The sequence below is a fragment of the Hippopotamus amphibius genome, chromosome 6 (genome assembly GCF_030028045.1).
Source record: "Hippopotamus amphibius kiboko isolate mHipAmp2 chromosome 6, mHipAmp2.hap2, whole genome shotgun sequence".
Taxonomy (NCBI): Eukaryota; Metazoa; Chordata; class Mammalia; order Artiodactyla; family Hippopotamidae; genus Hippopotamus; species Hippopotamus amphibius.
In genome coordinates this window covers 139,488,540-139,560,628 of record NC_080191.1, presented here as the reverse complement: position 1 = coordinate 139,560,628, position 72,089 = coordinate 139,488,540, and the positions used below count along the sequence as shown (strand labels likewise).

Sequence of the window (72,089 nt, the reverse complement as noted above, 5' to 3'; positions counted from 1 at the left end):
GGAGAGGGAGGGATTGGGAGTTTGGGATTAGCAGATGCAAACCAGTATATATAAAAGAAAGAAACAACGAAGACCTACTGTATAGCACAGGGAACTATATTCAGTCTCCTGTGATAAGCCACAATGGAAAAGAATATAAAAAAATGTATACATGTGTATAACTGAATCACTTAGCTGTAGAGCAGAAACTAATACAATATTGTAAATCAACTACATCAATAAAAAATTTTTAATTAAAAACAAAAAATAAAAATGCCTCTTGATTGATATTTTTGAAGATGACGTTACAGACGTTCATGAAATGATGTTGTGCCAAGGAGGTTGCCTAACGATTTATTTGCCTACTCTTCACCTTAAAGATCGAAACTTCAGGTGTTTTGAATCATTGCACTCCAGGACAATACCAGTTGATGCTAATGGTTCAACCATGAGTAACTTGCTTTGCACATCATATCTAACAAAACCAACTTCGTGTACTGCCTTACGGTTTGTGATTTTATGTAAGTATGCTGCTTTACAGTTTAGGGTTTATCTCCAGAATTAATTCTGAAAGCATTTTGAAATTCCATCATTCAAGGTGCTTTGCTTAATGTGAGGGCACTTCTTTTCACTAGTCTCAAAATGAGAGTACTAAAAAGCAAATAAGTCAAACAACTTGTAATTTCCCATCAAATCCCCTGGTGACCTGATGGAAGTCATCAGCTGGGGTCACTGAAGAATTGATGGGGTGAGACCAGGTTATTTAGCCTACACCATAATGTGAATTTTCAAAGGGGGCCCCTGGGAGATAAAAATCTGTTTAGCATTTTCCACAGATGTTGTATATCCTAGAGACAGAGATGGGAAACCATCCCATTCCAGAAAATTCATCAGTTGGGGAGGAAAAAAATATATAACCCTTAGTCAGAGTCACAATAGGCCCAACCCTTGAGAAAAAAAACAGAGCATGGGTTCATCAATCTACTGAGTCAATATTTGCGCATTCAAAACTTGCAGATATCAAATGTACATATTTGCTTTGAGAAGAATTTTGGAGCTGGAAAATATTCTATTCTTGGTGACAACTTTTACCATCTCCTAGCTTTTGTTCTGCCACACATGAAAATTTCTCAAGAGAAATTTTAATACTTACAACTTTAAGCGTTTTTACTATCGTGCTGAAAAATCCATGGCTAGAAACAAAAGAATTCTATGCCTCTGGGTCCCACCCTCCTCTGCAAAGCTTCACTTCGGATTTGATTCTGAGCTCTGACCCTCTGGCAAGGTACAAAAGAAAGTTTTCCAGAAGCAGTGAGAGAAAGCAGAGCAGAAGAGGGAAAGCAGAAGGTAAAGGGAAAATGTTCTATTTGTATTCAAAGAAATTCTGACTGTGGTATTGTGATAGAAAAGAGCTATGCTTTGGGCATGAGAAATAAAGGCACTGGGTGTAATAAATATGAGTGCTACTTTGGGAAGAGTTCAGAGAATATTTGAAATCAGAGTTGTCCTAGACCCAGGTTTTATCTCTGGAGTTAACAAACCCTTTCACTAGACTCTTTCGTGTGTGACTTCAGGAAGCCTTAGCACCATCTACGGCCTTCTTCTCTTAGGCTACGCGCGCACACACACACACACACACACACACGTGAAAACAGTGGCCAGATTTCCTCAAACACTGGGATATCAACTAAAAGCATACCGAAATTTTCAGGCCAGTTTTTGCATTTAGATGAGGCCTTTGCCCCTGCAATTCCTGCTGAGCCAGTCTTAGCCTTAGAAAGGCATTCTGGTCCCCTGTCCGGGAAATCTGGTCATCATCCTGATTCACGTCTCCCAGCTCTCAACCTGGGGACCCGCATGCTAGTTTTCACTGCGGTTTCCACCCACCTGAGTCCTATCCATGACATTAATTTGAACTCTTCTAAGTGTGTTTCTTTTTCATCACCTGCCATTCTGCAAGCCTGCTGTTTCACAGCAGCAGAGGACATCAGGATTGCCCACAGTGATCTAACGCTTCTAGGAAGTTTAAACAGATAAAATGCACCGTCAGCACCAGCTCTCCCAATCTTGTCCATCACTTTCAGATTTTTTTCCTCCCTTTTTCACGTCCCCTTACCCTGCACCCCAGTATCAGGAACAGCCCTCCACATCCAAGTCCCACCTACTGACTTCTGCCATAGGACCCACAGAGAAGCTGAAATTAGTATCTCTGGTGGGTGTCTTCACCATGGTATTTGCTGTGTTGGGGAATAAATTCAAAGATGTGCAAAACACATCCCCCCATCCTCAAGCTGATAACCATCAAGTGTCAAAGGTAACCTCACAAGTTAACAAAATGTCCTCACACCATGTCCTCAGGCATGAGGAAATGTTGTAAAACAACTAGATTGTCAAGGATGTAGGTTTTATGTCAGTGGCCTTGTAGATAAGCCCCAAAAGTAGGTTAGGTGAGAGTGGGAAGGTTTTCACTACCAAGGAAAGAAGTTCAACTAGACTCAATGGGTCATAGGCCATTGATAAAGGTTTTTAGGAGAAGGGTAGCACAAACGATGTGTGAGTTGGCAATACTACCCTATAGACAGCCTATAAGGATATTTGCAGGGGAGGTGTCTGAAAGCAGAAAGGCCAGCTGGAAAGCTAGTGTAATTCTCCAGCAGGGAAAGCATCAGGGCTTGAGCCAGCTAAAGGGTAGAAAAAAATTAAGAAATAGGACAGCTTTGCAAAGGAAGAAGCCACACAACAGGACACAGAATGGAAAAATGCAGTAAAGGTGAAATTTCGACCCCTAGTTCCAGAGAGAGGAGTGGTACCATGAGCAGAAATCCTCTTTGAGTTAATCTGTCCTTAAGGCACCAAGAACCTCTGGTTCCCCCAAATGAAAATCACAGTGGCCTTAGAAGTGAATCCTACTTTCCCCAGTTGTTCAGTTAGCAAGCATTTATTTCGTACTTCCTATGTACTAGGCATTAAGAAGCCAACAATAATAAATTGAGATCCAGACTCCCTAGGAGTTCATCAACTAATTCCATGACTTACAGGTAATTATTTTGGTTCCCTCATCTCTAAAATATAGAACTACCACTCAATTTTCATTCATGATTTCCCCCCATAACCAATTGTTATGCAACTGTCATTATTTACATGCATGTTCTCTTTGAGCTATCACTAGCCACTGCTAGTGAATAATAGGGTAGGGTGTGAATTATTTATTGTGCTCCCCTTTCTAGCTGTATTGTCAAGGAGAACACACAGCTTAAAGAACACCATTTCAAAGGGAATATCAAACATCACAGAGAACCAAAGACAATGGTCCTTCACAGCTTTCAGCAAAAAGTGCCCTTCCCCACTATTTCCCAGATGGAATTTTGTGCACCACTAAGGGGATGGACCATACACTACACTGTACTCCGAGCCACGGTTAGCAGGGCACATTATTCTGGAGCATCTATTTTACTTGAAGATTTGGGGTAATTAATTGATTTGAAATAGTCTATATTAAAACACATCAAGACATTACTCAGTAGAACATAAATTTTGCACAAGATTTTCATTTACACAGGGGACTAAATGTAAGTTTCATGCTGGGCTGTTTGGGAGCAGGGAGAGTAAGGTAAATATATTGGCTCTTGAAGGCTCTCCAGGGAAAAGCTTTCGAACCCTGATGGACACATCCAGGCCAGCCTAATGATTCATATACCTTAGGATGGAAAAAAAAAAAAAACAATACAGGACCACTCAGTGAGACCCAAAACTTGGACTTGCTGGGTATCAGTACCATTTTAAAATTCCCTTCCTTTTCCCCTATATTTATTTTCAGTGGAGCTTATATGTGCTTTATAATTCTGAGCCTATTGGCTACGTGTTATAAACCCAATAATTCTCTGAAATCAAAGGCGAGCTTTGAACAGAATGACCACATCAGAGATGACAGTGGTGTATGTGAGGTTAAACATGTGTGAAGATGGACACCACTATCTACAGAACACGGTCCACCCCCTCACAAAATCCATGAATTAGTGATGCATCCCAGCCAAAACATCAGCAGCTCAAATTCAAGGTTTGTACACATTGTCTGTTTTTGGTTTCCCCACCTCTCAAGGCCTTTAAAGAAGTCAGAAGCCCAGATTCTTTGCCCCTCTGAAATGTCTGTGTAGATCGACACAAAGGAAATCATCTCCATAGTAACCATAGATAAATGTAGATAGAAGAGTGATTTTGTATCTCTTCACCTGAAATGAGAAAATCTGGTTCAAACCATATGACTTTTTGATGCTAAAGATGATGGATTCAAAAGATTAAACATACAATTATTCAAATCTGTCCTCTCTGGCCTTTAAGTAAAGTGGGCATACAATTTTCCCAGAGTTTAGCAGTATTTGTGACTGATTTCCGGTCCTTTTTGCAGTTGGCCGAGCTTGGGTGTAATAACAGGGTGTCTTCAGCAGGAAATAGCTACAGAGTCACACAGCCTAGGAAGACCTTTAATGAGGTCCAGAGCAGAGCAGGCCACCATCCCCCATGCAGACGTGTTCACAGGGTAGGAGCAGCTCTAGGGTGACTGGGAGGAGTGAGAGAAGAGAGCAACAGCCAACAGTGCCCACACGGAACACAAAGAGAGCAGAGCACTGACAGAAGTAGGGGTCCCAGCAGGCTGGTTTCCCCAGACCACTGTGCTCCCACCTACCCTTCTATTTGCAGGCATATTCTGGGGAGGTGTTTAAACTGCCTGGAAATCCTGAGTTGGAGAAGCAGGTGTGGGAAAGGGTGACCTGCTCCCTTGGCTCCCTGGGGGAATTTGACCTACTTAGTCCCCACCCAGGTGCAGGTGGATCCAGCCTCAGCCACAAGCTGCACCCCAGTGTCTGACTCCACCCTGCCCTGCCCCAGCAGATGCTCGCAGCCACCCAGGTGCTTACAGGACAAGCGGAACCCCAGGATCACCAGGCTCCTGCAGCTCCGGGAGAAGAGGAACTGTGGGTGGGAATGGCCAGCTGACTCAATTTATAAGTTTAAACTAGCTTGGTTTATAACTTTAAATACTGAGCTGTATGGTGTATGGCCTGCTTTCATACTGCTGACTTTTATCAAGCATCAGTAATCAAGTTCCAGGAAACATCAAGTCAGGAAAACGTTAAACCAAAGCCCAGTGATGGAGTCAGCAAAAGCCAGGATATGGAAACTCTACAGGACAAATAACAAACAAATTGCATGGGGGAGGAAAGAGGACACTGTAGAAACAAAGACTTCAGAAACCATTCAACCAGCAACACTATACAGCCCTTGGTTGGATGGAGTAAGCTGACTGTAACATCATTCATGAGACAGTTGGGGTGATTTGAATACGGACTGGGTATTTGGCAGATCTAAGGAATTACTGTTAATTTTTTAACATGTGGTAATGGTACTTAAGTTACATTTTCAAAATAATCCTCTATCTTTTAGAAATATACAGTGAAATACTAATGAATGATATGATGTAATATCTGTGATTTGCTTCAAAATAATCTAGTGTCAAGGGAGAGAAAACATGATTAGACAGAGGCGAAACAAGATCGGCCAGGGGTTGAACCCTGCTGAAGCTGGAACATTGGGATGTAAGGGTTCATGATGCTATTCTCTCTAGTTTTACCTAGATTTTCCTCCTTCCTGCCTGCCTGCCTTTCTTCCTTCCTTCCTTTTAGCCATATCTGTACACTAGACTAGAAGAAAAATAGGAGTATTTTGAGTCAAATGTTTTTCCCATGTTAAATACGGATATTACTTATATCAAAACATTTACTGTATCGAGAGAGTATACGAGGGAAAGCAACTCTAAACCCAGAATGAGCTTTAATTTAAATCTCACTTTACCAGCTGGGTGACCTTGAGCAAATCATTAAACCTCGCAGAACCTCACTGGCAGTTTTCTCACTTGTCAAACCGTAATAAAACCACTTTGTTTGCTTTGTTGTAAAAACCAGCGAGAATGTTTGAAAAGTACCAGGAATAGGATAGGTTCTCAGTACACAGAAGTTACAAAAACTGATTATAGGCACTAGTATTCCCATTATTTCTGCAAAGATTTAAATTCTTTGAGCAAACAGAAGACATAATTCTTGATTTGAAAACTTTCACACTTTACCATTTGATTAATGATTTTGTTGCATTTACTTTTAGAGCAAATTTCTTCATTTAATCTGAGATGACAGCCCTAGAAAGTAGCAGGCAGTTTAAAGTTCAATATTAAATGTAGGTCTGATAATGAAATCACCTTTGACTATTAAATTTTACCTGATTCTAACACCAGCTTCTGACGGAATATTTTCTGTGTATGTTTATCCGTAAGAACACACTTATATCAGTTAGCATTTGTGAAATCCACCAGCTCTCGAGAGTTTAATAACATGACGGTAAAGGAGGAATTTTACCATCAGCGCTACATATCCTTCCTTCCCTCCAGGAATATGGGAGACGCTCCGTTGGCGCCCTGCTTCCCTCTCCTCTTTGCCTCCTAAACACTCCAGTGATTCTCCCCCCTCTCTCCTGCATCTTCAGTTTCTCCCTCACTACTAGATCATTCCCTTGAGCATAAAATAGACTTTAATAGTCACCTATTTTTTTAAAAAATCTCTGCCTTGACCTTAAGTCCCCATTTAGCTTTTGCCCCATCCCTCAGCTCTTTACAGCAAAACTCTGAACAATTGACTAATCCTCACTTTCCATTCTCTCTCCAACCACTCTAACCATCTTTCATCCCCACCGTGCCAATGAAACAACTCTTATCAAGGACCTGCAGCCATGCCAAACCCAATGGTCAGTTCTTTGTCCTCATCCAACTGCATTTTGACACAGCTGTCCATGCTCATCTTCCCATGCTCATCTTCCCAAATCACTCTTTTCTTAGCATTCATGGCTCCTCACTCCTAGTTCTCCCATTCCAACTAAGTTTGTCTTCTTCTATACCCACCTACTAATTATAGAAGCCCAGGACTAAGCCTTCAGTCCTCTTCTCTTCCACCCCACCATAGGTCTAGGCCCATGATTTTAGATGCTATCTATTCACAATTATCTCAAAGCTAACAGTTCCAAACAGGACTCCAAATTTTCCCTTAATAATCTCCACCTCTTTATGTTCATGGTGGAAAAAAGATCTAAGGATACCCTTAGTTTTGCAAAAACCCCTTTAAAGATGTTTGGGTTCTGTAAATCATTCAACAAACATTATATTCTAGGCACTGAGCTGAGTGCTGAAGATATCAAGAGGGATGAGATGGGACTTCCACCATCAAGAAGTTCAGTACAGTATAAACGCATAGCTAAATGCCCTGGCCTTGACATGTGCTACTTACAATTGCCTAAACTTGGCAACTTAACTTCTTGCCTTTGGTTTCCTCATCTCTAATGTATTAATAATAAAAATAATAATTACACTTTTCTCATATGATTGTTATGAGAATCAAATAAAGCAATACATACAAGTGATTATTTCAGTGCCTGGCACATTAAAAAAGCACTCAATAAATGTTACCTTTTAAATAAGTGGCTAAATTGTATGTCTATTGTCACCTGACATTCAAAGTGTCTTTTCCTTTATGCCTAGAAGGAAGACAGACACATAAATAAATAGGAAATTATGCAATACACTTGAAAGTAACACATAAAATAATGTAAATTCTGAAAGAAAATGTTCTCCAACAAAAAGCCCAAAGCAAACAATTGCCGCATAAACATCCACTACATGGCATGTCTTTTTTCTCTACCCTATGCTTACCCCTTTTAATTTATTTCATCTTTGTCTAATGGTCATCTCTTTCCTCTCAGGTATCCTTCATGAAAAAATGCACCCCACGTTTAGAGGCATATTCATCCTTTTTTTTTTTAAGAACTCATTGAGATACAGTTGACATACAATAAACTGCATGTATTTAGAGTGTACAGTTTGGTATATTTTTTCTTATTAGTAATGTATATATGGTAATACCAAGCTCCCAATTCATTCCCCCACAACCCTCCCCAAGGCATATTCATTGTTTCTTCCTCCTACACACAGGGGATCCATGACATTATAAGCTGAGCCAGCAGAATGACCATGTTTAAATGCCGACTATGGAAAGCCATAGATGAAGCATATGGTTCAGTTTCCGGTATAAATACTTTGCAAGTGTTCTGCTTTCCAGACTATTAGGACTGTTTTTCCTCTCCAAGCACAAGCACTGAGCCTTGAGAAGAGTGTGATTTCCTTGGGAATATGGAGGGAAACATTAAAAGTAAGTGCTGGGAAGCAAGGCTGCCCTGCAGAGCGGCAAGTCCTCATTGGGTCACTTGAGATCAACTTTTTTCAATCTTGGTTGAAAACAAGTTCAGTAATGTCACGGACTGTTTGAAATTTCCTCAGATGTTCTTACAAACCAAGCTAACTGTCCAACGCTAGGTTCTTTGAAGATGTCTCCCAATGTTTTCTATGACCTGAGTTTAAAGTATCCTACTATTAAGTCATGATATATCAAAACCTTCTCATAACTTGTAATGTTTCCTCGACAGCACACAACCTCAAATTATATAGCAAACAGATAATTTCTTTTTACCAAAATCTTTCTGTCCACATAAATTATTGGAAAACTGAACACATCAAATTTCACATCGATCCTGAGGTGTGTATCAGAGTGCTTTTTAAGGGTCATAGGTGGAGAGATGGAGACCAGAGACACTGCTGAATTCATAACAGGGCAGGAATGGGGTAATGGAGCTTGACAGTAAAACGTGGTCTTCTTTGGTTTTTCCTACAGGCCTTCTATACCTGGGCAGCCTATTTAGCATCCTGAACAAGGGGCATCCTCCTGAAGATGTCTGCATTCTTCTGGAGAAGGGATGAGAAAAGACTGTCTTCACAGCACACATTTAGCTCTATTCGTTTTCCCAGATCTCTTAAAGCAAACGAATCCCTTTGTGCCCCTCCCCTGCTTTATTTTTGTGAGGACCTTGTTGACAAATAAACTTAGTTTCTTCAGAGATAAAGGGGAGGATTAGTTCTTCCATACATGGAAATCCTACAGCAAGGTCGATAGCATGTTGTAATGTTCCCTTAAGCCCACCCTGAATACAGCACAAAAAGAGCAGGTTCTGTGTCAGGAACTGCTTCACTGGGACTAGGGAGGGAAGCATTAAACTATCTCTTTCCAGATGGAGAAACTGACTCAGAGAAACTTTACAGATGGAGCTGACTGAGCTTCCACAGCTAGTGTGTGTCAGGGCTGAGATTTAACAGAGGCCTATCTTAATCCATGTCTATCCTTTTTCCCTTTTGCACTCTAGAAGACAAAGCTTGTCTCCTAGAGCATCTTCAGAACATCTGAACAGATCTGAAGATCTGTAACCCAACCCAGTGCCATCCAGATCCCCTGCTCTGCTTCAACCCTTGGGCCAGCCTCAGAAATCCACTAGCTCCAGCTGAGAAACTAAGGCTTCGCCAAGGACTACCTCAGAGTAGGGCTGAATTCCTGAATGTTGATGTTCTAAGTTTTTCTCAATCAAAGATGAGGTAGAGTTAGACGGAATCCTGGAGTCAGATAGGGCAGAACTCCAGTTAAAGGCCAGAAACAAACTGGCCTTGGAAATAGAAGGAAAACAGAGGCCCTAGAACCAGACTAAATTCTCCTCCTAGATTCAGCATTTGCCAGCAGTGGGAAGTTACATTGCCTCATTTCTCTGAGCCCCAGCTTCCTAGCCTGGAAAATGGAGACAGTAGAACCTGCTTATTCAACAAATTCCTCAATAGGAAAATGGATAAACAAACAGATATATCCATACAATAGAATATTATTCAGCAACAAAAAAGAACAAATTATTGATGCATGCAATAGCACAGATGACTCTCAAAAACATTATACTAAAGGAAAGAAGATAGGCATAAAAGACTGCATGATTCAATTTATATGAAGTTTTCAAGCAAAAAAAGCTAACCAGTAATGATAGAAATTAGGATAGTGGTTGCATGGGGAATCAACTAAGAAGGGGCATGAGGAAACTTTCTGGGGTGATGGAAATGTTCTATACCTTGATAGAAGTATGTGTATTCATCGAGAATGACTGAATGCACACTTAATATCTACACCTTCACCATATGTAAATTGTACCTCAATAGAAAGCATAATACAATTTTAAAACCTTTGTAAATAGAAGAGCTTTGTACAAATATAGAATTTCACAGTTGCTTACCAAAATATTAGTCATCTTTACATCACTGCTTGGTCGGACAACCTCATATGAGTGACTTGTTGTGGGTCAAAGAAAATGCACTTAATTGAGGTTACTGTCTTTTATTATCCAGAGTTTATGATTGGATCTGAACATAGGGGTTTCTGAGAAAAGCAAATAGCATACAAATAAAGCAACACTAAGTTTAGAAATAATGAGTCATATTCTAATAGCAAAGTGGCATATGGGCCACTCCACAGCATCTACACATTTCCTCTAAATCAGACTTCCTAGATTTCCATAGGAAAGGAAAGCTGCTATTTAAAATTTAGTTTGAGAAAAGCAAGCAGTAATAAAAAGAATAATGCCATTTATATTGAGTATATCAGCCTCTTCCAAAATGTTCACAACTGCCCTCCAAGCAGAAAGCATTATCTCCATTTCAGAGATAAGGAAATCAAGTCTCAGGAGTGACTAAATTTCTTTCCAGAAGATGCATACCAAGAAATCAAACCTGTGTGTGTTTGACTGTATAGCTTCTTTACTCTATCCTGTCATATTATACATATCTTCCAGTTGTACTTACTGTTTTAATTAGTTATCTTCTCAGTTGCAGGTAATTTTTCTCAACAGTCATAATAGTAATATCTAACACTTATTAAGTATTTATCAAATGTCAGGAATTTAATTAATATGTATTAAGTCATTAAATACTTAAAACTTAGAAAAAGGTAGACCTTATTACCAGCCTGATTTACATATGAAGAAACTGACTGAGAGGAGGAATGGAACCTTGCCAAGGTCACATGGAGCAAGCAGCAGAGCCAGCGTTTGTGCCCAAGCAGCCTGGATTCAAAGGCCATGTAATCAGCCCAACCATTACTCTGTCTTTTCTCAATGCCTGTCAATGGGTGGCTTACTTTTGAAAAATCCAAAGTGAAAGGGGCATTATATAATAGGATTCAAACCTTTATTTCAGAAAACAGGAGAATGTTTTCAACTTTTCTAGGAAAGTTCTGCAACCAGAAGCTAGTGCAAGATTGTAAAACAATGTACATTGTCTACTATTTCTGTCTAACTCATAGTAGCAGTTCCCAACTATAGTATCTATAGTAAATGCAAAAACAGCAGAACTTTACAAATCCTAAAAAGGTCACAAGTTCCGGACATGACTCCACCTTGACTGACCATCTCCTAGAAACTTTCATTCAGCTAGGCCAGATTAGGCGTGTCAGACGTGTCAGATTCTCAGAGTAGCAGCAATGGGAGTAGAAGGAGGGCCAAAGGAAGAGAGCATGTGAGCTTGAGAAAAGAAGAAATCCAAGAGCTTCTGATACTCTCCATCCTCTTCCTCTTCCTACAGAAGTACTGACCTAAGACTCACATTCCTATTACAAGGCTCTTAAATTTCCGCATGCATCAGAACCACCGGGAGCAGGGGGAATTTCTAACAAGATCAAACTTTGAAAACCACTGCCCTATAATAATCCCTCCCAAACCTCTGCTTAAATATCTCCAACTACAAAGCAGGGAGAAGTGAAATTAACACGGCCCATTCAACAAAGCAGGAAATTATAATTTTACTTACTGACCAGGAGGAAATGCTACCAAATGTTAAGTAGAAAAACACTTTGTAACAATAAATTCTAAACATATCTATTTCTGAAATACAAACAACAAAAGTTGCTCTATTTCACTTTAAAAAAAAAAAAAAAAAGTCATACTTTCTTTTTTTAAATAACTACCAGAAAGCCCAGGTCAGAACTATCCGTGTGCAATGTTTGCACCTGGTCAGAAGAAAACCCCTGCAGACCCAGAGGCTAAGGCACAGGTTCTGCGTAAATGTTGACAGCCCCAGTCTCAGCTGAGCTCATTTAGCTTAACAAGTCTCTAGCTCCAGTTCACAGTGAGAAGCAGAGATCAATAAAAGCTCCATAATGCTTTTCCATTAGTCTCCAGACTTTCTTTGCTCACAGTGATAAAGGATGAGCAAGGGTCAATACTGTGGTAGACATAACCCAGAACTGCGGGCTCTTCAGAGCTTACTACAGTTACATAGAATTAAGTGGCACATTTTTAGGGGTTTTAAGTGTTTTTCTGGGGTCATTTTGGAGAGATCCCTCTTCCCTGGTTTATCACCAATTCACCAAATCCTAGGCTGAAAGCGGTCTTAGAAATCTTTTGATTTAACTTCTCATCAGTGTATGTTGTAAGAATCTTGCCTACCATGCTCTTAGGAGATGTAAGTATGACAGTTGTCAGAAAGGTGAAGACAGAGATCTTCAAGACTTCTCTCGTTCAGAGTAACTTTATCTGGCTCCCTGACTTATTCTTCAATGATAGGATTGTTGTTTAAAATAAATCCTTCAAAACTCTGGTATCTAAAACAGGCTTGGAAGGGAGTCAAAATTGCTCCACTAATTTACCATCACAAAAATAAAACTCCATGAAGGGAGGAAATCAGCGTGTTTGTCACCACTGTATGCCAGAATGGGCACAGCTGGACATAAATGCTCAATAAATATTAATTGGATAAATTAATGAGTGAATGAGACCATCATAGATATTCATAGCTGTAATACCATTTTGTAACTTTCCAGAATAACCCTAAATGACTTGTTTTATTGCTGAGGATCCCTCAATCCTCAGATTGGACTTGAGATCAGAAGAAACTGTGCTTTATACCTAAAACACTTGCTAGTGATACCAAAGGGACATTTTAAAACAGTCAGAGGAAACTTAAAGTGTGGTAAGCCATGGATGAAAATATGAAACATTAGATTAAATTAGTGTTGTGAAATTTTTTTAATTTTTAATTTTAGTTGGATCCTAACAAGGCTTTCTGTATATATGAACATGAAATCTGCTCAGAAAGAAAATGGAAGCTTTAGTTAACGCATTTAACTTTAGATTGTAATTTTGCCACTTAAAAAAAAAAAACCTTCCATTATCAACTTCACTATTAAGGAAGAAAACAAATAACCACTGAGCACCTGCTATGTGCAAAGTAAGGGGAAAGACTCTCTTATAAGCATCATCTTATTCAGCACATCAACAGGCACTAATTTTCAGATAGCTGGGTAATCTAGATATCCAGATATCTATTGATACCAACAGTAAGCTAATCAGGCAACTTTTGTATTTAAATTAAATGATCCAACAGCTAAGTTGAAAAGTAAATTTCTAACACCTAACACATGCCTTGCATACGTGTTAAGTGACTAGAATTGGAGAAAATAAACATTAGCTTGAATAGATAAGAATAGGAAAAATATTTCCCAGTCAAGTCAGAATACTATTTGAGATAGCTGGAGAAGACAGGCACTCCAAAGGACGTTGATTACTTCCTCATGGACAAAAAAAGGAGAAAAAAAAAAATGAAGCAAAAGGGCTGCAAGTGATATTTTAAAAGGATATAGGGAGGGTAAAGATGGTCATCCCATCACTCACAAGAGGTACATGAAATCAAAAATTTCCCTTCATATAGTATTGTTCACTAGGATAGTTAAAAAGTAGTGGCCATAATACAGAATTGAAGTGTTCAGTGTCATAGTCCTTGGTTGGAAAATTTTATAGTTCTCCCTTAAGAATGCCTCAGCTTTTTAAATGAGCTTCAGTCTTGTAATACGTTTTGCAATTGGGAAGTGTTGGATTTCCAATTTTGTTCTTCCCCTTTAAAATTGTTTTGACTATGCTGGATCCCTTGCATTTTCATGTGAATTTTAGAATCAGCTTGTCAATTTCTGTGAAAAAGGCAGCTAAGATCTCAATAGGGATTGCTGTCCCTTTCTACGGATTGAACCTGTAGATCAGTTTGGGGAGTATGCTATCTTAACAATACTAAGCCTTCTGACCCATGGACATAAGATGTCTTTCTGTTTACTTAGATCTTTGAACCAGGAAAATCATGATTTTTGCAGACCCAGAAGAGTACACACTGCCGGAGGATATGTATATAGGAATGCCTGAATACCTGTAAAGCCAATCAATGAAATTTAAAATTTTAAAAATAAAGGCATGATGAAAGAAAAATCCCATTATAGCAGATTTGGGGCAAATAAAATGCACCATTACTGAGATAAAGTGACTCAAACCATTGTATCGTTTCAGTGTGAAGAATGAAGTCCTGAAGCAGAAAAGGAAAAAACGATTTCTCTCAATATATTTTCCAAAGTAAAGAGAGATCCCCAGCACTCATTTTGTTTCTGTTACTGATCCACCTCTTAATTGCTCCTTCCTTTGTCATTATGGATTTCAAAATCAGAAGGAGGGCTTTGCATTTATTTGTTTGTTGTCCCTCAAATGCCTGTGGAGAGGAGGGCAAATGGGGAAAGGATAGTAGCTTCTTGCCTCTGCAGCTTCTACACTTAGAGGCAGCCTCAGAACCAAATGCCTCCAAAGGGAAGACACAAATGCTGGTATATTGTTGACTGAAAAGATCTGTCCTGCTTATATACATCAAAGAACAAAAAATCTGTGCTCCAAGATTCCTTGCAGATTCAGAGCTACCATCAGATCCCACTATGGGTCCAAATTCACAGTTCTGTTCTTTATTTCCCCAAATCAGTCCCTTTCTTGCTAAATTCAATGAGCCCCACTCTGGCTCTACTCTCCTGGGACCTGAAATATCCTTAGTCGTTAGAAGGACTTAAGTTTAGGTTTGCAGTTTCCAAAGACCTCTCAAAGAGACTTCTGAGTATACCCTCCACAAAATTGTGTGACACGCAAACAGCCACTGCAGTAAAAATAACTTTCACCCTTATAACGTGGAATTGATCATATATTATTTACACAACAGTTTGAGGAAAATGCCTAAATAACCTATTACTCAGAATTGTATCTCAATTTTCTTTAGCTACAACAATAATCTGATTTTTTTTTTTAAGGAATGATGAGCTTACTTGAAACTAAGATAAAAAAATAATCTCTTGCAATTTTTTAATTTTCTCCTGCATTAAACTTTGATGTTTATTATAGAAATGCAGCCTCATGGCAAAAGTCTTCCCCCTCCTACTATCTGTCATCTCTAAGAAATTCCTAAATAGAAATGTGGAACGACTCTATCTCCTCCAAATAAATGTGGTTATCTATGTTAATGAAAGATAAGTTTAACATGAAATAAAACCCAAATATTTCAAATATTTTACTGCAAATATTCATATTACACCCTACCTATTTTTACCAGAGCTGCTGGCAAATTAAAAACAAAAACAGGACTTCCCTGCTGGTGCAGTCGTTAAGACTCCGCCTATCAATGAAGGGGACATGGGTTCGAGCCCTGGTCAGAGAAGATCTCACATGCCATGGAGCAGCTAAGCCTGTGAGCCACAACTACTGAGCCTGAGCTCTAGAGCCTGTGCGCCACAATTACTGAGGCTGCATGCCACAACTACTGAAGCCCACATGCTACAACTACTGAAGACCACACACTTAAAGCCTGTGCGCAGGGCAACAGAGAGTAGCCCCCACTTGCCACAACTAGAGAAAGCCCGTGCACCGCAATGAAGACCCAACACAGCCAAAAATAAATAAATAAATAAATTATAAAATAAATCTTTAAAACAAAACAACATTTTAAAGATTACTTCTTATTTACTAGATAAGTCATTCCTAGTCAAGCAACTTGCTCTTTCATTCCGATCTCAAATTCAGAAGCCAAGCTTGTGGCTCAGCAAAATTGCAAATTTCATGGACCCTTAGAATGATCTGAACATAGTAGAACTAAAAATGATACATCCACAAATGCCAAGGGTCTATTTCATGGCCTTCATTAAATGTTTACCTTTCCTTTATATTCATTGGTTTGACTCAAACAATTGATAGATAGTTAACATGTATGTGGTTAAGAGCAACTCAAATCACATCTTCATCTGCAAGTTCTTTTGTGTTTAACTCCCATTTCAGAAGCCCCCTGTCCCTCTACTTACATTTTCCTACAGAGAAGAAAAATCCTATTATTTTTACCTGACTACCTTGGGGAATACTTCCTGGAATATAAAGTCATTTCTTTTTTAACCATTTATGATTAAAGTTTCTTCATTTGGGGTCCAGGTAGCCATCATTATCATCCAGTTCAGACTTGAAAGGCATCAGTCAATCACAGAGATTTCTTCTAGGTCACAATGTTTGATACTCTTGATAACAGGAATTTCCCTTAATGCACCTCCTGTTTTCATCATCAAGAAAGTCTCAGTGGGCCTCTTTTCCCCTCCTAATGAGAATTGTGTCATCAGTAACATGGAACCTAAGGCTAGTACCTTTCTCTTGGTCCATTTGCCTGACCTTGGCAATGTCTTGGGATGCTGAAAAAGGAAAAATATTGTGAACTTTCTTTAAGTAAAATGTATTTTCTCAATTTACTTCAATAAGCACAGGGACTGACAACCACAAAGCAAGTCGCTAAGCCAGGTAGGAAGAATGCTGGGTTAACCAAGACATAATTCCTGGACATTACTAAGCTTTATTCATAGTTGGGGTTTGGAATAAGAGCTTAACTAAAGAAGTGCAAGATTCTGAAAATTCAAGAAAATTACACTGAAAATTACAAGACACGGTTGGAAAAATTAAAGAAGATCTAAATAAATGGAAAGACAGCTCATGTTCATGGATCAGAAGACTTAATACTGTTAAGATGGTGTACTCCCCAAATTGACACATAGATTCAATCTGTAGAAAGGGATATAAATCCCTATCAAAATTTTAGCTGCCTTTTTCACAGAAATTGACAAGCTGCTTCTAAAATCCACATGAAGGGGCTTCCTAGGTGGCACAGTGGTTAAGAATCCACCTGCCAGTGCAGGGGACACGGGTTCAATTCCTGCTCCGGGAAAATCCCACAGGTCGCGGAGCAACTAAGCCCGTGTACCACAACTATTGAGCCTGCGCTTTAGAGCCCATGAGCCATAACTATTGCACCCATGTGCTACAACTACTGAAGCCCACGCACCTAGGGCCCATGCTCCACAACAAGGGAAGCCATGCCAATGAGGAGCCCGCGCACCACGACGAAGAGTAGCCCCCCCACTCACCACAACTGAAGAAAGCCCATGCACAGCAAAAAAGACCCAACACAGCCAATAAAATTAATTAATTAATTAATTAAAATAAATACATAAATAAAATCCATATGAAAATGCAAGGGATCCAGAATAGTCAAAACAAACTTGAAAGAGAACAAAACTGGCAAACCAGTATTTCCCAGTTTCAAAACTTATTACAGTAAACCTACAGTACTGAAAACAGTATGATATGGATGGCATAAGGCTATATATGAGGGTGAGACAAAAATTATCTGCATTCCAGTTATATTAAAACTTCTGTTGGCCACACTGTCTTATCAGCACTTTCCATTCAAGGCTACTGTCTCCCCAGTCACTGCTGTGATGTCTTTGTCTTTTCTAAAAGTTAATTAAAATAAATTCTACAGCCAGAGTACAGATAATTTTTGACTCACTTGCGTATACTGATCAAACGAGTGTCAAAAAATAACCCGTTACATTTATGTTGTCAGTTTGGGCTGCTATAACAAAAATATCATAAACTAGGTGGCTTATAAACAACAGAAATTTATTTCTCACTGTTCTGGAGGCTGATGTCCAAGATCAGGGTATTACTATGGTTGAGTTCTTGAAAGGGCCGTCTTCCAGGTTGCAGACTGCTGACTTCTTACTGTGTTCTCACAGGGTGAAAAGACAGCTATCTAGCTCTCTGGCCTCTTCTTATAAGGGCACTAATCCCATTCATGAGAGTACCACCTCTTGCCCTAATCACCCCTCCCAGAGTCCCTAATTCCAAATACCATCACACTGGGGATTAGATTTCAAAGTATGAATGTTGGGGGACACAATCATTTAGTCCATATAAATGGTCAGTTGATTTTGGCAAGGGTGCTAAGACAATTCAATGGGGAAAAATAGTCTTTTCAACAAATGGTGCTGTGACAATTTGATATCCACATGCAAAAGAATGAATTTGGATACCTACCTGACACTGTGCACAAAAATTAATTCAAAACGGATCATACACCTAAATGCAAAATCTAAAATTCTAAAAATTCCAGAAAATATGAGTAAATCTTCATGGCTTTGGGTTAGCAATGGTTTCTTACCTACAACACCAAAAGAACAAGAAATCAAAGAAAAAAAAAGATAAAGTAGACTTCATCAAATTATTAAAAAAGTTTTATGCTTCAGAGAACACCATTAAGAAAGTGAAAAGACAACCCACAGGATGGGAGGAAATGTTTTCAAATTATACTGACAAAGGACTTGTATCCAACTCAGCAATAAAAAGATCCAATTAAATTTAACCAAATTTAAAAGATGGGCAAAGAATTGAGTATACATTTGTCTAAAGATGTGCAAATAATGAATGAATTTATGAAAAACTGCTTAGTATCATGATTCATTAAGGAAATGCAAATCAAAATCACAATGAGATGCCACTTCACACCCACCAGAATGGCTAAAATCACAAAGACAACAATAACAAGAGTTGGCAAGGATGAGAAAAAAATTGGAACCCTTGTACATTACTGGTGGGAATGTAAAATTGTGAACCTACCTTAGAAAATAGTTTTGCAGTTCTTCAAATAATTAAATAGAGTTATAACCCAACCATTCCACTCCTAGGTTTATACATAAGAGAAACAAAAACATATGTCCACCAAAAAATGTGTACACAAATGTTCATAATACCCCAAAAGTAGAAACAGCTCAAATGTCCATCAAATGATGAATGGATAAATAAAATGTGGAATAGTCACACAATGGAATATTAGTCAGCAATAAAAATGAATGGATAACTGATACATGCTGTCATAGGGAAGAACTTTTTGTATTCTATTACAAGTTAATCACTAAAGGGATGTTGCCCATAAGCTTAAATTACACATAATGGCCCATCTCTGGGGACTCTGCTCCCTAGGTAATGAGCATCAAGCTAAAATACCTTTGTTTAGCTCACAGGAAACATCCTGACCAGGTCCACCTGTGAATGAATGCAGGGAGGAAGAAATTAACACATCACCTCTGGAGGGTGATGGGAACGAGGAAGTGTTTGACTTTACTCCCTCCCCTTTTAGTATAAAATGAGCCTGAATTCTAACTCAGGCAAGACGGTTCTCTGGGGCATTGGCCCACCATCTGCTCAGTTAGCTGGCTTTCCAAATAAAGTCAGTATTCCTTGCCCCAACAACTCATCACTCGATTATTGGCCTGTCGGGCGGCAAGCAATATGAGCTTAGGCTCGGTAACAATGCTACAACATGAACGAACCTTAAAACTGTTATGCCAAGCAAAAGAAACCAGTCACAAAAGGCCACATATTGTGTGATTACACTTACATAAAATGTCCAGAATAGGTAAACCTATAGAGACAGAAAGTTGAATAGTAGTTGCCTAGGGCTGGTGGTAGGGGTGAAGAAATAGGAGGTAACTGCTAATAAACATATAATTTCTTCTTGGGGTCATGAAAATATTCTGGAATTAGATAGTGATGATGGTTGCACAACTCTGTGAACACACTAAAAACCATTGAACTGCACTTTATAAATGAGTGAATTAAATATATGTGAATTATATCTCAACAGTGTTGTTTCAAAAAAAATAGGTAGAAGCTGCAGGGATATATAATGGAGAAAAGGCAGCCTCTTCAATAAGTGGTGCTGGGAAAACTGGACAGCTACATGGAAAAGAATGAAATTAGAACACTTCCTAACACCATACACAAAAATAAACTTAAAATGGATTAAAGACCTAAATGTGAGACCAGACACTATAAACCTCCTAGAGGAAAACATAGGAAGAACACTCTGACATAAATCACAGCAAGATCTTTTTTGACCCACCTCCTAGAGTAATGCAAATAAAAACAAAAATAAATAAATGGGACCTCATGAAACTTCAAAGCTTCTGTACAGCAAAGGAAACTATAAGCAAGACAAAAAGACAACCCTCAGAATGGGAGAAAATATTTGCAAACGAATCAACAAAGGATTAATCTCCAAAATATATAAAGAATTCATGCAGCTCAATATCAAAAAAACAAACAACCTAATCAAAAAATGGGCAGAAGACCTAAATAGGCATTTCTCCAAAGAAGACATATGGATGGCCAAGAGGCACATGAAAACTTGCTCAACATCACTAATTATTAGAGAAATGCAAATCAAAACTACAAAGATTGGGCTTCCTAGGTGGTGCAGTGGTTGAAAATCCGCCTGCCAATCCACAGGGGACACGGGTTCGATCCCTGCTCTTGGAAGATCCCACGTGCTGCGGAGCAACTAAGCCCATGTGCCACAACTGTTGAGCCTGTGCTTTAGAGCCCCTGAGCCACAACTATTGAGCCCATGTGCTGCAACTACTGAAGCCCACACACCTAGAGCCCATGCTCCGCAGCAAGAGAAGCCACAGCAATGAGGAGCCTGCGCACCACAAAGAAGAGTAGCCCCCACTCACCACAACAAAGAAAGCCCGCACACAACAAAAAAGACCCAACACAGCCAATAAAATAAACAAATAAGTAAATAAATAAATTTATAAAACAAAACAAAAAAAACTACAAAGACATATCACCTCACACCAGTTAGAATGGGCATCATCAGAAAATCTTCAAACAGTAAATGCTAGAGAGGATGTGGAGTAAAGGGCACCCTCCTGCTCTGTTGGTGGGAATGTAAATTGTTATAGACACTATGGAGAACAGTATGGAGGTTCCTTGAAAAACTAAAAATAGAGTTACCATTTGACCCAGCAATCCCACTCCTGTGCATATACCCAGAGAACACCATCATTCAAAAAGACACATGCACTCCAGTGTTCATTGCAGCACTATTTACAATAGCCAGGACATGGAAGCAACCTAAATGTCCATCAATAGATGAATGGATAAAAAAGATGTGGTACATATGTACAATGGAATATTACTCAGCTATAAAAAAGAACAAATTTAGGACGTTTGTAGAGACACAGATGGACCTAGATACTGTCATACAGAGAGTTAAGTGAGTCAGAAAGAGAAAAACAAATATCATATATCAACACATATATGCAGAATATAGAAAAATGGTACAAAGCAACTGGTTTGCAAGGCAGAAATAGAGATACAGATGTAGAGAACAAATATATGGACACCAAGTGGGGAAAGCTGGGTGGGGGTGGGGTTGGAGGGAATGAATTGGGAGATTGGGATTGCCATATATACATTACTAATAAGAAAAAAAATATTAAATTGCACACTTTAAACATATGCAGTTTATTGTACGTCAATTGTATCTCAAAAGTTGTTGAAGAAAAAAAAATAATAGGTAGAAGAAAATTATAGCCATTTAAAAAATAAAAAGATGAAGAGGTCAGTATAAATGTTTGCTGGCTTGTTGTGCTGAGATTCTGTTTTAATTTACACAGGTAATGGCATACTGTCTCTGCCTGATATTTAAAAGTCTAGTCCTGCTGGGAAGAATTTCTTAGGTGATTAACACATGGTTTGTGAGATGCATCACCAAATTCTCCTGTTGCCTCACATAAAGCTGTCACATAAATTTCAGATACAGGTCACTAGATCAGATATTAAAGACTGGGACAGGCAACCCAAAAAGGACCATGACTTCATATCCAGTTGCCACTGTGTTTCGATGAGCTTCTTTTCATGTTGTTTACTCTTGACATCTGCACTTTTTTGTTGCCTTATTTTCTTATGTTTTATTTTCACTTTGGATTTTTTCTTTTTATCCCTAACACAATCCTGGCCCCAAAGTTTCATTTCACACTAATTATAAGTAACTTCACAATGAATGCCAAATTCTCCACAGAAGAATGTCACAGTACTAGAGCAGCTATGAATTTCCATAGTGCATAAGAGTTAGAGAAAGAGGTTTTGTTGAAGATGGGAGATAACTCACTCATTGAGGAGCAGGCAATGATGGGGCAGGAGTCCTCCCTTTCTCATTACACAGCTATTCATTATAGCTGAAGAGTCTTACTCGAACTGATTAAGAATAAGAAGTCACACTATTTACAATAGCCAGGTCATGGATGCAACCTAAATGTTCATCAACAGATGAATGGATAGAGATGTGGTACATATATACACTGGACTATTACTCAGCCATAAAAAGGAATGAAATTGGGACATTTGTAGAGACATGGATGGACCTAGAGACTGTCATACAGAGTGAAGTCAGAAAGAGAAAAACAAATATTGTATATTAACACATATATGTGGAATATAGAAAAATGGTACAGATCGGCCAGTTTGCAAGACAGAAATAGAGACACAGATGTAAAGAACAAATATATGGACACCAAGTGGGGAAACTAGGGGTTGGGGGTGGGGAGGGTTGGGGGGGATAAATTGGGATTGGGAGTTTGGGATTGCCATATATACATTACTAATAAGAAAAAAATATCAAATTGTACACTTTAAATATATGCAGTTTATTGTATGTCAATTACATCTCAGTAAGAGTTCTAAAAAAAAAGTAATATAAATAATTAAAGTAATAATAGATAACTTTTGAGTACTGTCTCTGTGCCAGATGCTATGTTTTAACATATTAACAAATGAATTTTTCTCTATAACACCCCCCCCCAAAAAAAGAATAAGTCAAATCAAAAGCCTTAAAAGAAGCAATAAGTCCCTTAGCAAAGGATGGGCAAAATAAGTTTGTTCTGGGAGAGATGCCGTCACATGTCAAAATCCAAAGCAAAATGGTTGGACCAATCAAAATTTTGGCCACTGTGATGATCAATTTTATGTATCAACTTGACTGGGCCATAGAATTCCCAGAAGTTTGTTCCAACATTATCATGAGTGTGTCTGTGAGGATGTTTCTGGATGAGATTAACCTTAGAATCTGTAGGCTGAGTAACGCAGATTGCCCTCCCTATAGTGGATCCTTTTGAAGGCTCATCCAATCAGTTGAAGACCCAATAGAAAAAAAAGGCTCTGTAAGAGGTAAAACTCCCCCTGCCTGACAGCTTGAGCTGCAGGTTGATCTTTTCCTGCCTTCAGACTTAAACTAAAAATCAACTCTTTTTGAGTCTCAAGCCTGCCAGCTTTTGGACTGGAATTTACACCATCAGCTCTCCTGGGTCTCCAGCTTGCCAAACTTAGATTTGGGGACTCAGCCTCTACAATTGTGAGTGAACAAATTTCTTATAATAAATATCTCAACAGCTAGGTAGACAGATAGATAGGTAGATAGATATAGGTAACTGGTTCTGTTTCTTGGAGAACCCTGACTAATACAGCCACTTCCGACAAATATGTATTTCAGATATTGAGAGTTCTGTCATTATTATATTTAATCAATCAGTCTTTCTCTCTCAGAATTAGGAAGTTTTCATCTTTAAGCTAATTTCTACTTTCTAAACCTGAACACTCTTACTTTTTATCAACTATTGTTTTAGCAAAAGTCTTTTAAAAAGATGGGGGAAGTAAAGAGTTCTGTTCCTGAATATGTGATACTGAATTAAAGTATGTTTTATGTTGGTCTGAAACATTAGGGTAAACAATGGGTCTCTCTGGAAAAAAAAAAAAAAAGGTTCATAGACAATACAGTTGAGTGAGTCATAGTTACTGGCACAAAAAGGGAGGAAGAGGGAAAGATAGGGAGGGAGAGTCGTGGGGGGAAGGGAGAGTTAAAGGGAAGGAGAGAGGGACTAATCCTATTCCTGAAAGACTAGTTTAAAACTACATATGTTATAAAAATAAAATATTTTTAAAAGTGAAATCATATTAAGCATTGTTTAAGGGCCAGACCCTGAACTGATTTACATGAATTATAATCTCATTGAACTCTCCAAACAATAGTAGTGAACACTTATGGGACATTTTCTCTTCTACATGCTTTTTGTACATTAACTTAAATAATTCAATATTGTTATTGTCCTTTATGGCAGATGAGGAAATTGAAGCTTTAGAGAGGTTTAAGCTATCCTCATTCACAAAAGTTAAGTGGTCAAATTGGGATTTAAATATGGGAGGGATTGGCTCCAACATCTGTTCCCTTAACCAGCACAATACAGCCACCTTCTCTGAGAAAAACATCAGGAAAAAAGATAGATGGGAAGTTATGCAGAAATTGTGTAAAGTGAACCAACAGCGCATAGGATAAAAAAGACAGGCTTTGGTATCCAGCTCTTATAATTGTATCACCTTAGAAAAGTTACCACCTCTCTGATTCTTGGTTTACTGTCTATAAAAATAAAATAAAAGTTCCTATCTTGCAAACTTGTAGCAAGAAAAAGAGATGATTAAGGAAAACCTTGGTGGTAGCAGTTCAATAAATGCTCCTCATCACCATCATCATTATTATTCTTCTGAAGTTTGGCAGAGCGCAAAGACCCCAGCCATACAACTTTCCTACTTTGCTTGTTTGTTTGTTTTTAACCTAACAGGCCTAATTAGTGAAGAAAATAAAATTCTATGTTGATAGAGGGAAACAGAAACAAAAGAATTGATAGGATAGTGAAGGATATCTGGTACATCTTTATAACAACATAGCTAGGAGGTGGAAAAAATGTTTTCCATTTTACAGGAAAACAGAATTATCCACTTATTCTGGGGGAAAAAAACAAAAACAAGAATAAACATAAAAGTACTAAAGGGACTTAGCTGAAGGTATATAGCTAGTTGGTAACCCAGTGAAGACTAAAATATGGAAGTTTCATTTACATATGACAATCTCTTCAAGTATCTTTACAAATCTATTGAGTGTTATGAAGAGTTCTACTCTGGGAGAGTAATAACGTTTTATGCCACTGTCGACAGAAAAACAAACAAACAAAACAAAATAAACAAAAACAAGAAACACACAACCTAAAAGTTGCATGTTGTGTTTTATCTGGTGACCTTACTGAGGACTATCTCCTTGGTAGGCAACCACTCAGACAGCTCTGAAGAACTGTTCCAAAGAGCTAAATGAGCAGCCAGGATATATAGGAGCTTTTGCTGTGGGGGGCAGAGAAAAAGTGGTAGAACATCAAAAGATTACTGCTAATCACTAAAAAAGAAAAAAAGAAAAACCAGACATCTCAAGTTAATGCTTCTAGTGCTTTTCTATGTGTGGGAAGATGCAGGAGTCTGAGTTCATTGAAAGTACTTCTTTAGTATGCATCTTAATTATCTAGAGCCAGTATCCTGTTTTTCTCCATCCTGAATTCCCCTCAGGGCACACCAGTGGGGCAGCTCCAGTGGCTGATGGAGGGCAACAGTGTTTACTCAAATGGCAGGCAACACTTTTTTTGTCATACCACCATAAAAATAAGTAGTGCTAATCTAACAAGGTTTAAAAAAAATAAGGAAGGGTTAATCTGTACACTGTGAAAGCAAACCAGAAAGAATAAAATTTGCCTCAAATTTCTGTTTTTGCTTCTAAATACTCACATCTCTTATGGGTTTTCTTTCTTTTCCCCTAATAATAAGATCAATAGAAGAGAATAAGAGTTAATACATAAAGGGAGATACTGCTGATATCGTTAGTTGGAGACTTATTCTTCTCCCTTGATCCCTTTGATTTTCCATTGACTTCTCTGTCTTGTCCAAATAGATGTAGATACACTTTGGACATTGTATGAAAAGGCAGTGTTTGAGGCTGCTTTAGAATAAATGCTTCAGAAAATCTTCTGTTAAACTGGTCTTGCTGCTCTGGGAACTGCTCTTGGGGTGTTGTTCTCTTGAGGTCTCTTTATTGCTAAGAACAGCCTTTTAAGGTCAAGAATTGTGCCTATTATGATACATCTCATATGTTTGTTAATGATTAATGGGGCAGGCAATTAGCCCCTTAATGAGATACTGCTTTTCCAATTTCTAGGACAAACTACGGACTCTCATTACTATTATGATCTTTATTCTAATATTAAAATTAACAATGGTTAAATGTTAGGGCCTTTCCATTAAAGACTTCAGTCTAAGCATTGCACCCCTGTTAAATTGTAATCAGAGATTTAGCTCAACGATACCCATTCTGCTAGAACATAGCCACATAAAAACTCAAAAAATATATAAATAAGGAAGGAAAGAAGGGGGAAGGGAGGGAGGAAGGGCAATCCTGCTTCTTCCACCCACCTTATAAGAGAGGGGCTGAGTGGGCTTCCTAGGTGGCACAGTGGTTGAGAATCTGCCTGCCAACACAGGGGACACGGGTTCGATCCCTGCTCCAGGAAGATCCCACATACCGCAGAGTAACTAAGCCTGTGTGCCACAACTACTGAGCCTGTGCTTTAGAGCCTGTGAACCACAACTGTTGAGCCCGTGTGCTGAAACTACTGAAGCCCACGCACCTAGAGCCCGTGCTCCACAACAAGAGAAGCCAAGGCAATGAGGAGCCCGCGCACCACAATGAAGAGTAGCCCCCACTCACCACAACTAAAAAGAAAGCCTGCACACAGCAAAAAAGACCCAACACAGTCAATAAAATAAATAAATAAATTTATTAAAAAAAAAAGTAGGGGCTGAGTTATTTTTAGACTCAGGGGTGTCTCTGCAAAGCACTCCAAAGGCGCTCAGTCATGATGTTTGGATTACCAATCGCTAAAGAGTCATGGAGGAGGTAACTGGGTCATTGAAAGGAAGGGAAGAAAGGTAGAGTCCTACTGACAAAATAGGAGATGTGCGAATAGACAGAAGAGACGATCCTGAAAGATGGTGTTTAGAGAAGAGGAATGGGAGTGGAGGGGAGGTTCAGGTTTAGGGAGTGGGGGAGATAGAGAACTATACAATTACTTTGTAAACAGTGGCTCTTTTAGTTTTTCAGAAGAACCCCATGGAGGCAATATTATTTCCACTTCATAGATGAGAAAACTAAGGTATAGAAATATTAGACAATTTGTTTCAGACTACAGAGTTTCTTAGTAGAAAAATGGTTAGTAGAACCCAGGCTCTGTCCTAAAGTGCATATTCTTTCTACCACGCCACCCTGGGTAGGTTTGGAGCTTGATATAACTCACATTTCAGGCTGTTCATTTTGGTCCCCTGGAGGTAAGACCATCCTCAGCAGATACATACAAGATTGGGTACCTGACGGCTGTCATTTTCAGTGGATTCTCACATCATGTCCTTTCTCCTTCCTGGTGTTCTGAACTCCAGAGATATTCCAAACAATCTTTCTGGGTCATAAATACAGCTTTTACAAAGGGATCCTATTCCCTTCCATGTAATATCTGTCCTCAAACCTCCCAGGCTAACTTGACAGCATATAGTCTTTTAACTTTTATTACTTTATAAAGTTTCCTACTCCACAAGCATGTATTCTTTAGTTATTCAACAGCTGCTTTATGTTAATGATGGTGAAAGGCCTGGTTCAAAATGTTCAGTTGATACAGTTAGAATTACTTTATATTCTTACACTATTACATTCTAAACAATTTTGCCTGCTTCTTACTCCCCTTTCCATAAGCTGTGGTATGTCTTAACCATTTGTTATCTCACAATTTCTAGTTATCAGCACAAAGGGAGGATCCTCCTTGTGGCCAAAAAGCATTATTTGCTTTGTTTTGTTTTTAATATCCTACCCATCTGTGGTCATACACCACCTTTCTTTTCTAATGCTGCTTATATCTTTATTTCTTGATTTTTTTCTTGATCTTTTCAACTAAGTTTTTTATTTTATTGATCAATTCTCCTTTTTTTTATTTTTTCTATTTCATTAATTTCTGTTTTTATTTTTAACATGAGTAAACATGATTTTTTTGCAATCTCTTCTGTTTCTTGGTTTGTACACTGTTTTGCAATAAATACATTGAACATTGTTTGGCTTTTCTATACTCTCCTGATTTTATGCAGGATTTTTGTTTTTCTTCTGTTTCTAAAGAGTTTGTAATTTCCCATTTGTGCTTCCCTTTAACCTAGGTTTAAAGCATTCTTAAATTTCCAATTGTGCTATATCAATCAGGGGAAAATGTGCTGTGTATGATTTCTGCCACTTAAAATTTCTGCCATCTAAAAAAAAAGCGTTGATCTTTATTTTGTGACCTAGTTAAGTTCTGAGAATATTCTGTTTGTATTAAAAAAACAAACAAAAAACCTATTCTCCATTTGGGGGTGCAAAGATATAAAGGTGTACCTGTGTGTGCTTATATTACATATGCCATTTAAGATTATTTTTAATGGTCTAGATGCTTCCGCAAGCTATACCAGTTTCTCCCCACCTACAGTTCAAATAATAGCCATTTCACAAACCTTTGGCAGGAAGAAGAGAGACCTGTTTCTATACTTCCACAAACTTACAATCACGTGGAGTATGGGTGGGAGAGGTGTGTCACAATCTCATAAGAAAAAGGGATAATGAATAATGAGACCTAAAAAGTAGTGTAAATAGTATTGGCCCCATCACAAAATGGGCTTGGTGACCCACAAAATGGGCTTGGTGACCCTGGAAAGTCACTCCTCAGGGTTTCTATTTCCTCATCTCTCAATGGGGGTGGTCATACTTGTGCTGCCACCATGACAAGGTTTGTCAGGAGAATCCAGAAGATAAGGAATGTGAACAACATAAAGTGATAAATAAAAAATATTAGCAGAGGTTGCTAATATTTAGATACAAGATAAAGAAAAGACAACAATGTAAAATGGCCAACACAGAGTCCAAGGTGCTCAGTTTCTATTGGTTCCCTTCCCTGGCCCCAACCACTTTCAGCTTCCTTTGGGGACACCTCCCTCCTGCCTGGAACCCCAGCCCAATTATGTGAGTCTCTCTCTTCGTTGCACCAGGCAGCTTGGAACCTGCTGGAAGCGCGTTGCGAAGTGAACAGAAACCTGCCCGCGGCTAAAATTCGCGCTTCAGCACAATGAGGCCGAGCATGTGCAGTGTGTCCTCCTTAGGCGGTGGGGGCTGACTGGCAGATGTTGCCGAAATGCTCATTAATCAAAAGACGCTTTCGCCCCGGACTCCCCTCGGTCTTGGGCAGAGTCTCGGCTACAGAAGTACCAGGGCTGCGAGCCTCAAGGGCCTCTGCGCTCTCCGCAAGCAGCCACGACGTTCAATCTAAGCACTATGTCCTCGGTGGGAAAGGGATCGATGGTGTTCTGGATGCGGCTTTACAGGGAAGATGCTCTTCGCGGTCCCGCGCCTCCTCGGGAAGATAATTGAGCACCGAGCGCGAGCGCTGGGTTCGCCGGTCCAGAAGCTGTGGCAGGCTGCGCCGCTCGTGTAGGCAACGAGCCTCCTCCCAGCCCTCTCTCCCCAATTTGCATTCCTGCCGCAGTCCGGGCCCAAATTAATTCTCTTCACTTGTGAGTGAGCACACACAAGTTCCCTGGGCACAATCCTCCCGTCTGCTTCCCCAAGGGGGTCCAGCCTTTCAACGATTAACCTCCCAGCCAACGGGGAGGAGAGAAGGTGCTGGATGGAGTGGGGCGGGGAGAGGCGTTTTGCGCGTTCAAAGGCACCAAAATTAACTGCCAAAGCTAAAAGGGTTTGCTTTCTTCCGTTTTTGACAGACGAATGCAGTGGGATGCCTGCTGGGCCGACTGCCGCCCCGGCCCGGAGCCCTGGGCTCACTTCGCAGCCTGCTGCTGAGTTTCAGACCGCAGTCCTCAGCATCCACTCCGCGTCGCCCCCTTGCCGAAGTCTGCAGATCGATGGATGCTGGGCGCAGGCTTTCCCTGGGGCGGGTTAACGTTGGCTTAGGCTAAAGCCCCAAAGCTCCCACCTTCACCTCCTATTTATCTGCCTGCCCCCACCACTACCACCCAAGTACGTGCCCCTCTGGTTGTGTCAGGGCTCCCACCCGAGCGAGAGGGAGGGCGCCTCCCCATCCCCTCCTCCCCATCTCTGCCGCGACTCGGGGTTTTACTGCAGCAGCCGGAGGTGACAGCGACGCCTTAGCCTCCTCCGTCGCTCTCAGAACCCCGGCTTCCCCTGCATCCGGAAAGCGCCCCCTCCTGAGAGGCTGGTCCCCGGAGAAGTGCTAACGAGCTGTAGGAAACCAAATTTAAAAATGCATAAGTCGCTGGGCTGCATTCCTCCGAGGACGAGCCTGAACGCCCAGGACTGAGAGTGGCAGCGTGTGGGAAGTTGGGACCGTAGAGCAAGGGGGGAGGGGAGTGGTGCAGCCGGCATTCTCTTCTGAAAGGAGTCGTTGGGAGCAGTGCGGTTGGGCACAAGTTTGCCGGGGAGTGTTTTCCTTTTGTCAATAATTAATCACTGGAATCAGTCTGGCAGAATTGGAGTTTTAGCAATAGTGCAGAGGGCGGGGCCGAACACCTAACTCTCAGAGGCTCGAGGTGCCCAGCGCAGTGGGAAGTTCGCAGCAGTTGGGGAGGAGCCAAAGCATTGGTGCTCACCTAAGCCGCAAGGAGATACATCCAACCGGGAGGTAAGCATCTTCCAAATATCTGCTTGATCTGTAAAGTAGCTTTAGAAGGATAGAATTCCTGTCTTTATAAGGAAAAAAATAATACCAAGCCATAATGCAATGTATCAGCTTATTATTTAACTGCATTAAAAAATTTAAGAATTGAATGGGTTTTTCCTTTTGCCTTTAACTATGTTAGAAACTAAGATGTTTCACTCAACAGAAGCCAAACTTTATTATTGAAACTTTCCCAGCCAAAAGAAGAGAAAATTATTTTGTTAATTACTTTCATTATTTATCTTTGTACAATTCAGTAATAGCTATTCAGAGAAATGTCATTGGGAGGTACTTGATTTCATTCTTAAATATTTCATCTTTGTCTTCTTTCATGCTCTTACACAATACTTTTTTGCCCATAAGCTACTTGAGGCAAGAATACACACAACTCAACTGCCCAAAAAGTGAAGAATTTCCAAAAGGAATACATTTTAGCATTTTATCATGATTATTAAGCAGTATGTATTTTCTTAAAAATGATTAAATGTTCATTTATAAGTCACCAGACTTCTAAACCCAAGGAGAAAGGTACATATAGATAACTTTGATGTGGGGGTGGGGATGTGGTATAATAGAGGTGGGTTGAGATATGAGCAGAGATTCTAAATCTGTTTCAACTAAAATGACATTCAACTGGTTGGCAATCAACATATGCATCCAGCCCTTGATCAAATAAAGAATTTGAAGAATTGTTAAATGTAAATCTTAGCCCTAAAACTACAAATAAATGTACCAGGGAGTTTGAGAAAAGTGTTTTCCTAAACAATTCTCAAAAAGTCTTTTTACAAGACTTTGTTGCCCACCTGGTAGTTCTTTTGAATTAAACAAAAGTTAAATACGTGATCATTTTTGCTTGTGAATTTTTTAGATTAGTGCATAAAACTGAGGTTTGAATAACTTGATTTTCACATCTAAATTATTCCTATGCTTTTAAAAACAGACATCATTTTGATGGCTGTTTCAATGGCTATGATGGCTTTGCACATAGATTACAAGAGCAACAACAAACGTATGAAATATAGTCAGCCTCATTACCCAAAGATTTCTATGCAACTATTTAATAACAATAAATTAACAATGGTTTGTCAAATCAAATGGGTGGGCATTCTAGAAATTTAGCAGATATGAAGTTGAAAGTCAACCGATTCTCAACTTCAGTTGGTTTTCTTAATCCACTGTTTGTAAATTTGCAAATACTGTTGTAAAAACTGTCCTTTGTAATTCTATATCTACTATGTCAGCATAAACTATTTTACCACCAAGTATACAAGATGCAAAGTCTTCATTAAAAATTATCCAAAAAAAAAAAAATTATCCAAATGGGACTCAACTTCCAGAATGGTGCTGTGAGGAGCTCTGTGAACCCATCCCTTACCCAAACAACAATACTGTAACCTTAAAATTACTATTGAAATTGTAGGTAAACAACTATTTAGTCTCTAAAAATTGTCCTGAGGAAATACAACAAATGAAGAAAATTTTATTCAAGAAAAATCTACTAAATTTCAGTAAGAACAGCAAGAGTTTGGATTTTGAGCCACAGCTCGCTTTCCTGCCAATGCCACCAGGCTGTGATGGTGCTCCCCTGTGGCGGGGGAGTGGGCTGCAGCCAATAACACAGGGATCTCTCTCAACCTAGATCCCAGCCTGGGGCTATGATATATCCCTGGGAAAGCAGGCCACCAGCATCTCATCCACCACCAGTGTTGCAGAAGCTCTACCCTAGGAAGAGCAGGTGAAAGGTCTGAGGCTCTCCTTCCAACCATCCCTCATTCTTAAGGCAAAGGAGGAAAAACTCAACAACTAAAAGACAACCCATTTAAAAATGGGCAAGGGATTTTAGACATTTCTCTAAAGAAGATGTACAAACAGCCCATCACCACATGAAGAGGTGCTTCTGTCATTAGTCATTAGGGAAATGAATATCAAAAACACAAGATACCACTTCACATCAACCAAAATGGCTATAACAACAACAAAAAAGATAATAATTGTTGGAGAGGAGGTGGAGAAATTAGAACTAGCATATATTGCTGGTAGGGATGTAAAATGAATTGCTGTGGAAGATAGGTTGGTAGTTCCTCAAACAGTTACACATAGAGTTACCATATAACCCATATAATTCCACTCCTAGGCATTATCCAAGAGAATTGAAAGTCTAGGTCTGTAAGCACTTGTGCACACATGCTCACTGCAGCATGACTCGTAATAGCCAAAAACCGAAGACAACCCAAGTATCCATTGACTGATGAATGGATAGATAAAATGTGATATGGGGTGGAACAATGGAATATTATTCAGCAACAGAAAGGAATAAAGTACTTATATGTACTACAGTATGGATGAACATTAAAAAGATTATGCTAAGTGAAAGACAAAGTATTGTGTGATTCCATTTATATAACATGTCCACAACAGGCGAACCTATAGAGACAGCAGCTAGATTAGTGGTTGCGTATGGCTGGAGGGGGTGGGGGTAGAATTGAGCAGAGATGGAGAGTTACTGCTAAAGGGTATAAGATGTCTTTTTGGGGTAATAAACATGATCTAAAATTGATTAGCAATGGTTGCATAACTGTGAGTATATTAAAAACTATTGAATTGTGTGCTTTGGGTGAATTGTATGGTGTTTGAATTACATCTCAATAAAACTGTTTTTAATAAATTATCCAAGGTATTAAAAGGACATGTGGGTTTAGAACTTGGAGTCCATGAATCTTCACGTACCACCAGACCAATAGTTTCCAGGAAGCTCTTTCCTGAGGGCCACGTTGAACTAGATGAAACAATTAAGAGTGACACAGGTGATACATATTATGTGATTTGCATATATTTACACGCCTGCCCAAGCTTTTCTCTGCTTAGAAATGTCAAATGTCATTAATGCAGTCCTATAGAGAATTTGTTTGCAACACCCTATTTGGACTCATCCACTCATTATATTAGTCCAAGCTCAGGCCAGTTCCTCCAGTTTCTAGATAAGCCTCGTTCTTTATCAGTCCTTTAGGACAGTTGTTGAGAGAGGCCACAATGGGCGAGAGAGGGAGGATTACCTGAATCTCAGCCAAAACTGTACTTCTTGTCTGCCACTCAGACTAGCCCAGTTTCACTTACACTAGGTTGGCCCAAAAGTAGGAATCTTGGGGGTTAAGGAAGAGCTGGAGCAGCCACTATAGTACTCAGAGCACACTGACATGGCACTGCTGGGAAGCATCTCCAGTGATTATAACCATATCAAATATAGAAGCTCCCAAATAATTTATATACTCCTCTATTCATCTTCTATGTTTTGAGTTCCCATAAACGACCTGATCCTATACTAAGAACGGTGGAATTGGATGATAATTCTTTGTCCAGAAATGGAAATATAAAATTAGTGAGTCTGAGTTTCAAGGGGGTGTAAGCAACACCTGAACTTGTTGCCAGGAACAGTTTTGAGCAGACTGAGCCAAAGCATACCCTTAGTTTTAGGGATTCAAGTAAGTCTACCTGTATCAGGAAACCTCAAGATTTTCCATTCTCACCAGGCCAAGCTTATCCTTCCACATATATGTTTAGAAGAACATACCATGCTGATGAAAATGGGTTCTACACAGCTGTTGATCATCGAAGCTTTTATAGAGATCCTATTGTCATATTTTGTCAGATTTCTATAAAATAATTTTAAATATCCAACCAGTTGTCTATAAATTAAATACATATAGGAAGAACCTGATCATAGTTATTATTTATTAATATTGCTCTGGGATTAATAATTCTTTAATTCAACATATTTTTTGTGCATCTGCCCTGCACCAGGACAATTCCAGGCCCTGGAATCAAATATTAAGTAAACACGTACTAGAGATATAAACTATGAATAAGACTGACGTACTCACTCTTCTCAGATCACTTTCTAGAGAAGAGGAGAGACTGTTACACAAGCATCCCACACAGTGTGGTAAGTGCTATGACAGGGAAGGGTACTCTGGGGCATAGAAAAAGGCTCTCACCCAGTCTAGAAGGGGGTGTCAGGACAGGCAGGTCAAAAAGTTCTTGTCCTCTTCACTGTATGCTTTGACTATTTTGTAACAAAAGGCATATGAGGTAACCTCTAGAAAGAAAGGTCTTTGAAGCAAGGTCTGTGTTGTTTCTCTAGTACTTGACACAGAAGTAGGAGTTCTGGCAGTAAAGGAAGAGCTGGACAAACAAAGCAGACAAACATTCCTACCCTCGAGTAGTTTAAATTCTAGAGGGGCTGTCATATAAATGTATAATTTTTAAGTGAATTATACAGTGTATGAGCAGGAGATAAGGGCTCTGGAGAAAAATTAACCAGGGAAGGGAACGAGGTACAATTTTAAACTGTGGCATCAGGCTAGAAAGTAAAATTATGTAATTAGATAATATAAAGATCATGTATGGGATGAGCCGTAAGGATTACCTGCTCCAAGGTAACTTCTCCCCGCCACGGGGAGCTTTAGTTTCCCCTTCTGGTCAGCATTGTTTTACTGTCTTGGATTTACTGCTCTTTCATCAAAGAAAATATTACATTTGCCTCAACATTCCAAGCAAGCACAATGAAGACATAACTTCATGCCTTTTCTAAAGACTACAATCTAAATAAAACACCGCCTTATGACAACAAATTCTTGTTAAGGGAAATCATTAGCCTGGGCTCTCGGTTTTCCTCTGGTCTTTCTCTCTTGCTTTGCCCTGGATTCTTGTAGTCTGCCAGAGGATCGTGTGGTAAATAATTAAGAACCACTTTTCCAAAGTTAACACCTTTTGAAAATGCGAAGAGGGTAGGGGAGAGTTTGAGGGGAAGAAAACTTTCCAGGCCACTCTGGAAAGGTGAAAGGAGAACAGATCTTTCAGAACTACAACACAGAGCATGGAACCCCACAGATCAACTGGAAAAAAGGGGAAACGCAGAGAACCTCCGCGTTCCCAGACTATCCCAGAATCTCTCCGCAGGGCACCTAACTTAAAAGATACCTGAGGACACATTGTTCTAGTAAAATATAATGGGTGTGGCAGTTCTCCTGAAATAGAACTTTTAGAAAACAGCTTAAAAGGGAGCAGGAACTTGATTTTTTTTTTTTTTTTTTTTTTTGTCAGAAGGGAACATTTATTTCAGGCTTAGAGGAGAAGTGTTTAGGAGTCAAGTTAGAAATAAGTCAAAAACATTCCTGTTATAATGGAGTTATAATGGAGCATCCGAATTCTCATTCATTTAGTCAACAGATTTTAATTGAGCACCACTACGTGCCAAGTACTGGAGGGAACAACACGGACCTTGCTTCAAAGACCTTTCTTTCTAGAGGTTACCTCATATGCCTTTTGTTACAAAATAGTCAAAGTGGCCGGTGATGAAGACAAGAACTTTTTGACCTGTCTGTCCTGACACCCCCTTCTAGACTGAGTGAGAGCCTCTTTCTATGCCCCAGAGTACCCTACATTTCCCAGTCATAGCACTTACCACACTGTGTTGGATGCTTGTGTAACAGTCTCTCCTCTTTTCTAGAAAGTGGTCTGAGAAGCGTGAGTACGTCAGTCTTATTCACAGTTTATATCCCTAGTATGTGCTTACTGAATATTTGATTGGATGGATGGCTGGCTGGATGGATGATTTGCCAGGCTGTAACCAGACGTCTTTGCATAGAGAGGTAGTCTGGCAGAGCAGTAGTTAAGAGTGTGTGCTCTACAGTAACTATGAGACTTTGGGTCAAGATTTAAATCTCCCAGTGCCTCTGTTTCCTCATTTGTAAAATGGATATAGAAATAGTGCCTCTATTATGCTGTTGTTAAGTGAACTGTCTAAGGTAATACCTATAAAGTTCTAGGACATAAGTTGTTCAATAAATATCTGCTATTATTACCCATACAGAATGGAGGTTTCCTGGGTGACCGTTTGCTATTCAAATATCGCAGCCCTGCCCTTTCAGCTCAATTATAGGATCAAAGGATGTCCATTAGGAATTCCAAGCTAAAGTTATCACTTTGGGTTCAAGATCTCTGAAAAGATTAAAAAGAGAATTGGAGAATGAATATAAGTAGGATATTGAACAAGAACATTAACAGGACTAGAAAAAGAAAGAAGGAAAAAGCTCAAGATGGCACATCCAAAGCAATTTTTCTGGGGCAATAATACCTCTACTGCTCTCACACCCACCAACCAAAGAGCCAGTTCACCTCTGTTCTGGAACATACTTGTGCTTCATAGAATGTCATTCCCTGTAAACATCAATAAATGTTCACTGATGCAGAAGAAAGAAAAGTTGGAAAAAAATTTTATTTGAAGTCGTCTTATCTAAACCTGAGTGTTACATTGTCTTTTTCGTTTCTTTTGAAAGTTTAATAATCCTCTTTTTGTGTAAGATCTTTAGTCAGAATTATCCTAGCACCTCCTCACATGCAATGTTTATCTATTACCTTCTAAATAAGAATGAAATGCCAAGCTGTGACCATCTATGGAAACCTAGTCACTTTGATATTTCCCTCTACTGCTATTAAAGAGAATTCTCGTGGCCTCTTCCCCAACCATGGGGGAATCTCATGTTTTTTATCTTCTCCTAAGAATAGTAAACAGCTTCTCTGTTATTAACTCATCCAGTGAAGAGTAATTTTTAAGCAAAGTCAGCTTAGACTCACTTTATAGATAGAAAAACTTAGGCATAGGAAGACTATGTAACCAACCCTGATACTTCCATTACCAACTGCTTTTATTCCTCGAGGCTGTAGATATTTACGAGGGAGAGCTTGGTTATTAAATTTTTAATAGGATATTTTATTGTCCAAAACTTTAAACAAAGAAAAAATCAATCAGGTTGGCTTAGTTCTGACCTTGATGGGCAGGAAAATCAGGTTATAATTCAGGACAAAACAGTTGTTCCACAGGTTTCCTCCATTTAGGAGGAAACCCTGATACAAACACAAAACAGATGATATGGTACCCCTACCCCTGCCACGCATGACCTGCAGGGCAAATTCTTTTTCCTAGACTCATGGGAGTTGCCATTTTACCCACGTATATCATTTGTGTCTTATGGGTTCAATAGAGTCACCTGAAAGGAATCTCTTAGGAGAAGAAATAAAATGCAAGTAGAAAATAAGAGGAACAAATACTACTGTGATAAAAGTTACCATCTTTGAACCATTCCGAAAACCAGGCACCGTGAAACATCCTTTACCAATGCTGTGTAATCGTCACAACACAGTAATAACCATCTCTGTATTACTGAAGTCATAACTGATGTTTACAGAAGTTACGCAACATCCTGAATATCACACGACAGCAAACTCCAGTTTGCCAATATCAAAATCCATATTCTTTTATTATGGAAAATAATTAATGAAGCAAACAGTTCTCCAATGGGTTATTGAATTCTATTATAGAAATAGTACCTTAGATTTGATGAAACCTTAGTAATCCCATCTTAAACCCTTCCTCCTGATGGGTGGCAACCCTGTTGTCCGGAGTCTGTTTGAACAATTCCCTAATGGGGTCCTCACTGCTTCAGTCAGTGAACCCTTTCCCCTTTAGATTACTCTTATTGTTTAAAGTTTTTCCCTAGTTTCTTGCTTTTGTTTTTGGCCACGCCACACAGCTTACAGGATCTTATTTCCCTGACCAGGAATTGAACCCAGGCCACTGCAATAAAAGTGCCGAGTCCTAACCACTGGACCACCAAGGAATTCCTGTTTTTCCTGAGATTAACCTCTGAAAACAATAAAATAATTCCAAACTTTTCCATCCATAATAGCTTGTAACACCATTTAAAACCTCTTAGATCTTTTAAGACCTCCATTATACGTTCCTCCCCCCAAAACTTCTCTCAACATTTCCCACTGGAAACCTTCCAGATTTTCTCCATCTAGCTTCCTGAGGATGTGCTTAACTTGCTGGAGTGACAGTTTTCAGCAGCTAGAAGAAGGATGCTAATCAAAGCCAAGAGCTGTGGCCCCTTTTTCTTATCTGTGGCACAGTACTTCTATAAAAATATAAGAATAGTGGTTCTATGGTCTGAATGTATCCCCCCAAAATTCATGTGTCCAATCCTAACCCCCAAGGAGATGATATTAGGACGTGGGCCCTTTAAGAGGTGCTTAGGTCATGAGAATGGGACCTTCATGATGACTTTAGTGTTCTTAGGGCTCCAAGAGCTCCCTTGTCCCTGAGACCATGTGAGCCAGAAGGTGGCAGCTAGGAACAGGAAGAAGGCCCTCACCAGAACGCAACCGTGTTGGCGCCTTGATCTTGGACTTCCCAGTCTCCAGAACTGTGCGAAATGAATTTCTCTTGTTTATAAGTCACCCAGTCTGTGGTATTTTGTTATAACAGTCCAAACAGACGAAGACAATTGGATCACTTATTTGTCAACCATTTTACAAGACTATTTGGCTCATAATGAACTTGAAGTTAAGTAAAATTCCTTAGTCTTTTTTATTTGAACTGATCGTGGGTCACATTTTTCCCTATCTTACGCTTGGACAATTGACTTTTTGAACTGAAGAACAAGATTTTGTATTTTTCCCAAAGTTTTACCCTCGCTCATTCTTGGGACTCTGTAATCTGCTATGTCATTTATAACTCCACCCCATAACTTTGGTTCATCTGCAGATTTGATCACCCATACTTTCTATGACATAATTCAGATGGACAAAAATGCTACAGTGGTCAGGACAAAATGCAGAGCCCTAGGGCCAAACACTAAAGTCCCACTCACCATCTTTTTAATACTTCACCAATTACAAAACACTTTCACAAATATTATTTCATTTAATTCTTACAATTACCCTGTGAAAAAGATATTATCATCATTCTATGTGTGAGGACAAAGATTCAGAAAGACTATCTGACTTGCCTGATGTGACACAGCTAATAAATGACAAAATAGGAAAAGCCTCAAGGCTTCTGACTCTGTTTCCAGTGCTCTTTCAAAGACAAATGTTTAACCTAATCCGTGATTAACCTAATCTCTTTTTCCTTTCTTCTCCCCCCACATAGATATCAACAGAGACTAATTAAAATCATGAGACATTTTCTACAAACAAAATCTCTCCCAGAAACCTAGTGTATAAAGCAGATTAAAAGCAGGCCACTCTGACTGAAGTGAGATGTGAGGCTCTTAGCTTCTGTCTCTTTGTGCCACGTGGGGCCTCTCCTCAACCCTGCCATAGATGGTAATGTGGCACCTTATAACCCTCAGAGCACATTGGGAAGTCACTAGCCAATGGCATGCCCTCAAAAATAAATTTTAAAATAAGGCTAGCTTGTGATGCTTTGTTTTTATAATGCATTCTGGAATTTTGTGGGAGATCATCTCTCTAAAAGTTTTAATAATCTTTTACACAGAACAGAATTGTTTTAAAGTTTGAAGGCATCTTTGGGTTTATTTAATTCAAATATTAATTTCATAGATGAAGAAACTGCAACCGAGAGAGGATAAGTAACACAGAATCATTCCTCGGGGGAGCAAGGACAAGAACCCAGACCTGGACCCTCCTAGGCAGGTAGATTCTTCTGACTGATTATATCATGGAGCCTTGCTTTTAGAAATCTGCCCCTTTTGCTTATAAGATGACATCTTTAACAAGATGAAGCTACAGGTTCTCACTTAAGCAACCAAGAAACATTTATGATATACTTGATATTATAAGGGCATTTAAGATGATAGAAAGGAGTGCAAGGTGGCAGTTAGCTTTAGAAATGAGGCCTTGAAACAGTGGTTCTGAGCTTACAGACATTACAGGCTCCTTTGAAGTGTATACCAAAAAAATGTTTATGCAAAATTTGCAAACATTTCAAGGGGTTCACGGATTCCACACCCCCTCCCACCAAGTTCTTGGCCTCCTGGTTAAGAACCCCTGGCCAATTCCAGCACAAGTGCAGCGTCAGGGTTACATGGCACCAACTGCTGTCTTATTCATGGGCCTGCTGGTTCAAGCTGCCTCTGTTTCGGCACCCTTCATCTCTTATTTAAATGGAGCGGCATCTTCTCCTGGAAGACCTCTGATACAAGAAAGGAGCTTACATTTCAAAAAGTACTTAGTTAACCAGATGAGACAAATTAAGAGAGAAATATGATAAAATGAAAACATTTTCTTAAAAAAATGTTAATGAAAGTAAGGCTGGTCAGTGTTCATATAGGACATTCATTTTCTTTCTGCTTATTTTATTTTTAAGAAAGAAAGGGGCTTCCTAGGTGGCGCAGTGGTTAAGAATCCGCCTGCCAATGCAGAGGTCACGGGTTCGATCCCAGCTCCAGGAAGATCCCACATGCCGTGGAGCAACTAAGCCCGTGTGCCAAAAAAAAAAAAAAAAAAAAAAAGAACTAAAAAAAAATAAATAAATAAAAACCTGTCACCTTTAAAAAAAGAAAGAAAGAAAAGGAAATAGAGTGGAAAAAACCTAGACTACCACTAGCCACCTACCCACTTTTATTAAATCTATAGTAAATGGGGGGAAAAAAGAGTGAACAAAAAGAAACAGATTTATCTTCTGAATGATTGTTTCTTTTTTCTTTTGCTTTTTTTATTTTTTTTGAATGATTGTTTCTTAATCCTTCCTTTTTGCTGTAATGTTTTAAGAGATTTATGGTTCTGAAACAGTTGTCAACAATTTCTTCAGTTCAAAATAGTTTGGGAAACTCTACTATTACTTTAAAGTTACTGATAATGAGACTTGATTTTGCTGATTCAAAGAATACTTGTTGGACACAGCATTTGTAAAGCATTTATAAAGGCATTCGGTGTGATAGAAAGACCACTCTGGAGAGAGAGAATCCCAGGACTGGGTCCCAGTGTTGTTTCCCCCTTGGCTTCTGACGGTACAAAAAAATGTCTCAGCTTCATCATGTATGAAATGAGGTGGTATACTTTTTTATTTCCTTTGTGACAGCCGCATCAGAACTGAATAAACATTCTGAAGAATAATCTCTCTAAAAGTGGCTTCTATCTTAATAACAGATAAAGTTCACACATTCTGCCTTAAAAGTGATCTCGTTCTCTTTGGCTCTTTGCCTAGTATTCATAGCCTTAGCAATAGTATATTAGTATAGTATACAATAATCATAACAGTTAACGTTCATTTAGGCCTTCTTCTTATGTTTTATTCTAAATACTTTACACTTTTTAATCTTCCTAGAAATTGATGGATGATGTTCTATTATCATTTCTTTTTTTCCAGTAGAGGAAATTGAGTCAGAGGTGTTGAGCAACTTAGCCAGAGTCAAACCCAGGCAGGATCCAGGGCAAGAGCTCATAACTACTCACCACACCACCTCTCAACAGGATTCCCACCCAGCTCCACCTGTGGTCACCAGGAGACTTCGGGCCTCAGTTTCTTCATCTTTAAAGTAGGAATCATTTAAGTTATGCATTTAGCCAGTGCCTGCCACAATGGTACTTAATGCATGCTGTTTCTGTTCCCTGAAGAGAATTCCACATTATTCAATTCTAGTCTTTTTAAGGAAGAGATCTGAATTCATTTCCTAGGGCGGCTATAACAATATATCACAACATTGGTGACTTAAAACAAGAGAGAATTATTCTCTGATAGTTCTGGAGGCTAGAAATCTGAAACAAAGATATCAGTAGGGCTGCAATCCCTCTAAAGACTCTAGGGGAAAACTCTCCTTTCCTTCTTTCAGCTTCTTATGGCTTCTTAGCTTACGGCTACATAACTCTAGTCTCTGCCTCTGTCTTCGCTAGCCTTCTCTTCTGTGTCTCTCTTCTTAGGACACTTGTCATTGGATTTAGGACCGACCTGGGTAACCCAGGATGAGCTTTTGCAGAGATCTATAATTTAATTACTTCCACAAAGACACTTTTCCCAAATAAAGTTACATTCACAGGTTCCAGGATGTAGACATATCTTGTGGAGGGCCCCCATGCAACCTACTATAATATCTTAACCCAAATATTTTTCTGTCTTGGCAGATTTCCTCTGGTATTCTTGACAAACAAGCCCACATTTATTCAAAGAGGGAAAAGAACATTTCATCTCACCCAGTTTAAGCCTATAGTTAAATTGGTTTCAAATCTATTTGTTGAAAATATTTTTCTTAATATGCCCAGTTGCCATTAGCCTTCTCCACATTTACTTAAGAATCAACAAAGTTCTTAGGAAATGAACAATTGTTATTCAATTAAAAGAATAATCTTGGAGCTCAGCCCTTTGCCACCTTTCACTAGAAGCATACAGATACCCATGCACCTGGGAGCAGGTGAAAGAGAATTAAGCCAGCATAGTATGTCTACACCATTCTGCCCAGGAGAAAGAGAAATCCACTAGGCTTAATTGTCAGTGAGACTTTTTTCTTTTATTATCTCACTTAAGTAAATCACTTCTAAGTACAAGATTACAAAATCTAATTAATTTAACTGTCTAAATGCAATGACATGTCTTGACATAACTCTAATACTCCTGCCTTTCCCTTCTCATGTCCTCCACCCCAGAAACTAGCTGACCTAGAATGCTAACCAACATTTCCAGTAGGAAAATGTCCCTTGATCTGGGGGTTGGCAGAGAGAACACCTCAGCAATGCTGTGTCTTTCTCCATGGCCCTTGGAGTCAGCCTAGCTCTCCACTCATTTTCCTAAAAGCAGTAAAAACTGAGATACAGAAGCAGTTCAGTTGAGGGCAGTAAAAAAGCAACAGGCTATCTTTTGCTTTTTTGCTTTTGTCACAAAAAAATCACACACATGAAAGTTCAGGGTTGCTGGTCACCAAAAACACTGAACTCATCGCCAGAAGCCTTCCAGACAATGTAATAAGAAATAAAGAATAAGCCAGAAGAATGAGAAGGAGAAGGCAGAGGAGGAGGAGGAGGAAGAACAGAAAAATAAACAAAAACAACAATAAAAAGTTTTATGAGCAAATCTATTCAATGCTATCCAAAAAAATTGCAACCCCCCCCCCACACAAAAATAACAGAAAATTAGTATTAGAAAATACTATTGGAAGAGTCTTGGTTGACCAACTGCCTATGCAACCAGATTTTCTTTGGCAGAACACTGGGAACAAGTGCTCAGCAGGTATGCTTCTGACAAATCAGTACTGCAGTAACTCATCTTCCTTGCCCTCAAACTCTTCCTTGGGAAAAAAGTCTTCTATTTCTGAAGACACGTCAATTATAAAATGACAATCAGAAGAGAAAAAAGCTTGATTTTTTGTGCTCCGGCTTCTAGCTCCTAAGAAAATTGAGTCTTTAGGAACAAAGAGTAAGCAGATATTTCCTTTACCAAAGTGTAGTTTTTTGCTTTTTGTTTTTGTTTTGTGTGTGCGTGTGTGTGTATGTGGCCTAGTACCTAGATGAGAAGCCAGCTCTGATGTTAGGACTTTTTAAAATCACGTAAACCTTAAGGGTTTTTTGTTTGTTTTTTGTTTGTTTTTTTAATATCTTTATTGGAATATAATTGCTTTACACTGTTGTGCCAGTTTTTGCTGTACAACAAAGTGAATCAGCTGTATTTATACATATATCCAAAGTGTAGTTTTGAAGATGAAGAGCTGGGGAAGAAAAGAGAAAGGCAGAACTGTTATGATGTACATGGCACATAGTTGCCAGGAAAGGGGTTTGTAGTGACCGTAGAAAAGTAGTTTCCGTCAAATGATTTAGCCATTTTTCCACTCTTACTCCCTTTTAAATACTCTGGCTTTGGGGGTCTTATGAGCTCCTTATTTCACATCCTTGTCAAAAACAGGTAAGCATATCACAGAATTTATAATTCTCACAAGTACTGTAGGAAATTAAACTATGAGAAGTTCACTGATGACAAGAATCAACCTAAACAGGACAACCCTCCTCTCAGAAGGTTCTTTGTAGTTCAGCAGTTTCCAATTTTCCTTTTATATCCTGAAAGCCAGGAAGAAGGGATCTCCAACTGGAATTTCACAGTTATTATTTGAAGGCCTTTGGGGTTATTAGTTTACTTAGCTTTGGATGGTATATTCAAGCAATTTTGCTAGACTACAATTTTGCCCCACTACAAATTGAGACTCTCAATGACTTTTAATGACTTTTAAAAAATACTGTTCAGACTATTTTTTAGCGTATTTTTACATTTCAGCCCTTCTTAATTTTTAGAGTTATTTACAGACATTGAAAATTCTTAAATTGTGGTAAAATAACATAACATAAAAATTCACCATCTTTGCCAACTTTTAAGTATACAGCTCAGTAGCGTTAAGTATATTCACATTGTTGTGCAACTAATCTCCAAAATGTTCTCACCTTGCAAAGCTGAAATTTCATACCCAATGAATAACTCCCAATTTCTCCCTTTCTCCAGCCCCTGGTAACCACTATTCTACTTTGTTTCTATGAGTTTGACTACTCCAGATATCTCAGATAAGTGAAATCGTACAGCATATGTCTTTTTAGGACTGGCTTATTTCACTTGGGATAACATTCTCAGGATTCACACATGTTGTAGCATGTGTCAGAATTTCCTTCCTTTTTAAAGATAAATAATATTCCATTGGATGTATATACTACATTTTGTTTATCCATTCATCTGCCAACGGACATCTGGGTTTCTTTTGGCTATGGTGAATAATGAGCTTTAACATGTATGTACATTTAATGACATTTTAAAATGGTTATTAATGTCTTTAAGTCCACTGTTAGTGTTGCAACTCTGTTCACTTTTTACTTCTAAAAAGAAATTGTCAGCCTTTGAGAACAATATCTGCAGAAGGAAAGAGCCACGCAGAAGCTATACTCTTTCCCCTTCCTTTGGGATAACAGGGTTTTTCTTTCTTTAAAAAATAAAATAAAATAATAATAAAGAGGTTCATCCTAGGAGGTGACATTACAGTTAAAAACTTGGTCTTAGAAGCCCTACTGTCCACTCCCAAATTGGCAGAAATAAAGAAGGATACTTGTCCTGTTTTTTGTTTTTTTTTTAAGATTAAGTGTATTTTTTTAAATACAATTTTTGTATTTCACCCTGGCAGTGAAAGCATGGAGTCCTAACCACACCAGGGAATTCCCCTCGCCCTGTTTCTATGTGAGTCAATGACAGGACACCAGAAACAAGGCAAGATATGTCACTCCCTGTTACAAGTTTCTCTTCCTACCATAGCATCTACTCAGCATTAATGTGCATGCTTCTCTTTATTAGTTCCACCATATGTATCTCCTTTTTGATAGCCACACAACATTGAAATTGATCTAACATGAATTTGGTATTTCCTAAATTATTATGAAATTGTCCACTAAAGTCAAATTCCAAGTTTTCTTTCCCAGCCAGAAGTCCTTCATTCATTAATCCCTCTGGAATCTGTCATAATTGCCAAACAACAAGGACTGCTTTGAAATTACAGTTACTTACTGCACACTGTGCTGTCCAAGGGCCTCAGCTGATAGTTGGACTAGAAGTACATGTTATCTGCTGTTCTGCTTTTGTTGGTGTTCATGGAAATTGGAGGCCAAAAGTTTGGTTCAGATCACCACAAAAACACTCTGTTATTGTGTATTACTCAAGCCAAAACCATACCAACAACAACTTGGCTGAATTGGTGAGACGTTTTCCTCTTAATACACTATTTCAGGAACTCACTTCTAAGCACAAGATTATAAAACTTAGAGTAACTTAGCTGCCTAAAAGTAGAAACATGCTTCAACTTACAATTGTTTATTTCTCCCTCTTTGAGGAGTCTATAAATTGTCCAACTAATTCATGAATATGTAAAGAAAGTTCCTTAATTGCCCTATGGTTGTTTGATTTGCTTCTCTGGCTTCGATTTATCACCTACTTTTAAGGTGGTTTTCTTAGCTCCCTCTAAAGACTTGGAGTTCAAATCCATCACTTATGGTCTGACTTCCAATATTCACCTCAGTATCAGCATGAGGAATTGCTTGCCAAAGGGTGACTGGAGAGTATTCCAAGATGAAAAGGAAATCCCCCGGAAAATGTTAAGCAAGAATAGAACCTTCTGTGAGACACAGAAAACATCACAGTCACCCACAGAAAACTTAGAGCAAGACATCTGGAAACTGGGAAGCCAATGAAGTATTCTTGTGTCTGATTCTCACACAGACACAATGTGAGGTTTTTCCTTTAATCATACAAATGTGTATCTTTGTGAATCAAATTGGGTTCACATAAAGAAGCAGTTTGTGATTAGGTCTCCAAGATAAGAACCATAACACAAGGTTGTGCAGTGCACAGCCCACACAATGGGATGCGGTGGCCCTGCCCAACACACACTTAAAGATTTGTGTAAAGATTGCAATGCCTTTCAAATAGTGGTTTGTGGTAATGGCTATATACATGTTGTTTTATTATTATTTTTTAATGTATCAGGCAGTTCATCTAGCAAACATAAATAAGGGCTGAGGTTTTTTTTTCCTATAAAATATCCAAAGCACTCCATTGCTGAGGTAACCATTAGAGAATATTCTATGAAGACTCTTTGACTCTATAATTTAATAAAATCTTGCAAGTAGTTTAAAGTTGTACCAATCCACAAGGAACAACAACAAACACTACTATTACTATCACTATGACTCTTACAAATGTTTCTGAAGGGTTCACAAACTATCCCCATGTTCCTTACCATATCACTGAGACAAAGAGGCAATTATCAATTATCTTCATTTTACACAGAGAAGCTGTGACATAGAAAGACTTTGGAACTTGCCCAAGGACACAAAGTAAAATGAATGAATGAATGAAGAGAAATAAAGAGAAGAAAAGATGAAGAGAAAGAAAGCTGTAATAGAATTCAGGTCTCCAGATGTTCTCATCCTGGGATTTTTTCCATTAGAACCACTTTTCTACCTACCAATCTAAAATGATTACTCACCTAGAGTAAGCCCTTGTAAATCACCACTTTAATAGGATTAAAATCACTTCAGAGGTGTTCTTTATTCCCCTACAGAGTCCATGAGCTTTCAATAGTATTGGAAAATTAAAAATCATTTGTCATAATAAAAAAAATTAGCACCAACTCCTAGAAGCATCCTACAAAAAACAAAACAAAACAAAACAAAAACAGATTGTACTGAATTTGACAGTACAATACTTAGAAAACAATCTATCTAAAGCTTACTGCCTGAAAGCAGAGAATGAGAATTCATAAGTACCTCTTATGTGCCCCACATTGTGCTATGGAAATATTAAATAACTACAAGTGTGGTCCCTGCCCTCCACAACCTTACAATTCAGCCAGCCAACCAGCCAACCAGCTCCCCAGCCAGTGTATAAGTATCCCACATTCCAGGCACTGGGGATATAGAGACGACCGTGGCATATTCCCAGTATTCAAAGACCTCATAGTCTAATGGGGAAACACTATAGATGGCTAATTATAATATAGTATAAGTGCTACAATGGTAACCCAAAAAAGAAAGCAATATATGTTCCTTGGGAAAGGTGGTCTCCTGAGAATGTTTCATAGATGAGAGAACATAGAAGCTACATCTTGAAAATAAATAGGATTTTATCTAAAAGAAGAGAGGCACAAAAATATTTCTAGAAAAGAAAAGAGGATGAACTAAAACACGGAAGCTTAAGAGTGAATGGCATTTAACGGGGGAGTTCAAAGATAATACAGGAGAGGTGGAGGAATCAAACTGTGAAGGGCCTTAGAGGAATGTTTCATTTCATAGGAAATGGAGAGCCATTGAAGGGTTTCGAGAAGAAAAATAAATCTGTAATTTTAGAAAGTTTATTCCAGCAGCAGCATGGAAGATTGTAAGGTGAAAAGGAGACAAGTTGGTAGGCTATTTCATTAGTCCAAGCGAGTGATAGAGTCCACAGCACTGCCCAATAAAATTTTCTGCAGTGATGGAAATATTCTATAGCTGTGCTGTCCAATATGGTAGCCATGAGCCACGTGTGGCTCATAAGCACAAAAGATTTAAATTGCCACCTGTGGCTAGTGTCTGCCAAACTGGATAATGCAGATATCTTGGAGAAGTTAGCACTTGAGATAAGCCTTAAAAGAGGGTTTTTTCCAACTGCAGGTTGCAATAGGTGGGTTAAGAAATTGATGTGGTAGCTCAAAATTGGTATTTTGTAATGAATGAAGACAATAACATAAAACACAGCAGAATCAAATTGAATGGAATAGAACAGAATACGAAATAACATATCAGCATGCACTTCAGAGTAGTATTTTGAGAGATATTTATTTCAGTTATATGACTATGTGTATGTGTGTGTACCCTGGATCAAAAGTAAAATGTACTTTTCATCTCTATTGTATTTGAAAAGATTTGAAAGCCAGTCCTTTATGGAAGGCTGTTATTTAATTTTGCTCAAAGTTATGAGGAAGAGTTTTCCAGAAGGGCAGAATAGCATAAGCAAAGTTCATTGGGATTTGGAATAAGGATAATTCTGGACCTTTCAAGACTTTCCTAATTATTTTCTTGCCTTCAAAAACTTTTAACAGACTTTATTGTTTAGAACATTTTTAGACTTACAGAAAAATTGAGGCTATAATACAGTGAATTATCGTATACCCTGCAACAAGTTTCTGCTATTAACATCTTATATTAGTATGACATCCGTTACAATTAATGAGCTAATATTGATACTCTATTATTAAAGCCAATACATTACTCAAATTTACTTAGTTTTTACCAAAAATCCTTTTTGTGTTTCAGGATTCCATCTAGGCTAACGCATTACATTTAGTTGTCAAGTTTCTTTAGGTTACTTTGGGCGGTGATAATTTTTCATACTTTCTTTGTTTCTGATGACCTTGAGAGTTTTAAGTACTAAGAGAATTTTAAGGTCAGGTATTTTATAAAGTGCTTTTCTGTTGAAATTTGTCTGATGTTTTTTCTCATGGTTAGAGTGAGGTTGTGGGTTTGGGGGAGGAAGACCACATAAGTAAAGTGGTCTTTACCTTACATGATCATTTTCATGCCATGATATCATGGATACATACTATCGACATGATTATCACTGTTGACGGTGGACTAGATCAGCTGGCTGAGGTAGCACTTAGCAGGCTCCTCCTCTGTAAATTTACTTGTTTTTATCACCCTTTTCCTCACTGTACTCTTTGGAAGGAAATCACTCTGCTCCTTCTTTAAATGAATTAATTAAAGGAAGGCTTGAACTTGAGTAAGTCATATTGAGTTCTTTCCAAAGAAAGCTACTTCCGAGTACAGACACAGTCTCTTTTTAGATACAGCATCTCTCTCTGCAGCAGCAGGCAGGATACTTTTTCCACTTCTCAGGTTTTTAGGTTCCAAATACGAAGCACAAGAAAAGCCGAGTGATTGACATAGAATTCCAAAATAAGTTGGAAAGGAGTTAACCCAAAATCAATTGTAGATCCTTCTGTCTTCTCTCTTCAGCCCTAGATTCTGATATTTTAGAAGGAAATTTAAACTAAAATGTGTTCAGTTTTTCGCCCCACCCCCCTCCTTCAGGAGGGAAGATTCATTTTTAGCTAGTGTTTAGAAAGGGAAATCCCTTCCTTAGAAAATCCAATAACTTGGAGCACTATCTCTAAGCAGAGGAGGACTGCAGGATCAAGTCTTTCGCAGTATTCCCAAGGTAAAGGCCACCCTAACAAATCACCTGCTACTCATCTTTCATTGTGGTTGCCTAACTTTTTACCACTCCTGTTCCCATAGAGAGAACCAAAACCAGGAAGCTTCCTGAGCAAGCCCAGCCCCTACTTTTGTCACCACCCTGCATGTTCCTTTTCCAGTGTTCTCATTTCGTGACTCGTATGTGTGGGTTCATGCGAGCACGTAGGGTTTTTTTATTGCTCTGTTTATTCTAACCGCTGGTCAGGCCAGAAGAAGGGCTTGCCTGTGAGTAATGTGGATCATAAGTCCCAGGACTTCTCCCTCTCATTGTGAGAGAGGAGATTAAACTTTACCTTGCCCCACTGTACACAAATATAGTGAGAGAAAAATACATTCAGTGACATTCAGAAATAAAAAATAGCCACTTACTCTCCAACCAATTATGAGATAACGTCTCAGGGGAATTCCAAGTCCTGTTTTCTACTGTCACAGTTTCCCCATTCATTCACTGGGTTTCCCTTAAAAATCAGTGTCGTGGCTTCCCTGGTGGCGCAGTGGTTGAGAGCCCACCTGACAATGCAGGGGACATGGGTTCAAGCCCTGGTCTGGGAAGATACCACATGCTGCGGAGCACCTAAGCCTGTGTGCCACAACTACTGAGCCTGCGCCCTAGAGCTGGTGAGCCACAGCTAACTGAGTCTGAATGCGGCAACCACTGAAGCCTGCATGCTTAGAGCCTGTGCCCTGCATCAAGAGAGGCCACCACACTGATTGGGTCTGCACACCACAACGAAGAGTGGCCCCTGCTCTCTGCAACTAGGGAAAGCCTGAGTGCAGCAATGAACACCCAACACAGCCAATAAATAAATAAATTAATTAAAAAAAAAAAAAAGAATCAGTATCTCTCTCTCTGGTTCCCAAGACTTGTTTAGCTTTACTGGGATATGCCATCAGGTCTTTAAGGGCAAGTTAATTTCACATTTGATTGTGCAAAATTAAGATATTAAGATATTTGCCATCATCTAGTTCTAGCTTACCTGTGGATAATTAATTTCATGCCATTTTTGTCATCTTATTTCTCAAATTCAGCCTCTTTTCCTGGCTTCCTCCTTAGCGTTTTTTTCCATGCCCTTTCCCCCCATTTAGTGCTCATTCCTAGCTCCTTGTCACTGCATGTTTGTTACGTGGTCTGGTTTGCTGCTGCCTAGAAGAGCATCTCCTGCCTGCAATGCCATTTTGGAACAGATTCCTTCTGATACTGTTACTACTCAGAAAAAAACACATAGTAGTACTCAAAATGCATTTGTTTAATGAATGAATGAATTCTCCTTCCCACATTATTCATCTTAAATTATCTAAAGTAGTTTTCTTAAATCTTGCATGTTGTCCCATAGGAGATTTTAAAATGGACTCAAAAGGAGGTAAAAACACATTACCGAAGCAAATCTAGAGCCTAAATATAGTGCATATTCCAACAATAGGTTGTAGCAGATGGTTTACCAATAATAACCACCTCTCTTCTCATCTTTTCATGAGAAACAGTAAATAGATAATCTTTAAAATTGCTTTTCATTAATAAGGGAGCAAAGAGTGAAAGAAAAGGGGGACATCAATGCTTTTTATTGACTCTGCCTTCGTGAGACTGAAGTGAGATGTGACAATAAAAGCACTTTTTACGTGTCAGAGGTGACTACTGAGAGTGCTGGGAAAAGATCCAGCGCTCTGTAGAAACGGGCAAGAAAAAAATATTTAATCTTAATTCTTTAAATTGTTAGCAATATGTGACCAAGGTCTTACCAGGTATCCAGCTTTGGTGTAATGCTTGTTGGTATGCTTTAGAGCTGTCATTTCCTTGATTGATTGATTGATTGATTGATTGATTGATTGACTTCTACAGCTTAACACAATGAACACTGACCACCACACAGTTTCTGTGGCTCAGAAATCTGCCCACAGCTTAGCCTAGTGCCTCTGGCTCAGGGTCCCTCACAAGGCTGCAGTCAAGGTGTCCACTGGGGCTGCTCAAGAAAGAAATTTAATTTTTGAAGAGAATACAATGGCCAGGCGACTAATTAGTACATTTTTTGAAGCTAAAATGTATAGAGAAAAAGTCAATGATATTTCTGAATGAGTAACTTATCTCATTTATAAAAGTAAAAAGAGTATTAAGAATATTTTAAACAGATTTTCAGTACATGGTTGATTCTGAATGAGAAACGCCCATGAGAGAGCAGAGGCATAGTATTCAAAATCATGTCAGCTTGACTTTAGAATGCAGGGAAGGCAACATGTCCATATCAACTGTTAAAAACCTCTGGAGCCCCCTCACTCATAGGATCAAGACAGAACACTTAGCCTCCTCAACTAGGCCTAGGGTGCTTGGCCTCACTCCTCTTCCGTCTTCTCCCTCCCCAGATCTCTGTGCTCCAATCCCTGTCTGCCCCACCCCACCCCGACCATCTATCAAGTTCCTCCCCACCTCTAGCCTTTGCACAAATACAAGGTGATCCCTGTGTCTCGGCCATTCTCCCCACCTGACTACCCATTATTTCTGTAAGACTCACAATCATCCTTGGATTTTACCTCAAATGTCTCTTCCTTAGAGACATACTTAGACTGGATTAGGGTTCCCACAGCCCCTCATACATTGCTCTTGTCCTTTGGGGCATAATATAGTTGATAATAATATATTTGTATACATTATTTGATTGCTACCTGTCTTCCCAACTGGACCAAGCTTCCTAAAGAGAGGGTCTGGGCCTGTCTGAGCCACATTCTCCCACCTTCACCCAGCACAGTGTGGAACTTCATACCTGATGAATGGACTCACACTCCTGATCAGTTACCTGGTGCCACTGGTAACTGTCTAGGTGATGAAGAGGGAGCAAGTGTGGGTATCCATGAATGAGATTTTTTTTAAGCTCTTTATTGGAGTATAATTGATTTACACTGTTGTGCCAGTTTATGCTGTACAACAAAGTGAATCAGCTGTATTTATACATATATCCCCATAGCCACCCCCTCCCGTGACTCCCTCCTACCCTCCCTACCCCACCCCTCTAAATCATCACCCATCATCGAGTTGATCTCCCTGTGTTATGCAGCAGCTTCCCACTTAGCTGTCTATTTTACATTTAGTAGATTATATATGTCAATGCTACTCTCTCACTTCATCCCAGCTTCCTTTTTAGAAATTAAATTTAGTTTGAGATGTCTAATGGGACAGCCTAAAAGCTCAAGTAGTGATACTCCTAATTTTCTCTCTTTCAGCCTATCAGTGGAAAGTCCTGGTTGCTTGGATAATATGGTTCACCAAAATTATCACTCCTGCTTTCACTCATTTTCTCTTAAATCTTTGACCTTTGCTTTTTCTCTGCAGCCAGAGTTAGGAATGAAAAAGAACATTGGAGGTAGCTTCTCACTGAAATCCACCTGCCGGAAGAAGCCATTTAAATCCAATTACTTAGTCCCCACTCTGGCTTCTAGGAAAGATGGGAGGCTCACTTTTCTTTTCATAGGAACGTAAAACAACTTCAGTTTGTATTATACACTTATTTGGATTATTCTGGCCATTATTACAAATAGTCATGACCTGGTAACACAAAGACTTTCCCATTTTAAGTTTTTGTAGAAATCGTCCTTGTCAGAAAGTGTTACTTGTTGTCAAAGCCAAGTTGTTGAAAGTGAGCAATAGGCAGCCGTATCCCAATTAGGTTGGGACTGTGAGTCATCTATAATTATTTTTTTAAGTTGGTTACTTGTCATTCACTCATTTACTCATTTGTTCAGAAAGTATTTACTGGTGACAGTCTTTGCTCCAGGCATTAGGATCCTGAGAATCTCCCCATAGCCTGAGGAGCCCATGGTCTTATGGAGCAAAAACAGCTTGCTTTTACTCAAAAGAGAATCAAAGAAAAGAGAGATTCGTTCAGGTCAGAACATAGGAATGATCTTCAAAGAAATTTAACTGTGATTTGAATAGTAAAAGTCATCAAGATGGACTTAATGACGTGGCACCATGATATTCTTAGGAGTAAGCAGAACAGGCACAGGTCAGCTTGTCTCCCCAAGGACACCCAAAATGGCTATGAGTGTCTGCAAGATCTTCCCAAGAATCTTTTTAAGAAATGACAGATGCCCTTCTCTCTAGGAGGTTTTACATTTGGTTTTAACTGGATTCCTATCTAAGGGCCAACAAAACATGTTTATTTGGTTTTCATAAGTTCTCTACCCAAAAACCAAATGACCATCCAAAGGTACATTTTGAGCTTCTCCTTTGTTTCAGAGGTCCCAAGACCACCCACATGTCCAGTGCCTCACTGGAAAGACTCACGGGACTCAACATGTATTCACATTCACAGCTAAGGTTATTATAGCAAAAAGGCATACAACAGGATCAGCAAGGAAGAGAGACACAGGTGGAGTCTGAAGAAATCCATTTACAAGCTTCAGATCCTCTCTCCCTCCTATGAATGGACACACCAAGTGTGCTTCTTTCTTTACCAGCAAAAAGTGCAGAGATACATGTCAACGTTTCTGCCCAGGGAAGCCCATAAGAGACTCAGCACCAAGGTTTTTATTAGGGCTGGTCACATGGACACTCTGCCTGGCAATTACAAAAATTCCAGACTCCCATAATAAAGCAGGTGTTCACCATAAATTACAGTGTTTACACAGTCTAGGCGTAGTGAATTATCCTTATCCATTAGGGAGTGGAGAGAAAGTTCCAAAAGCCAAGTTCCCAGATGCCAGCCAAGGGCCCATCTAAAGATAGCAGCCTCAGGCTTGCTATATTAACTCTTTTCCGTACACTATTCTTTAATCTTCTTCTTCCAGAATATATGTTATAGGAAATAGAAAATTCACGTTTATCTCTCTAGACGTACAGGGCTAAAGAGAATGTGGTTAGCCTCAGTTGTAGATATTATTATCACTAGAGTTATTACCAGCAATTATTCTTAGATAAATATTACTGTAAATAATATTATTGCTATTCATTCTAGTAGTAATTATTAGTAGTAATGGCAATATTAATTCTTATGATTAATATGTTATTTCCATATAATATTCCTATTAGTAATTCACTCAATGATCATTAACATCCTTTGAAAGTTTTTAACATGCTGAGATCATGAAAATCTAAGGAAATTCTGCGCTTAGCACCTAATTTTATTTTTCTTCTAATCTGTTACCTTTCTTAACAGGACAGACTTTCTGCAGCTTGAAGGAGCCAGCCATGGATTTCAAACGTGTGAAGGACTATCTCTCCTGGCTCTACTATCAATATCAAATCATTAGCTGCTGTGCTGTCTTGGAGCCCTGGGAGCAATCCATGTTCAATACCATCTTACTAACCATTTTTGCTATGGTGGTGTACACTGCCTATGTTTTTATCCCAATCCACATTCGCCTGGCTTGGGAATTTTTCTCCAAAATGTGTGGCTATCACAGTACAATTTCTAATTGATCTTGTTTGCATTCTGTGAAGTGGCATTTCCTATGTGTATGTTGCTTACAGTGTATCGATTTAGGTGAATACTGTGGGTTCTTTCACTACCTAACCTGAAAAGCTCTCTCCTCTCTATGCACTCTTATACCCTGCCTAAAATTTGAGATAGATGTCTCTTTAGGTTCTTTTGTATAGGCTACATTGTGCATCAGACCATAGATAACACAATGACCTTACCTCACATATCATATTCTCTCAACTTAAATCTATAACTTTAGATTTTGTTTTTAATTGGGAAATTTCATATGAACTTTTTCTGGAAAGTGGGCTCATAAGAGACCTATCAGAATCCTATTTAAAATGCTCCCTTGATACCTATTCTATAGTGAAGGATGTATTTTTTAAAAATTTGTTCATAGGCTACTGTCAAAAGTATCCTATCCTTGTTTACAATATACAAAAAGATCTGAATAAATTATATAGACTCCCTAAAGTCTTATTTTCTAGTAACCCGCTGATACCTAAAATTCTTTTACTTCAAGTGCAAAAGAATAGGTTAAAGGTAATTATCTCTTTTCAGACATGGTTCATGAACTGTTTCAAATGCCTCTAAAAGTCTGGTTTATAACAGTTTAAAATCAACAATGTTGATTTTAAATAACCCAGGAAGTATTATAATACAAAATCACATTAAGTGTAAGAAAAAAATATAATCAAACTAAATGCAGATGTTGTGACTTGTGATGCTGCCTTGCCTTGCATGATGCTGGGGGAAAAGAAACAAGAAATTGCATCCTTTCTGTGCTTTCACTCAGTGGAGGGTTGGGGGGGATCATATATTGGGCTACAGGAAGAAAAGCTAATAAATAGGCTGGAAGTAATATTCTACCAGCAGGAACTCGACAGCTCCAGTTAAATGCTTTGATATAGTGGCTCCTTTGCAGAGCAAAAACAAGATTTATTAAATTTCCTTTCAAGTGTTTATGTTAAAAACAAATACAAGTTTTTAATTATACTGCTGAATCAAATGTGAATGCCAAAGACCAAACCTTGCAGTTTTTCTTTCCTCTCAATAAATCTTAATGTTAGTAATTCTGGATGGTAAAAATGTAAATAGTTTTTGGACAATATTTGCACCCTTTTTTGTGTTATGGGAAAAATTTTTTTCCATAAAACAAGGAGAGCCAGAGAGAAAGATGTTTGGAATGCCAAGTCAGCTTGCATGTTTGTTAAAAAACAAAAACACATGTTTTGAAGATAAACCAGATCTGAACATGTATTTGTTGATTTTTGCAAAATAAATTAGGTTTAGTTTTATAAATAAAATATCCACCTCCAGATTTGCTTTTTCCTCCTATTGTGCTACATATCTAGGTGCTTACATCCATATTCCTCTGCAAGCATCATTTCTTACTAATTCAAGGTGACGACTGATCTTAAGATAATAGGGTAAAACTATTGATATATTTATCAAGAGTCTTCTCCATGGCGGACAGGTTTCACATGTGGAAGTAGGTATTAAGGTCTCCCAGTTACAGATAAGGAACATAGAACTTAGAAAAAGTACATTTCTTACAAGGTCCTTTAACTACTCGGGGTGAAGCCAGGAAGCAAATCCAGGTTGGGACCACACTGGGCCCTGAAATATTTGCCACATGGAAGCCCATGGGAGGACAATGTAAGCTAATGAAAGTTAATAGGCTGGGGGTCCTCATGTCAGAAAGCAGAATGCTATTAAAAAAAGGTGTGAGGGGATGAGGGTACAGCCAAGGTCGGAGAAACAACAAGCCCAGGTCCCAGCTCTGCTTTTGCTGCTGATAGGGTGCCATGTTCACCCATTTCTGTGCTGTACAGGCCCATGGGTCTGTTTTAAAAGAATGCTTCACTTTTAAATATTTAACAGAGGATTCTCAGTTAAGCATGAACTTGGATGCATTCCCAGTTCACAATGATTCAACACCCTTATATACATGGACCTCTGCTAAGTACTCTTGGAATTCAATCACAAAGATACTGCATTGACGTCCTTAAAAATCCTCCTTCTGAAAATACGAGTTAAAATAAATGTGAATAGACACAGTAAAGCTTGATAAAGGCTATTGCAAAGCACTAGGATGTCACTTCAAAGGTAAGCATTTCCTCTGAGCAATCAAAATAATACAGTGTCCAAAAAATATAATCAAACATAGTTTAGAAAAAAACCTATATGCATGCAGAAAGCTCTACCTGCTCTGCTCTGTCAATTTTCTAAACTAGGCAGAGATGCTCTTTACCTTGACCATAGTTAGCCTAGATTAAGAACACTTTTTATATGCTTTTCCTTTGCTTCTATTATTTGTATATTTCAATGGTATGTACAGAACTTAAAAAAAAAAAAAGGAAGAAAGAAAAAAGCTAAGAGTTCATGGTTCAGATGGGCTTTCATTTGTCACTCACTAAACTAGGAATCATAGGGCTTCCCTGGTGGCCCAGTGATTAAGGATCTGCCTACCAGTGCAGGGGACACGGGTTCGATCCCTGGTCGGGGAAGATCCCACGTGCCGCAGAGCAACTAAGCCCATGCACCACAACTACTAAGCCTGTGCTCTAGAGCCCATGAGCCACAACTATTGAGCCCGCATGCCACAACTACTGAAGCCTGCACGCCTAGGAGCCCATGCTCTGCAACAAGAGTAGCTACCACAATGAGAAGCCTGCGCACCACAACAAAGAGTAGCCCTCACTCTCCACAACTAGAGAAAGGCCACGCACAGCAACAAAAACCCAGCACAGCCAATAAATAAATAAGCAAATTTATTAAAAAAAAAAAACACCTAGGAATCATTGGCCAGGTAAACAATTGCTTTTGTCTACTTGTGCAACAAAAGACACAAAAGGCCAAGAAATCAGGCCGTTTTAACATCGAGATAGGACTGGTCAGTCTTTGTTAACAAGTCATACATGCAAAAAAAATTGCTAGTTGACATTTTCTACTTATTTCTTCTATCACTAACATAGTTGGGTCTTCTCACTAGTAGAGCATGTGCCCCTGGAAGGTAGGAAATTTGTCCTTATTTCTGTACCTCCATTTTCTGGCCCAATGCTTGGCACAGAGCTGAGCAGATACAAATCCAAGGGAACATGACATAGTTCCCCATACCCTGTGTCCACACAAAAACAAGGAAGCTCAGTGTTTGTATTGAGCCAGCCTCAGGACATACAGCTTCCAGCTACTGACCAAAAGAGTAGCATTCTTCATTTACTTATTCTTTTAACAAATGTATGAAAAGTCAACCATGTGTTGAAGGGTAGATAGAGGAATAGAGAGAGGCATAGACACATGATGAAGAAAGTACAGTAGAAACTAGGGGTTAGGTGTTCACATGTTCATTATAAAATTCTCTGTACTGTTTGAAATTTTTTATTTAAAAAATGCTGGGGAAAAAGTCCACCATGTGCTAGTCATTGAGCTTGCCACTAGGAAGCAAAGATGAATGAGACAGAAAGAGAAACATCCTTAAATTTATGAATTATACAATCTGGTAGGTAGGATGACACAAGAGAAAAATAAGCAAATGAACTATTTACAGATTGTTATCAGGTCTTCTGAAAGAAGCAGCAGGTGCTGGAGAGAAAGCAACAGAGGATGGGGGACAGTGGGGCACAGAGGGGGTACTGCATTAGGGGAATCCAAACTTCTCTCATTGCAGGTTTTTAAGCAGGGGGGCAACGTGGTGGGGTGGGGGTGGGGGGTCCTTTACACTGTAAGATGAGGACACTGGCTGCTGTGTGAGAGCAGATGGGATGGGGCCATGAGTCTGAACAGGGGGAGCCAACACAGATGAGAGCCAGACTAAGGTGATGGCATCAGAGACAGAGACACACAGTCTGATGTGACATATTTTTTGGAGCTAGAAAATCAACATATCTTGCTTATGGATTGGATCAAAGGAATGATTTGATCAAATAAACAAAAGTATTTTTTTTAAACATCTAACCCATCTAAAGGAAACGTCCTCCTCATTTTGGGAAAGTTATTTCCAGAGCTGATTAGCTGCCCATAAGAAAGGACAGAACCTTTTCAAGAGGTCGAAGGAGACAAACTTTATTACCTACTTTTTCTAGTTTTTGAAGCCTCACTGTACCTCGTCAAGAGTCCTTATACATCTGATTGGAAGAAAGGACTCCAATTTTCCACCATGAAACAGAAAATTACTCTCTAGGTACATTGCATCATCAAAGTTGACTAACCAAAACATTAGTAACATGGTGTTCCTAGGGATTAAATTATCCCAACACAAATTCTAGAACTTGAAAAGGTTTTGAGAGCAAACTTCAGGGTTTGTGTTCTTTTTGATTCATTCCTGAATTATTATGTTGTCAATAATGAACATAATAGTATTGAGAAGATTTAATGGTAGGGTTAGCAGGGCAGAGTGGACAAATTTTTAATTTCAGTTGTTTGCTTGGAGATTAATAAGGAAAGAGGAGGCAGAAGGAGTTCTAAAATAAAATTACAGTTGCCTTTACTGTAATGACAAAGCCTATTTCTGTAGCAATGATGACGTATCCCATTGACAATATTCACACTTCTAATCATTTCCATATGAAATTCAAACTTCAAATTGCTCCTTTTTATTATTGTATTTTTACTTCTAAGAGAGGTAACGCTTAACCCAGATGTCTGATTCTGGGGCAGAGGGAATCTGGAAGACAGAGGCAAGAGCTCCCTATGCCCTACCCTCCCAGCCTCTGCCTGCACAGCCACCCCCACACATACAGCAGGTAAATTCCCTGGATGGCACAGTCTTGATCACTAGGGAAGCACTGATTGAGAAGAGCCTCATGTCACTCAGCGTGGATTCCCACTCAGTGATGACACTGGACTGAAGAAAGGGCTGAGAGGGAAGAGGAAAGAGAGAGAAGAGGGGAATGTAGTGAAGCGGGGGAAAAGGAAAGTTATCCTATTGTTTTCTAAGTTTATACAGAAAAGCTTCACTTCCAAGCAAATTGCAATGCTTCTCCTCTGTCCTTATTTTTCAAAGAACTTCCCTGCTCTCATATTTTTTCCTAACATGAACCATATCTAAATGCTTTACATCTTGTTCATGTTAATATTTCAGTTTCTTTTGTTAAAATAATTCACTTTTGCCCAAGGTTAAAACAAAGCTGAATAACCAGGCAGCAGATTTCCCCATCCTCCAGTGGGTCTTATGTCATCCCTCCTTTTACAGCCTGGCTTATAAGGTTACCTCTGTCTCACCTCATCTCTGCCCCACGCCCTCACTACTTCTAGAGGTTAGGTCATTTCATTAGAAAATTAGGAAGTGGAGTGAAGTTTCTCCAGTGATTTTTCCAATTAAAAATTCTACAGTCTATGAAATTCTAGGGACTCTCGGCATTTCACCCTCCTAAAGCTTTGGTTATTGACAGGAGACTGACCTTCTCTGAAATTTTATGGCCCTTATAACCCCAGCACTAACAATCATTGTTGTGGGAGAAAGATAATATAGTCCATAAATAAAAACAAATGAGCAAAAAAATATACAAAACCCCAAAGAGCAATCAATCAGTCTTTTACCTGAGATAGAGGTGAGAAAATCTATTCCTTCAGTGGGTGGTGGGTTTATGGGAGAGGCCTCCCTGGGCGATTGGGCTTGCATTTCAGTAGCTACCCCTACTCCATACCCCCTCCTCCCAATCCCCATAGCCTCTCAGTCCTTTCACCCTCCTCATGGCTCTCACCCTGTCAACTCTCACAGGCAGTCCTCCGCAACCTCAATTTTCACCACTGGATGGGGGGAACACGAGGGATGGGGGCGGGGCTCTAAGTACAGCTCTAAGTAGGATCAACAAAAAGGGAAGGGATTCGTGCCCCAGTCTAGCCAACAGGCAAAGCATCCAAAACATCAGCTGTCAAGCATGACCTTCTGGTAGCTTCTCTCTCACACCTTATTATACAAAGGCAGTACCATCCTCCCAGCCCTGAGTTACATTTTCATGAACCAGAGAAAGTAGCCGGCTCCAAAGAAGGAGAGGGAAGAAGAAAAGTCCAATGCCCATATGTGCATATTCTGTGCCTCTCCTATGTCAGTGTCGACAAAGGTATGCAGGTTGCTTCTGGAGAGCACAGACTATGTTTTTTTGCCCCATGCATTCTTGTAAAAGCTAAGTGAACTGATTGATGAATAAATTAAGTCCTGTCTACAGCGAGGTTAGGAGGCACAGAATCATATTTCAGATACGAATTGTCATTAGAAATTGTATTGAATGATTCACCTATAGGGAGAGTTTTAAAACTCTGAATAAGCAGGGGAAGATTTTGAGAAACTGCTGACTCTCCCTTGTATTCTCCTACCTGTTGCTCTTTCCCTCTGCTCCTGCATTTATTCTCACGGCAATCCCTACACAAGCTTTGTTAAAAAGGAGGAGGATCCAAAAAAGCCTAACTGATGCATTTGCTGCTCAAGGACCGCACCATTGGTTCACCTCTGAGCTATATATTAGAATCATCTGGGAGCTTTAAAAACCACCAGTGCCTGGCCCCACCCAGAAAATTAAACCACAGTCCCTAGATGGGGCCCCCAGCATGGGAGGTTTAAAAGCTCCCCAGGTGGTTCTAATATTCAGCCAAGATTGAGAACCACTTTACTAGGGTTTCAGCAATGCTAATTAGTCACTCAGATCCAGCTTAGAGCTAGACACTCCACTTTCTCCCACTTGCCATGTTCCCTGAACATGTCTATTATATAGTCAAGACTCCACTGTTTGCCTAGATTCAGCCTTTTTTTAAAAAGTATTTATTTATTTATTTTTGGCTGCATTGGGTCTTCATTGCTGTGCGCAGGCTTTCTCTAGTTGCAGCAAGTGGGGGCTACTCTTCATTGTGGTGCACAAGTTTCTCATTGCTGTGGCTTCTCTTGTTGCAGAGCACCGGCTCTAGGCTCATGGGATCAGTAGTTGGGGCACACAGGCTTAGTTGCTCCACGGCATGTGGGATCTTCCTGGACCAGGGATCGAACCTGTGTTCCCTGCATTGGCAGGCGGATTCTTAACCACTGTGCCACCAGGGAAGTCCCTAGATTCAGTCAATCTTAACAAACACCAGTTCCCTACAGTTCTTCAGTAAAAGTACTTAACACTGCCCTAAGAGCTTGAAGTGCTAAATCGTTAAGAATATTACATTCCCTGCCAGATATTATTCCACATAATGATGTCTTCAATCATTTCATCATGAATCATTTAAAAGCAGTAAAATTTCACAATTTATGCTTATAGGCATGACACTCTAAGTACATTCAGTCTGTTGTTGATGAGCCTGGTGGAGCTTTCTCATTTGCAACCTGAGTACAAGGTCTTGTCACAAAAATTTGGTTAAGCCAGATAGATAGTGCCATCAGCACTGCTATAGAATAAGCAAGGCTTATGAATTTCACTACAGTGTTGTAGGGCATCTTGTAGATGAATGATTGTACCTTCCTTCCTTTTGTTTTTAATTACTTGCAGCTATACATCTTTAATGTAATAAATATATGATGTGATATTGTTAAAATAAAAAAGAAACGGAGACTAGCCTGGAAAATTCCCTTAGCAGACAAAATCAGTTTAATTATACAAGTAAAGCTTAATTTAGCTTATTTTGCAAGACTAACTTGACCTGGGTCATTCCTTGCTTATGCCTCTGAAATTCATAAACAAAAATTACAACTGTTTCTTGTACCACAAACTGATATGCAATAGCCACTAACAAATTCCCTATCACTTAAGAAAATTCTAGTATTAGAACCAATCACGGTGAAGAATAGTCGCTGCCTTCCCAGTATATAATTTGTTTTTTTAACACTAATACCTTGAGCCTCATTCTACGTTTTGGTTTGAGCGCTCCTGTATTGTAAACTGTCTTGTGGTGTGTGCACAATGAACTTTTAGCCGTTACTACTTTGGTGATTATTGGTTTTACTTATGTTATGTCTGAACTTTTGACAATACATATACACCCATGCAATCACACACACATACACATGTATTTTACATATATTTATGTTTAACCATCTAAAGCTACATTAGAATGGCAGAAGCCTTTCTAATTAGAAACTAAGCTAACCATGTGATATGTTAGGAAAATAAATACCATCATATATGATGGAAAGACAAATACCAACCAAAGAGTAGAAAAACCCAAGTTCCAGTTCTTGCTCTGGCTGGCCGTGTGGCCTTGGGCAAGTCACTTCACCTCTCTAGGCTCCAGGTCTCTCTGCTGTGAAACGACGGACTCACCTGGGAATGGTATGTGTGTTTTTGGTTCCTCCAGTCACTGGCAGGGCCTCCCTGGAGGGCCATGGTGAGAAGCATTCTGAGGTTGCATCTGCTCCCTGGAAAGAATACCATTATCAACATATCAGTGTCTGTCATGAGCTCAGGAGAAGGGAAGTGGAGTTTAAGTTCCGATGCGTCAAATACCAGAGAATTACTTTCCCAAACCAGTGCAGTGAATGGAGACCAATAGAAATAAAATGAAAACAACAATTTACATCACCTTAGCTGCTAATCTTTATAGACTTATAAAAGTGTGTCCCCGCATACTAGTAAAAAGCCTTCTTTACCGAGCACATTTAATCCTTCTGCTCCATTTCAAATTTTACCCCTTCTACTAGACCAACCACATGCCATAATAATGGGTAATATTTAGGTAGCATTTACTATGCCAGGCACTGTTATAAGCATTTTGCACATGTAATTCATTTAATCCTCACAGCAACCCTGTTAGGGTAGATACTATTATTATTCCCATTCTACAGATGCGGAAAGCCAAGCACAGGTTGTTTAAGTGACTTGCTCAAAATTACACAGTCAGTGAGAGAGCTGAAATTTGAACCGAGGCAGTCTGCTCTAGAGAAATGTGTCTACCATTGGATGAAATGGCACCTTCCTGTGAATATCAAGTCAACCATCCCCTACACCATACTTTTTTCTTTTTTTGCATTTTATCATTTTCTGATTGTGTGATTAGAGGAGATCAATTAGTGTGGTAAGTACTTTGAGAGTCAGATGTAACTTTATAGGGGGTGACCATATATCCTGGTGTGCTGCCTCAGTGTCTTTGGATGGGAGGCAGGGAAATTCAGAGAAGGCTTCCTACATGAAGTGATGCCTGAGTTACTGAAGAATAAATGCCAATCAACCAGGTTTAAAATCAGAAGTTAGGATCAGTTTGTTCTCTAATACAAACGTTCTCTCTTGCCAATTGGTTATATTGCTTGGACCCCGGAATACTTCCTTCTGTAAATGGAGTTGACTATCCCTCCCCAAAATTCAAAGAAAACATTAAATTACCTGCAAGAATAAAGTTCAGCCCTGGGGGTCGTGATGGCAGCCCCAGAGCCGGAAGTGCAGTCCCTGGTAGAGGACATGGAGAAGAAGAAACCTCCGGCCAACGCTGAGGCGAGCAGCAGGAAATGCCAACATACCCTGGCAGAACCAGAGAGTGTCCTCAGACACCTAGAGGGTCTCTTTGCCTGGACACTAGAACCCGAAGTGCTGATGCTCCTTGGGGGCAATGCCCTAAGTCCCAAGGAGTTCTGTTACCCACCAGGGTCCTTGGACTCTTTAATCAGAAATTGATAAAAAGCCAGATGAGGAATTCAGGCAATGCTTTATTAGGACTCATGCTGCTGCATGAGGGAGGTTAAACAAGTAACAGGTGCCCTCACTCGCTCTCCGAGGAGGGTGGGCTGGTTCCTTAAATGGGGCGAGGGTGGTGGCAGAGCAGCGGGTTGAGCCAGAGGGGTGGCTTAGGTGGCCCGCCCACTCCCGCAGTGGCGCTGTGTGCAGGGATCAGGCACAGTGCTCTGCTTTTGCTCTCAGCACCTAAGAAATGGTAGTCGGTTTGTGGCCTTTTGTATCTTATTGCTCATGATTTGCACCAACTGCACATGCATGCAGTTTCTTTCAGTTTCTTTATATTCTCTTGCTCAAGGAGATGTTTGTCCAGGTGTAAGGGTAAGCATTCCAGCAAAAGGTCCCAGCTCCCAGCCTGTCTCAGTTCTACAACCTTGACTTGTCCTGTGTGGCCACCAACAGCATGGATCCAAGCCTGAGCACAGCAGCTTGTTCACGCCATCTCTTCTGAGCCATTTCCATGGCTGGCGCCCTCCATGAGATGCAGCCTTGTCCACTCATGGGCACCATGGTCATGGCACAGGGCCACTGTGACTGTGGAGAAGATTGGTCTCCACCCAAGCTCAACTACAGACTGCCCAGTCGGGGTCACAGACTGACTGTGACCCTGTTCTGTTGTTGACTCCCAACCATGGCTTGGGAGGATTCCATTTGGTACCAGACACTAGCAACACTGAAAGTCTTCCACGAGTGACTGGGAATGCTTCTTAATTGCGAACACAATGGCTAAATTATCTTTCTCCTGGTGGGCCCAAGTGACCCCTCTCTTACTTGAAGCTAGTTACTTCCTTTTGAGAGGAAGGTCCTGTCCTTCTGGCTGCCTACTTCCCTTCCTCAGACTTGCTGGTGGACTGATGGTATGGCTGGGGCTGTGACACCATCATTGAACATCTTCTTGAATCAAAGGCTGATTTTCTCAGAGGGTGATGAGTCAGGTGTTTCTGTCTGGGGTTGGAAAGCAAACATGAGCCCATAGACAGTCACTCCTACGGAGGTGGCCCTTTTCTGCTTTTTGCTGCAGCCTCTCAGAATTCTTACCAGGGATGTAATGTGGGTGTGACTCATGAACTTAAATATAAAATGAGTAGATTCATATTAAATTTTCCTGGAACTCAAGGAAAAAAGTTCAGTCCTATCATAATTATGGTAACTTGCTTTACATATGGAAAGCTTAAAAAGGGCACTTCCAGGTGATGTTCTTGGGTTGTTAGAAAGGGAGGGAAAGATTTAATAAGACTCTTGATTAGGAAAGAAGAAAATATTTCAGGGCACATGAGAGTGAAGGAAATAGTTTCTTCTTACAGTCAAGAGCTTCCAACTCCCCAATAAATCAAAGGTAATGAGCTGGTAACTCCACGAGGATGTGAGGGAAAAGATGCTACATTTTGGTGAGTTCCAGACAAATAAAAATTGGTTCCACTTATACACTCTGAGACCAAGTTTAGGGAGGACTGGGCTAATGGTAAAGCATGCTGATTAGAGAGAGAATTAAAAGAAACCACAATGGAACCTTATTTTTATTTTTTTCTGGTTTGGTGGTTATGACTTTTGTTTAACAGTCATATTTTTCAAATTTATTACAGTAACTTTCAACCTGACCACGATGGTAACTTATTCCATAGACATGCAAAGATACAAGTCTTTTAAGACACATTTATCTGTAAGACCTGAAAGCACTGAGAAGCTCAGAGGTGAAAAGGTGAAATGCAGGGAGGATGCGTTTCACCTTTTCAAATCCACACCAGGATGACTCTGGGTTCATTACCATGATAGGACACTCAAAGGAAGCTCAAAAATTGATCTGCTTTAAAGATGATCATATATCCTGGAAACTTGAAGTTGCCTGCCTCCCAGATGACAGGCAAGGGGAAAAAATGATGAAACCTATCAGGAGATTGGGAGCCCAACTCTTCCAGAGACAGAAACCAACTTACAAACAAGAAACCAGTCAGAGCTGATTTCAATTTACCAGACAGGAGTTAAAAACTGAGATCAGGATCTGGGCAAAAAGGAAAATATTCAGGAGCTAGGAGAACAGAAACAGGGAGTTAAGACCAAGTGAGAAACTCCAGAGGCTGGAGTGGGAATGCCACCCAGAAACTCCATGGTTCCCACCTCTGGATGGGGTGTCTGCAGGTTCTAAATTCCAGGCTTCCCCTGGGAGGTTGGGGAGGAGGGGACATTTAGTCATCCTGAACCAGCTTCCCAGGTTCAGTGCTAAACACCAGCTCCACCACTTTCAGAGCACACTCTTGGAACCATTCTTGACTTTGTAAAGGTGCCTGTGATGAGGATGATTCAGGAGGAAGAAGTGAGAGAGTAGCACTGACACATATACACTACCAACTGTAAAATAGACAGCTAGTGGGAAGTTGTTGCATAACATAGGGAGATCAACTCGATGTTTGGTGATGACCTAGAGGGGTCGGCTAGGGAGAGTAGGAGGGAGGTCCAAGAGGGAAGGTATATGCGGATATATGTATGAATACAGCTGATTCACTTTGTTGTACAGCGGAAACTGGCACAACAGGGTAAAGCAATTATACTCCAATAAAGATCTGAAGAAAAAAAAAGATTCAGGAGGGCAGCAGAAGAAGTCTCCACCTGAAGTCAGCTAACATCAGTGCCCACAATCATGGTGGCCCTAAAAGTCATAGCAAACCCAATGTGCCCATCTGCACACTTCTCTGCAATTTGGAACTTTTTTCATAAAAATGTCATGGACTTTCCTCTATTAACTTGCTTAGCAAAACTTTTGTTCACAGGACAAAGGTGAACTGGAACACAGCCCTGTTTGAATGATCACTAGTCCCATAAGAGTACACTTTCCTCCTGTTGCAATTTTTCCTAATGTATGACATGATTTACTTAAAGTCAATTCTCCCTTTAGACAATAAGCAACAAGACGGCAGGATCTGTGACTATTTTTGTTCACCATTGTATTCTCATCACCTGAAATGCTATCTGGCACCAAGGAGCTCTCAATAAATGTTTGCTGAAGAGATAATACCCACTCAAAAAGTTGTGAGGACTAAAAGAGAAAATATATGTGAAGTTCCCATCCCACTGTCTGGCAAATGAATCAACATTTTTGAGTAGTGAACGAGTGGAAAACATTTCACTGCACTAGCTCTTGGTGTCTCCTCTGGTTACCTTCCTATTTTACAGCTTTCTTTTATTACATGCTTTTCAAATGAGTGCTCAATGCTTTTATTTCCTCTCCAACTTGTGCCCTTCCCACTTCACTGAAATAATCCCTTCAAAGCTGTTTCAAGTCCAAACAATTGGCAAACTCCTCCCTGAAATTCTCTTTGGTGTCTCTGACACCACTACAAATTCTCCTGCAACTTTTCCAGTACTTTCTCCATTTCTGTCACTGTCTCTCAACTTTCTCTTGTTCTCTCAGTGAGAGTATCAGCAGGATTCACACCTTGATTGTCTGCCTTTATTTCTTTCATTAAAATTGGCTCAATGATATCCTTTTTCCCTAAACTCCTTTGCCTCCTGAATTTCCTGCTGTCAGTGATACTGGCATCCACCTATCTGAGCCTAAACTCAAAGTCCTCTGTGACTCCTCTCCATTTCCCTAATATTCATCAAATCTTCATGTTTCCTATGATATCCTATGTCATATCCATTCTTCGTCCCCACTATCAACATGCAAACTTAGCATGGTCTCAGGTCCCATCAGGATTATTACAACAGCCTCCCTATGCCCAAACATGCAAAGGCTCTTTATTATCTGCAGCAGGCTTGTACTCCAATATCCCTGACCTGGTTTTCAGGAATCTCCATAATCCAGCCTCCCAGCTTCCCCTACCATCGACTACTGATCCAATCTCAGGTCAATATCCACTGCCCATTCCAGGCAGGCCGTTCCTGTCATTGACCACTCCAGTGGTGGCTTGTTCTCTCTCTATCTGAAATCCTTCCCTTCTCTACCATCTATGGAATTCTGCCCACAATTCAAGACTGAGATCAAATAATTTCTTTTTTAACAGCTTTATGGAGATTATCTTTGATATATAAAAATTGTATATATTTAAGGTACACAACTTGATGTATTGATACTCAAATAGCTTTTTATGCAGGAAACTTACATTGACCATTCCAGTCCCTAACCCCTCTCCTCTAATACCGCTTAAATTCTGCAGTAGGACCTCATTCAGGGCTTGATTAAGGGTTTTGCCCTGATTTCTCTGTGTTCACCTTGTTTCTTCAAAGACACTGAAAGCTTATTGAGGACTTTGGCTATGTTCTGAGTTCTCAGCAAGTGGTAAGTAGACACTTGCTGATTGATTAATTTAAACACACTTAGATACAACTGTGACTCATTTAAAAGATGAGATACAGTATGTAAAAGCAGCCTACCACAGATAACTGGGGGAATCAAAACTCACTTCATCTCCCTATAAAGTTGGAAATGAGTTCTCAACAGGAAAAATTTGTGTATTCAGAATTTTATAAAATAATATTTAAAATACAACACAATTTTCAAATCCCACTTGTCAAGGAATAGCAAGATATTTTGGTGGAAAATGGGAAAGGGAAGACAAAATGAAATCAATAAAATTCTTCTTGCAAACTACAGTATACAAGTGTTCTCAAAGAACTTTATCCTGTCAACTTGCCTGACCCTCTAAAGGTGGTCCTAAAGATTTCAAATTTTCTTCACCTCTCAAGGGGAGAGAATCTCTGTTCTGAGTATTTTTTTTCTTTACTTTCTAAAACCTTCTTTCTATTTTGAAATAATTTGAAAGTTGCAAAAGTAGTACAGAGAGTTTCCATATACCCTTTACTTAGCTTCTTCTATTGTTAACATGTATAACCTTAGCACAAGTATCAAAACCAGGAAATTACTATACCAATATTCAGTCAACACTATTGACTGAACCACAGATCTTATTTGAATTTCTCTAGTATTTCTCTTAACACCCTTTTACTGTTCCAGGATCAACTGAGAATCCCATATTGCATTTGGTTGTCTCCTTAGTTTCCTCCAATCTGTAACAATTCCTGTCTTTACTTGTCTTTCATGACCTTGATACTTTTAATGAGTAGTAGACAGACATTTTGTAGAATGTTGCTCAATTTGGGTTTATGTGATGTTTTCTAATGATTAAAGAGAAGCTTATGCCTTTTTTTGGCAAGATTACTGCGAAAGTGATCTTGTGTTCTTCTTACTGCACCATATCAAGAGGTATGAGATACTGATATGTCTCAGTATCAGGGACATTGACCCTGACCTCTTGGTAATTATGGCATCTGTCAGATTTCTTCATTGCAAATTACTATTACAAGTTATCATTTTCCCTGGGGGAGAGGGGCAGGAGGTACTTTTGAGGTTTTGCTAATATCCTGTTCCTACCCCATCTTTCACCCAATGATTTTATCCATCAGTGGACCTGTTACCGAGTCCAAGCTCGCTTTGCTCGCCGCATGACAGGCCAGTGAATCGGAAACAAGGTGCTGAGGCAAGGAATACGACTTTATTTGGAAAGCTGGCAGACCAAGAAGATGACAGACTTGTCTGTCAAAAAACCATCTTACCTGAGTTAGAATTCAGGCTTCTTTTATACTAAAAAGGGAAGAGGGTGTTGTTGGTTATTGAAGACTTCCTGGTGCCAGAATCCTTTGTTCTTGGAGCTGTCCAGGTAGGTCAGGTCACGATGTTCCTGTAAACCTCCAACAAGGGAAATGTTATTCTTTGTTCTGCAACTTTAATGAATGGAAAAGTGTTATACCTCTAAAGGACAGAGATTTGAGAATGGGCTATCCTGTATATTTCAGGCTATAAAGCAACATTCTAAGCTTGTAGCAAAAGCAATAGAATACAAAGGTTATTGTAAAACAAACAGATCTAACATGGAGTCCAATTTAGCTCTTCCCTGTAACAGACCTTGCCTGCAACAGTTATTACTGTGGTATTTGCCTAATGGTGGTTTTGTATTTCCCTCATTCCTTTATATTTATTAATTGGAATTCTGTAAGGCTGAATGTTTCTTAATATATTATTGATTTATGCTCCTCAGCAGATGGCTAGTACGGTGAGCACATTCCTGGGAGCCTTGGAGATCCTAGTCTAGTAAGAGCTCTGCCCCTAACAAGCTTTATCAACTTGCGAATATGTCTGTTTTATACTTCCAAGTCAAACGAGATAGCCTAAAGGATATTTTTCAGAAAAAAAAGAAGTAGTAAGAGGAGGAGAAGGAGGGCTTCCTGGTAGCACAGTGGTTGAGAATCCACCTGCCAATGCAGGGGTCATGGGTTCGAGCCCTGGGCTGGGAAGATTCCACATGCCGCGGAGCAACCAAGGCCCTGCACCACAACTACTGAGCCTGCGCTCTAGAGCCCGTGAGCCACAACTAATGAGCCCGTGAGCCACAACTAATGAGCCCATGTGCTGCAACTACTGAAGCCTGCATGCCTAGAGCCCGTGCTCCACCGCAAGAGAGGCGACTGCACTGAGAAGCTCATGCACCAAAAGGAAAAGTAGCCCCCACCTGCCGCAACTAGAGAAAGCCAACATGCAGTAATGAAGACACAACACAGCCAATAAATAAAGTAAATAAATAAATTTTTTAAAAAAAGAGAAGGAGGAGGAGGAGAGAAGAAAGGGAAAGACAGGAGGGAGGGAGGGGAGAAAAGGAAAATTAACCTTTTATGTCTTTTTCTTAACGATCAGTAATTTTGAAAACAAGTAGCATTTTAAGGGGACACTTTCCTTTCAATGAGATATTCCCATATTGAATCCCAAGGAAAGATCTAGAAACAAAACACATTTCTGGCACTCATGCCACCTGGATGAATTACACAGCAGGATAATACATTTCTGAGTTTATTACATACCAATACAAACACTGTTATGACTTTCCCTCATCTTTTAGAGTCAGTGAGTATATCTTGAAACAGGAAAAAAGGGCCTCAAAGTCACAGTACAAACAAGCAGAATGGTAACTGCCACCAATCCTGATGGCCTCTGTACCCCA

At 39.5% G+C, this 72,089-nt stretch overlaps 1 protein-coding gene and 1 non-coding gene across 7 annotated transcripts; one reads left to right on the top strand and one right to left on the bottom strand.

Moving 5' to 3' along the window:
• The first annotated feature begins 28,869 nt into the window (after window positions 1-28,869).
• On the top strand, window positions 28,870-56,783 carry SPTSSB (serine palmitoyltransferase small subunit B). Of its 6 annotated transcripts, XM_057739048.1 has the most exons (5): window positions 29,380-29,494; window positions 29,596-30,473; window positions 39,912-40,004; window positions 41,680-41,848; window positions 55,199-56,783. In XM_057739048.1, the coding sequence occupies exon 5, from the start codon at window positions 55,231-55,233 to the stop codon at window positions 55,459-55,461; it is 231 nt and encodes a 76-aa protein (XP_057595031.1). In that variant the 5' UTR covers window positions 29,380-29,494; window positions 29,596-30,473; window positions 39,912-40,004; window positions 41,680-41,848; window positions 55,199-55,230; the 3' UTR covers window positions 55,462-56,783. The 6 variants fall into 6 exon arrangements, 4 of the variants coding, with proteins under 4 accessions (XP_057595034.1, XP_057595033.1, XP_057595031.1 ...); XR_009054316.1 differs by lacking the exons at window positions 29,380-29,494; window positions 55,199-56,783 and adding an exon at window positions 28,870-29,079 and having other exon boundaries at window positions 41,680-41,846; XR_009054317.1 differs by lacking the exons at window positions 29,380-29,494; window positions 55,199-56,783 and adding an exon at window positions 28,870-29,305 and having other exon boundaries at window positions 41,680-41,846.
• Window positions 38,114-38,185, bottom strand: TRNAK-UUU (transfer RNA lysine (anticodon UUU)). Its single transcript has one exon. It is a non-coding gene; the product is annotated as a tRNA-Lys (tRNA).
• Window positions 56,784-72,089: the final 15,306 nt, after the last annotated feature.

Bases quoted from the DNA above. Each gene is read 5' to 3' on its own strand.
- SPTSSB (XM_057739051.1), top strand. From the start codon at position 55,231: ATGGATTTCAAACGTGTGAAGGACTATCTCTCCTGGCTCTACTATCAA.